We start from the raw sequence: 72,089 nt of genomic DNA on the forward strand, positions 1-72,089 counted from the left end.
TATTAAAAGGACAGCTCAGCATAAATCGGGGAAAATAACGCTCTCTGGCCTACAACAATTATTTCAGTGGTGCTGTTTTTTTATTTTGAATTCAATTCTAGTGCTATTCTTAGGATCCATTTTGTGTGCCTACCTTTCTTTGAGTACCTTTATTTGCTTGTCTAATATTTCTTTGGAACTCTTTCTAGTTGTCACATTTTAACTCCATTTGTGTGGTACTGTTTTTCCAATTAATTTGTTTCTTGCTTTAATTCTTTGACCTCTAATTTTGGTGGTGGATTGATTCTCAATTGGTGCTTATTTGAGTGGAAATTTGACTTGAGTGAGGTCTAGTTTGCTTGATAGGTGCTGGATTGGAGAATTAATTCCCTAATTCTAAGAGGAACAAAGGCAAGGGCAGAAAACAAATTCCTACAAAAAACACCACAAACTTTGGAAGGCCCAACAAAGAAAAGACAGCCAAGGAAGTGCCAATAGCAAAAAAAAAGATCAACAAAGAGAGTTTTCTTTATTTTCTTTGCAACTTAACTTTTGTTAATTACTTCTTTAATTACGTGATTAGACAGTGAGTGTGTCTTCAAGGGCTCCAAGTGTCCAAGAAGCCTCACCTAGGGCCGACTAGTGTAGAACTATCTAGTTTAGCAATTGTTAATTGTTTTAATTGCATCTCTTTGCTTTAGCTAGTTACGTTTTTAATTGTCTTCTATTGCTTAAAGCTTTGTTAATTCTTTGTTTGGTTAATTAGCTAGTTTGCATTGTTTTCTTGCATTAAAATCTGATTTCTCCAACCTAATTGTGTTTTGAGTGGTTTACTAAGAGAAAACTTTGTGTGAAGACATTGAGGGATAGTCTTTGGCTAAGGCAAGGCTTGGTATTTAAGTAGTCCTTTGTGACTCACCTCCCTTACCTGGAAGACTACCTTCTTTGACTTCCCTAAATTTTCTCAAAGTAAAATACTTCTACACACAAAGCTCTAGTCATGTCTTCTTCTTCTCATTCTGCAAAGTCTATTGAAAGTGAAGTAAAATCTTTGAAAACTCTTTTGAAAGAAGTTTCACAAGCTGTGCAAATGATTTCTTTTAGACAATTGGAGAATGAGACTAAAATCAATGAGTTGACTAAAGCCAAGGAAGAGAAGTCTCAAAAATAAAATAAAAACTCATACTCATACATCCTATTCTAAAAGTAATGAGTCTCTAGGGGAGGGAAGCCTTAGAATCAATGACTATTACCAACCACCCCCTAGAAGAAATAGGCAAAGGGAGCAAGAGGGGCCAAGGGAGGTTAGAGTAGACCTACCTCACTTCCATGGTAAGGAGAATGTAGAAATCTACCTAGATTGGGAGATGAAAGTAGAGCAACTCTTTGCTTGCCATAGGGTGAGTGAAGAACGCAAGGTACCCTTAGCCACCCTTAGCTTCCAAGGGAACGCCATGTATTGGTGGACCTCTCTCGAAAGAGAAAGACGTCTTCATAGGGAACCTCCCATTACATATTGGAATGACCTTAGGGGAGCCCTAAGACGTCGACACATACCCTCATACTACCATAGGGAGTTAATGGACAAGCTCCAAAGACTCCAACAAAAAAATATGAGTGTAGAGGAGTATAGGCAGAAAATGGAGCTCTACATGATGAGAGCATCCATTAGGGAAGAGGAGGACACCACCATAGCTAGGTTCCTTAGTGGCCTTTCTCTTGAGATAAGAGATAGGGTAGAACTCCTTCCCTACCAAGACTTGAATGACTTGGTTCAACTTTGCATTAAAGTTGAACAACAAATTTTGCGCAAAACTTCAAGTCAAAGGGTGAGTTCCTGCTCAAGCTTTTACCCCCAAGAAAGAATGTAGAAGGGAGGGTAGCACATCAAGAGAAAAACCAAAAGAATCTACCAAACCCTTAGCAAAAGAAACCTCCACCCCACCCATCCGAGCTAGAGATGTTAAGTGTTTTAAGTGTTATGGAAGAGGGCATGTGCAAGCACAATGCCCAAACCAAAGGACTTTGTTTTTAAAGGGTGTAGATGAATACACTAATGGCGAGGATGAGCCTAGTGAGAGAGAGGAAGGGGGAGAGGATGAGAGGGTAGCTCCATTAGAGGGAGAATTGCTTATGATTAGGAGAACCCTCAACAATCACCCTAGCACATCCATGGAAACACAAAGGGAGAACATATTTCATACAAGATGCAATGTTTTAGAAAATATATGTTCCCTCATTGTGGATAGTGGATCTAGTTGTAATTGTTGTAGTGCTAGAATGGTTGATAAGCTTAATCTACAAGTAGTTCCTCACCCAAAACCTTACAAACTACAATGGCTTAATGAAAATGGGGAACTAAGTGTAGATAAGCAAGTGGAAATCAAGTTTTCCATAGGGAACTACAAAGACAAAGTTTTATGTGATGTAGTGCCTATGGAAGTTTGCCACATCTTATTAGGGAGACCATGGCAATTTGACAAGAAAACCTTGCATGATGGTCTCACTAACGAGATTTCCTTCACCCATAAGCATAGGAAATTTGTACTTAGTCCTTTACCACATTCTCAAGTGGTGAAAGACCAAATACAAATGAAACATAAGAGGGATGAGGAAAACAAAAAAAAAGAGTGCTAAAAAAAAGAAAATCCTTAGGGATAGAAAGGCGTGGGAGAAGAGAGTTCCTTCCCATAAGGTTGCTCAACAAGAAAAAAAATTTGAAAATGTTTTGGAAAATTTGCTTCTTGTTGAACAACCAAGCCTAGTCTTTTGTAAAGGAACACTTACATGCACTGCCACAAGTGATGAACTCATGAGTCTACCTCCTCAAGTAGAAAAACTTTTAAGTGAATTTGAAGATATATTCTCTAATGAGGGACCTATTGGACTTCCTCCCATTAGAGGTATAGAATATCAAATTGACTTCATTCCGGGGGCAAGCCTACCAAATAGGCCCGCTTATAGAACAAACCCCGAGGAAACCAAGGAGATAGAGTCACAAGTTCAAGACTTGTTGGAGAAGGGTTGGGTTCAAAAGAGCCTAAGCCCTTGTGCTATACCTGTCTTGTTGGTGCCCAAAAAAGATGGAAAATGGCGCATGTGTTGTGATTGTCGAGCAATCAACAACATCACCATCAAGTATAGGCATCCAATCCCAAGGCTTGATGACATGCTTGATGAACTACATGGGTCAACCATATTCTCTAAAATTGACCTTAAAAGTGGATACCACCAAATTAGAATCAAAGAGGGTGATGAATGGAAAACCGCTTTTAAGACCAAATTTGGATTATATGAGTGGTTGGTGATGCCCTTTGGGCTCACTAATGCCCCTAGTACTTTCACGAGGCTCATGAATCATACCTTGAGAGATTGCATAGGTAAATATGTAGTAGTTTATTTTGATGATATCCTAGTGTATAGCAAAACCCTAGAAGACCATCTAAGTCACCTTAGGGAAGTTCTTCTAGTGCTTAGGAAAAATAGTCTTTTTGCCAATAGGGATAAGTGCACCTTTTGTGTAGATAGTGTAGTTTTCTTAGGTTTCATAGTTAACCAAAGGGGGGTGCATGTCGACCCCGAGAAAATCAAAGCCATCCGAGAGTGGCCCACTCCACAAAATGTAAGTGATGTAAGGAGTTTTCATGGGTTAGCTAGCTTCTATAGAAGGTTTGTGCCTAATTTTTCAAGCCTAGCTTCTCCTTTGAATGAACTTGTAAAAAAAGATGTTGCATTTTGTTGGAATGATAAGCCTGAGCAAGCCTTCCAAAGGCTAAAGGCTCAACTCACCAATGCACCAATTCTAGCTCTTCCAAATTTTTCCAAAACTTTTGAGATAGAATGTGATGCATCGGGAGTAGGCATAGGTGCGGTATTGTTGCAAGGTGGACACCCCATTGCATATTTTAGTGAAAAACTCCATGGTGCCACCCTCAACTATCCCACCTATGACAAAGAGCTTTATGCTCTTGTGCGAACCCTAAAGACTTGGGAACACTACCTTGTGTCCGAAGAATTTGTCATCCATAGTGATCACGAGTCTTTAAAATTTTTAAAGGGCCAACACAAGCTCAACAAGAGACATGCTAAATGGATGGAGTTTCTTGAACAATTTCCTTATGTAATCAAATACAAGAAAGGAAGCACCAATATAGTGGTTGATGCTCTTTCAAGACGGCATACACTCTTTTCAAAATTGGGTGCCCAAATTCTTGGATTTGATCACATAAGAGAGCTTTACCAAGAGGATCAAGAACTCTCATCCATATATGCCCAATGTCAACATAGAGCGCAAGGAGGTTACTATGTGGCCGAGGGATATCTTTTTAAAGAAGGAAAACTTTGCATTCCCCAAGGCACACATAGGAAACTCCTTGTCAAGGAATCACATGAGGGGGGACTCATGGGCCATTTTGGAGTTGATAAGACTCTAGACCTTTTGAAAGAAAAATTTTGTTGGCCACACATGAGAAAAGATGTCCAAAGACATTGTTCTAGATGTATATCATGTTTAAAAGCAAAGTCTAGAACAATGTCTCATGGACTCTACACTCCCTTGCCGATTGTAAATGCTCCTTGGGAAGACATTAATATGGATTTCATTTTAGGACTCCCTAGGACTGCAAAAGGCCATGATTCTATCTTTGTGGTAGTGGACCGTTTTAGCAAAATGTCCCATTTTATTCCTTGCCACAAAGTAGATGATGCTCAAAATATTTCTAGACTCTTCTTTAGAGAAGTGGTGAGACTTCATGGTCTCCCTAGAAGTATAGTATCCGATAGAGATCCCAAGTTCATCAGCCACTTTTGGAAAACTCTTTGGGGCAAACTTGGAACAAGACTACAATTTTCAACTTCTTGTCATCCTCAAACGGATGGCCAAACTGAAGTAGTCAACCGATCTCTTGGGACTATGCTTAGGGCTATCATGAAGGGAAACCATAAATCTTGGGATGAGTATCTTCCCCACATTGAGTTTGCTTACAATCGAGTAGTCCACAAGACTACTAATGCTTCTCCTTTTGAAGTAGTATATGGATTTAATCCTCTCACACCTATGGATTTGTTACCTCTTCCTAATCCACAAGAATTTGTGCATAAGGAAGGAGTAATCAAAGCTGATTTTGTGAAGAAAATGCATGAGAAGATTAAAATCCAAATACAACAACAAAATGAGAAGTACACAAAATACAACAATAAAGGAAAGAAAGAAATAATTTTTGAGGAAGGAGACTTAGTTTGGCTTCACCTTCGCAAAGATCGATTTCCCACTCAAAGGAAGTCCAAACTAAGTCCCCGAGGTGATGGACCCTTTCAAATCCTCAAGAGAGTCAATAACAATGCATACAAATTGGACCTACCTCTTGAATATGGAGTGCATGATACTTTTAATGTAATTGATCTTTCTCCATTTGTAGGTACCAATGACGACGAGGACGAGCTGGATTTGAGGAAAAATCCTTTCCAAGGGGGAGGAGATGATGGAGGAGGGCCAAGCTCACCACACTATGGACGACAAGATCCAAGTCTAGACCGCCTAGAGCCATGTGGGGAGTGTCTAGACTCAAGAAGGGAGCGTCTAGCACAAGATGAGGGGCGACTACAAAAGGAGCGTCTAGGAGGAAGCCTAGACCGTCTAGGACCTATCACTAGGTCCATGGCCAAGCATCTTCACGCACAAATGGGTCAAGCAACAGATGGGAGGGAGAAGAACTTGTACATGCTACATAGAGGCCCATTAGGGGTGGCTTAGTAGTTAGTGTAGTGTTAGAAAGCATAAACTTGTCTCCTTTTGTTTTTAACCTAGCTAGCTCACGTTTTCTAGAAGATTCTCCACTAGGAACGGCCATGTGCTCCATGTGCCATGTGCCTCCACATTTCCATTTCATTTTGCTTGCATTTCATCTTCACTTAGCTTAGCATTTACGGCCTCCTTAGCCTATAAAAGGAGAAGCCCATCACTTGTATTTTGAAGATTAATTGAGTAAAGTTATGCTGTCCATTTTGTGCCATACTTGCTCCTTACCTAGTTTTTAGGTTTAATCTTCCTTCACCATCTATCAAAGGGCTGGCCAAACCTCCCTTCTTCCATACTCTTCATGCACCTTCAAGGTTACCACAACTCCTAGGAGGACCTTGCCCATTTCAAACCGTAGCTTCCGCACCATATTCACAAACATCCAAGAAGAGCTCCTTGAGAATGCCATCATATTGTGTGAGGTATTGTTAATTTGTATTTTTTGTATTGAAAACAGAATTATTATTATTATTAGCATTAGCCAACTAATATAAATTAAGTTAATATTAAATTTATATTTATATTTGATTTATTGTTAATTTAATTGATATAAAAAATTAATTAAAAAAACAATTAAAAATCAATTTAATAATTAACGATGAATTAATATGAAAGTCAATATTTAAACATCAACTTTAATAATCAGCATCCTTCTAACTCTAATAAATTTTTAAAAATCAACTCTAATAAATTATCATCAGCAATCAATTTGTAATCTATTGTATATAATGTTAATTATTTATTAAATAATATCAGTTTTCAACTCTTAGCAATGCTGATGTTAAATGTTAAATTTCATGATAATAAATTTTTTTTATTAATATTTTATATACTTATATATCTTATTTACTTTAAAATATATAGAATCCATATATAATTATTTTTATATATTATTGAGATGAGAAAAATAGTATTCGGATAATGATCCCGGAAAAGCTAGTTAGAATTTTTGACAAAATTTAGTGAAAGAAAAGAAACATTATTTTTTATATATCAATGTAGTTATATAAAAAAAACTGATATAGTAGCATCAACAACATATACAAGAACTTTTGGTGATGGAATGACTCATAATGTTAAAACCTAGGTATATGAAGGATAATATGTTGCTAATTTATGAGTAAAAGAAAAAATGTGATTTTACAAAAATTATAGAAAAAAAAGTGTGGCTAGAGATATTTTAACATATAAGATATTTTAAAATGTTAATATCACTAAATTATACATTTAATATCAGTATTCTCTAATAATTAAACGTTGATATTATTCAATAAATAAATAACGTTATATACCCTAGATTACAAATTATTATTGATGATAAATTATTAGAATTGATTTTTAAAAGTTCTATACATAGTATTGGTTATACTTATACTAATTTATTAAAGTTGATTTTTAAATATTGATTCTCATATTGACATCCTATTTGAGAGTAAAACTTTAATACCTCATTTTTTAACATACTCATACTCGGTTCTTCAATCTATTTATCCTGACATAATACCCCATTAATTACAGCTCCCATCAAGATCAAAACATATTATACGTTAATAAATAAAATTAATATTTGATTTAATTAATTTAATTGATGCAAACTTTTTTTAATTAAAATTTAATTTAATAATTAATAATGAATTAATATTCAAAAATCAACTTTAAAAAACTCGCATAAGTCTAACCAATACTATGTAGGGTAAGTTCTGAAAACCAATTCCAATAAATTATCATCAGTAATTTGTAATATATGTTATATAACCTAATTTATTTATTAAATAATATCAAATTTTCTTTTTTTATGATTGTTTCTTATGAAATTTTACTACTTATATATCTTATTTGTTTTAAAATATAAAAAATCCATATATAACTATTTTTAAATATTATTGAGATGAGAAAAATGGTATTGGACAGACATCCCGAAAAGCTAGACAATTTTTTTGATAAAACTATGATGAGGGATAAGAAACATTATTTTTTATATATTGCTTTAGTCATATAAATAGTTGATATATATAAAAAAAAGTCCTATAAATAGCTGATAATATATATAAAAAAAATTATTCATATAAATAGCTCATAATATATAAAAAAACAAATAGTCATATGTGTTCGGAATTATTCCATGTGTAATTCCCATGCGCACAAAAACAAAACCTGATTTGCTTCTTATTTTTGTTTTTAATTTTAGTTTTTATTTTTATTTTTAAGATAAGCTAAATTTGTTTTACTCCTTTAAGATTTCATCCATGTTTGGTTTCGAAAGTGAGAAAATGAGAAATCTATCCTAACAACTTTTTATTTTTAAAAATTCCTTTTGAATTTATCCAGCTAAGAACAACATAATTTGAAAAGATAATATTAAATACAAAATCAAACACTAGAATATGATACCGGTATCGTAGAAGAAATTACTATTAATAAAATGATGAAAGCATAAAATAATATTTCTCATTGGTATAACAATGAAACATTACAAGGAAAGGAAGACAAGTACACACTATAAAGAAAAAGTAATCAGAAATTCACACATAGTTCTTAATTTTGTAATATCTAAATAGACATAATCACGGAATGCAGACCGGATGATCCAACAATAATTGAAAAAAGGGTTCAATATTATTATTTCTTCACTCAAAAACACATTATATATATATATATAATATGAAATTTATGTATGATGAAGTCTAAGAACACTTGTCTTTGCCATCATGAGTAGTTAACCTAACATAGCAGGGACACATTTATTGGTTTCCAGAAGTACCAGGTGGGACGCAGTTGCAGCTTTTACAAACTCTTTTGCAGAGATTTGGATGAGATAATAAAAGACACCTCTCACCACATGCTTGGTTACAGTCTGAACATCAAAACATGTATTAATTATACTTAACCAAATTATTAGTTCATAAAAAACTGTGTTTGTATATATGTATTACCTATTTGCTGAAGAAGAGATCCCGGTATTTATTCTTGCACCTTCGATTCACCAAAACCAGGCATAAATTGGTTAGTTAACTCTAGTTGAACCAACTCAACTTAACTTTGGTTCATATTGTTATATGATATGATCCATAAAAAAAAAAGCAAATTATTTGAATCTTTTATACTGATTGATGAGCATAGCAGGAGAAGCTAGGCAAGAAGGAAAGCAAGTATGAGCTTAGAAAGAGCAATAGCTAAAAGTAACTATGGAGTTTAATTGGAGATGTGTATGTGTATTATTATTGGAATGAGAAGCAAGAAGATGAGGTATTTATAATTGTGTGAGGTATGAATGTTGGATGTTTGAAAAAATTTCTACTAAATTTTTTTCTATTTATGTTTTAAAATTTTATTTTCCTATAAAATATATAAATAAAAAATATAATTATATTTTTAATTGAAAAATAAATATACTAAAATTTATTATTATTTTTAATAATAATTATAACAATAAATATAAATTAAAAATTAATAAATGTGATTATGCAACTATTTAAATATTTATTGTTTCTTGAATTTTCTTATTTGTAATTAATAATTTTTAATATATATTATTAAATATACTTTATGATTTTTTTAATCAATATTATTTTTATTAAATAAATATTGTTATTTTTTTAAAATGATGTATTAATTGATTTTAAATACATAATTTTCACAATTTTGAGTTTGTTATCTTGTTATTTTAAAAATTAAATGACATGTTTATTTATTTTATTTGTAGATTAATTATTTTAATTACAGTTTTTAATTTATATTATTATACTTTTTGTATTATGTATTATATTATTAGTTTTATTTTATATCTTACAATATTTTCAGTTAAGTTTAAAATTAAGTACAGAGATAGTTAAATACTTGTGAGACTTTCGTTATATTAATTATGGTGTTGGTTAAACATAAGTAATTATTTATAAAAAAAATTCAAAATTAATAATAGAAAAAAATATATATTATAATTAGTTTTTTGAATTATAATATTTAATTAATAAAATAAATATTAAAATTAAGATTATCATTAAAATGAAAGTACAATACAAAACATTAAATAAATATGAATATAATTTTTATTTTCGAACATTTGAGAACAACTTTGTTAGTGCTAGACATATATCAACAATTTTCATATGCAATGGTTTTATAATTGCTGTATAAAAAATTAAACTAAAAAAATAATTGTCTATTCAATCTAATTTAGATCAGGGTCTTAAAATGTTAACTAAAAGTGGAAAAAAAGAATTATCTATATAATACTCTAACAATAAAAAAAAAATCTATTGTTATCCAATGTAACAATTATTTTTGTACACAAATGAACTATAGATATAAAAGGTTATAGTGGATACATAAATATGGTATGTTGTATCTTATTGTGTGTGCAAACTTCATTGGATAGAGGGTTGCTGTGAAAATTTCATGTGATTCATATAATATTTTGAGTGAATGGATAAGTATTTTTTCCATCTTACTAAAAGTTATTGCCAGTGTTGACAAGGATTTAGCAAAATCTCAGCTATCTTGAATTGTGTTTCTTGTAGTGTTTATGCTCAATGAGACCCTTCAATCATCTAACAACAGTGCATACATGAAAGAGATGAGATTCAAACCATCATCTACTTGATGAACAAGATGCAACACACTTTCCTTACTTGAAGTTGTGTTCTTGAAGTTTTGACAATCTATAAAAATTGTAAGTCACACACAATCTTTCTTTCAACTCTATCCAAACATCTGCTGGTTTGTCAATCTATATCACTATGCAGCAGGCACTGAAGTACATAAGCATTACAACAGCTAGAAGGCTCTCAAGCACTGTTTGTGAGCAATTCTTGAAGAAGGAGGAGAATGAATGAAACAGGAAGAGTTAGAGCTATCCTAAGAGATATATGAGATGGCATATTATGAATTATGAAGATAATTTATATAGATGTTTGAAATAAATATAAGGAATACATGACAGAGTAGTCTCAGTTGTTGAAGAGAGAGGAACACAAAACATGCTCACTGGCTACTCTTTTATTCTACTAAAAAATCCTCCCATGTTCATGAGTGGAAAACAAAGAAAGAAGCACTTTTATAGTAGCCACACAGAGAAAGACAGATTGAAAGTGGTCTTGGCAGCAGGTTAGTTTGTTTGTGGTTGTGTGATGCTTTAATAGAAGTCATCAAGGGACAAATTCTCAACAGAACCAAAGGTTTCAACTGGTCCAATCCTTGAAAGATTAGTCATTGATCCACCCAAAAAGTCAAGTGGGGAGTCATTTGAGAAAGTAGTGTCATATATGAAGGACATGCCAGTATCATTCACTGCAGGATAGTTTATATTGAAACAACCTGGTTTGTTCACCTCCAAGTCACTCAGGAACATGTCGTCCACTGTCTCACTACTTTGTTCCATAAATTCATCCTCCTCCGAGCCTTTTCTAGCTTGAATAACCTGCATATACATAGTTTCACAACACAACCTCAACTAAACAATCCAACTACCAATGCCTAACAAATATCCCAAACATATTTTTTTTTTTAAAATCAAATCCAAAAATTAAATCAACTTAATTAAAAATAATTTCATAACTCAAATAGTATTGTAATCTTTTTAATAAATACTTTTCTATTAAAGACAAAAAAAATAACTATGAATTTTTGTTGTGATTCCTAAAATCGAGACTTTGTGCGGAAAAATAAATATGCAATTTTTTTGTGCGGCACGTACATAGTTATTGTTTTCAATATGTTGGTAAACCACGATGGTATCGCCAAATCGAAGACCATGTGTGCTGACAAATTCTCCTGAAAATATTGGACACAACAATATTTCATTACTAAAATTATTTAAATTTTATCTGTTCTGGCCCTTGTCAGACAATAAGTACTATATATGGAAAGTTTACCTGTGTTTTCAAGTACGTACATCCTACTGTTGTTGTTTGGCCAAAACCTGCATTTCAAATCAAATTTTCGATACTATGAATTCGAAAACAACTAATATTCGTAAAATAATAATGTGACCATGCAATTTAGTTTATTTTCTGACATTTGGATAAACCAAGTATATATGTACATAGCAGACCTGTACTTGAAATTCCACACATGAGTACCATCTTTATCGTCCATGTTCATCAAAATTCCTTCTTTTGAATCCAGTGCTGGAAGGAAAGTCTCTGCTGCTTTCTGCAAGTAACAATTATTTTATTCATTATTATTATAATTATTATTATAAGCTCATATTAGAATAGAAAACAAGATGAGACAAGTATTGGGAGATAGACCAAACCTTTGGCAAAATCATTCTCCTTAGGGAGCTAACATCACTGTTCTTCAACTCCTTTTTGAAAAGGAACCTCAAGTTTCTATGATTGATTTCCTAGAAGAACATAAAACAATTTCTGCAGTCAATCTCATATAAAACCAATTTGGAACGGGACACTCACCTAAGAAAAGTCAGTAAAAGATGGAGAAAACTATAATTAATTATGAGAAAACATGCAATTCTGGTGTAAGACATGAACGACATCATGTCCTGTATAAGGACATCAGGTCCATATGCTAATAGTCGTAAAGAGGCAGAGTACCCAAAGCATTGTCCAGCATGCCTTATATGGATGTCTTGAACTACACAATTTCCCAAATATGAAGCCGTCAATATCCACTAATCATCAATTTTTTTTAAAAAAATAAAATTCTACACAATATAAAGTAAGAATTTCGCCTTCCAAGGAAGAATATTAATTAACATAGAGGTAAGTACCTATATATGGCAATCTTGCAATTAATAGGGGACCAAAGGTTCAAGATAGATTTAGTAGCATCACAAACATCTATTCCAAAAGTTTCTCAAAACAGAAACATAGGAAAGTCCAATAATCTCTTTTTTGATAATATAAGAAAGATTTACCAAATAAACATACAAGATGAATGAAATTTATATTGGCTACTTCCCAATTATGAAGCTAATTCCGTACTTATATACTCATCATGATCCCTGTGATAAAAGTGTGCCCCATTTTTTTGTGTTTGTATATCTTTTTTGGTAACCCAATCTGACACTAAATTTACAATGTTCGCAAGCTATAGCCAGAAGATCAAACTATGTTTGACTTGTGATGAACGACTCCATATTTCACTACTCAATTAAGTTCCCAAAAAAAAATATGGTAGCCTATGTCTTCACTCTCATTTCATTTTGAATTTGTTTTCACAAGAGATTCTTTTCTAAACTTCTGTCTTCATATATTCTGTTTCCTTTTAGTCTCTTTTTCGGTGGTGGGGAATTTTTAATATAAAAAACACAGTTCATTTCTTGACTGGAGTGCCACTTTTGCCGTCCATTCTCACCATTCCCCCGTAATGGTTCCCAAATTGAAGATCAAACAATTAAATTGTGCTCTGTTCAATCAAGGAAATATAGTAGTAATCTCAACTATAAAGGTGTGTATATTTATGTATGTATATAAAGAACTTTCCATTTAGCATTGGAAAAGATTATCACAAAACCAAAACTCTCATTAAATAAGCATAGAGATTCACGAGACAAACAAACACAAGCATTAAAAAAATCGTCAAAAAGTTGAATAAAACTCAGATGCAATTCTTTTTTAATTAATGTTTTGGAGTTAAAGGAAAAAAACTTTAAAATGAAATTCCAATTTTAATAAAAAAAAACCTGCAAAAAAACACTTAATTTATGAGATCCGAAAATGGGGTTAGAAAAATCCTAGCAAGACAATTAGCAAAGACAAAGCAACAACCCAATTGAGAATGGAGGTACATTTATAAGACAAGATGAGATCTTGAGAGTAAAGAATTGGAGGAAGCAAGAAAAAAAAGAGCAAAAGGGGTAACTCACACGTGCAGGCGGGGGAGGAGTGGAGGGTTTAACAGAGTGGAGAGAGGAGGATGGCACGTGCGAGGAGGCGGAGGGAGTTGAAGATGGTAAATTAGGCTGGTGGTGCTTAGAGGAGAAAGGGTTGTCGAAGTGGTGCATCTGCATAAACAAGGTGGGGTTGGTGGTGGAGGTGGTGGTGGATCTTCGCTGCCGGGGCATCCTCTTCTTCCTGTGAACAGTTCCGAGGTTGGTAACCGCAGCGACGAGACCAAGGTGGTTGGTGTCGTGGATCCGACCCGACCCGTGAGATTGAGATACGTTGCTGCTGGTGCTGTTGATGATCCTGTTAACGTTGTTGGTGTTGGTGATGTCCCCTGGGGCGGCGACAAGTCGAAGCTCGGCATCAACACCTGCCACGAAAGCACAGGCCTCGGTTTTGTGAAGCAGTTTCTCTCGCTGTCGCTGATCCATCATCATTAGCTTAGGGTTTTTTTTTTCTTTTTTTTTGGTTGTTTTAGAGAGACACACACAGTGCTTTTGGTTTTCTGTGACTGTAGTAGTTGGTTCTCTTTCTCTCAGTCTGAGTGTGTGCAGGCAGATATAGATAGATAGGGGCGGGTATGGACGACGCTCGGCAATCACGAAATGGGTGTGGGGTTTGGTGTTAAAGAGATCAATGGTGGACTCTCTTTCACTCTTCTCTTCCCCCAACCCACCCTCTCTCAATATCTTTTTTCTTTTTTTGGAGTTTTTCTATTTTTGGCAAGGATTTTTGTGATTACAGGGGTCTGGTTTTTATGACATTTGTTTATCCTGCATTCACGTCTCACCCCATCCTCTCCCCTTGCTTCCTTTTACTTTTACCATAATATAATGAACGCACTCTCTCTCTAGTAGATGGGTTGGGTTGTGTTAGGTTAGTGGGTTAATCAGAGTGGTGACCAGATGTGAGGAGCGGATTCATGGATGGTTTTGGTTTTGGCGCTTTCTGCTGCTTACAATAATGTGGAGGGAGAGAGAAGAGTTAATGAGGCCAATGTGGCTGCGTGTGAATAGGGGGTGAGTGCAAACCAGGGTTAAGGGAAGATGGGTTTGGTTTGCGCATTGGGGTTGGCGCTCTTGTGGTGGTGGTGGTGGTGGTTAGATAGTGGCCAAGCAGGGAGTGACGGATGGATGGTGAAGACACAGGAAACATGGGGCTCGATAACACCCTCCACCTGTTGTAAAAGTTCTGAAAACTTACAACAGAAATCAATGGCGTTTTTCATTTTGTATTTCTATCCCTCTCTCTCTCTCTCTCTCCTTCTCTCTCTCCTTCTTTCATCTTATAATAAAACCACACCCACCACCACCACCACCACATTACCACATACACACTCACACGCATTCTCTCTTCAGTGAGAAGAAGAGGAGGAAGAAGAAGAGTGTGTTGGAGGGTTCTCTCTTTGCACTTCAAACTTAAAAAAAACTGGGGTGCATTGCATGGGCTGTATCTGAAAACAGCTACTTCTCGAATTCTAGTGTGTGGTGATGTGTGTTTATGCATGCTGCACTCCTTCACTGAGAATGAGCCAAGTGGCAAATTGAGTGATAAGGTGAGCACATGGTGATTTGATTTGAATGGAAGTTGGCCTGATGGAGGGGATATGAACCACGTGATTGATTTTTTATTTTTTGCGCCTGAGGGGCGCGCAGCAGAGTATAATTGCGAATTTTGCTGTTTCTTTACTTGTACAGTTGCTTCACTTCTGAGGTCATATGTGGATTCCCAAACTCGCTCAGCACTCCACTTGGACACCATGCACAGGTGTTTTTGAGAAACCAATTAATGATATTATTAACTCCAACTAAGCTTTATTATTAATACCCTCTTCCTTTTTATCTCTTCCCACTTCCCCCCAAATCCTCTCCCAAACTTCTTTTAAGCCCATTCTCACTCATCAATTCTTCAACACTCATTCCTTTCACTTTTCTTTTCTTCACCAAACATCTACTCCTCTTCAACTATCAACAAACTTATTTTCGGTATCACTCAATACAATATCCACAACATGCTAAATCAAAACTTAACTTTACACTAGTTAAGATAAATTAATCTTAAACTTTAATAATTCCAATTTTTTACACATACATCATATATACCCCCTATGTTCATTTATATCTAAACTTGTTTTTTCCAAATCAAGAAAATCCTTTCTTTTTTTAAGCTATTCATTATACCTTTTTCACTTTTTTATTCAATGTAGCTATTATACTTTTTTTTTATCTCTATTGTCATAATTATTTTTTTTTCTTTTCATAGTAATTAAATCAGGGTATAGTTAAACAATTATGTTGTTTTAAAATTTAAAAATAACAGCTAAAAATAAATATTTTTTATTGGGAAACTGATGATTGAAAAGTAGCTAAATGATTATTATGATATTTTTATCCTCTAACATGTGTGCATATTAACTATGCAAATGAAGGATGGATGACGCGTAAGAATGAAGGTGTAACTGTCTTTTTTTTACTGTCTTTAATTTGAAAATTGTTGTAATTACTAATTATTTAAAGAGTATTGATTTTATTCTAATCTTGTAACGCGTACATTAACTTATTGACTCCTTTTGCTTTGTTCATTTCCTATAACGCTGGCTTACTATGAATGTGAAGAAATCTCCAAACTATTTAATGTAGTTATTACTTTCTAATTAATGTCAACAATTCTATTAATAAAGTTGCACCTAGTCATCATTAAATAGTTTGTTTGACATAAAAGGAAAAGAAAGAATGTAAATGTAATTAGTCAACTGGTTTTCATATTTATAGGATGAATTGCATTAATTCAAACACTTGTTTAATTCGAACACTTGTTTTATAACTATAATATTATTTTCATAATTGATTTTTCTAGCTCGAGATGCATTAACGGTCTTATCGGTTTTTAATACAAAAGAAATAATATATGGTTTGCAGATTAGGTGAGTACAATTAAGTAATTATGAATTTAATTTAATATTATTATTATTATTAAACTTATGTTTATATTATATAATTCTATTGATGAAAATTATTTTTTTTTAGCGCGGAAGACCAAAAGAACTCTTAAACATTTCTCAACTATTTTTTTGAGAAATTTAAATTGTTCTTGTTCTCGTTGGTTAACTTTCTCGTCGGTTGACTCTGGTGACAAACTCTAACTCTGGTATGTCTTATCTGGAATTTGTTCTACGTCTTGTTGCACTGGAACGTGGCTCTGTTTGAAACAGAGGGGACCCTACCTGTTGATTACACTGATCAAGTCAGTAAGAGCTTACTAAAATTAAAGAATTATTCAGTTTCAATCTCAGAAACAACATACCTTAACATGGGGTCTCAAGCCCCTTTTATAGTTTATCTCTTGTAATAGCTTTCTCTCATGAGAATCTAACCTCAACCGAAAACATACGTAACAGAAAACATTTTGTTTATGGGCACCTCCACTCAGAGTGCTATAATAGAAAAGAATTTTATCTCTAATGAGAGCATAAAATAACAACAAAAAAACCAACTACTAACGAGGCACTTATCTTCAAGTACTAACTATAGGAAAATATTTTGTTTATGTGGGCACCATTACCCATGGTGCAACGTTATCTTTCACGATGCATGCAACTTAACCACTACGTGCCCTAAACGCACACTTGGGTTACAATATATTTACGTGACTTAACCACTACATGCACTAACACACACCCTTAGGATAAGAAATATCTTTTACTAATAACCTTATACTAGCGTATAAAAATATTATTTCAATTATTCTCCAACGGGCTTACTAACATAACTGGGTCAAACTCATGATCCACTTTATAAGCCCAACAACCGAGCTGACCTACCCACACTGTGCACCAAGTTCTGAGCACTGAGCACTCTGTCCAATACACAAGCCCCTCAGGCTCAAGCTGAGCTTGGCTAAGCAAAGAGGCTTTTCGAGCGCTCTAGCGACTTACCTAGCAATTTCTCAGTGAGTAGGTGTGCTGCGGCGCACAAAGCGTTTATGAGGTGACATCTCACCACACTCAATCTCAAACGTACATGTGGCACTCTCATCAATGGCAGGAAAGCATTGTCGTTTGACATTCCCATACACGTATAAGCCAACATTCGAAAACTCACTACCACTCATTGTTTCATTTCTTTAACTCTTGCAAAACCCTCGCGCTCTTCAAACTTCCTCTGCACACTCCTTTGAACACCCATAAACCTTCGTAGTCTTCGATTTATTATTGCAAAAAGGTACTTCCTTTCAACAACTCATCACTTTACACTTGCATCACTACTTGATTAAAGCCTTCGTGATTATAATGACCATATTGCCTGAGTTGGGGTTTGTTTGGATTTACTTTTTTCCGTCCATGATGATTGTTATATTTATTGATTGCTTTGCTTGAATATGGAGTGTATCTTTATCCCTGCATGTGACTTACTTGCTTTGCTTGGCTTGAATGTGTGTTTATATTTTTCTTTTGTTTTCATTTTAGATATACCTCTACAATGGATTACAAAGCTTTGTACCCTTGGGCACCTCCAAACCTCTTAGAGGAGACCTCTGTTAGAATGTATGGCTTTAAACTAGAAGGGGGCTGAATGGTTTAAAGAGGGTTTTCGCAAACTTTTAAGTCTAGAATGAAATTACTTCGAGAAAACTTGAATCATAATTCAGTTTGCCAAAAACACAAAGCAAACAAGCACAGCACCAGAAAAACAATCGGTTGTTTTGCAGAAACAATCGATTGTTTATACCAGTTCACAAATATAAAACTGAAATTAAAGAGTTCAAAGGATAGAGAGATTGAACACACAGGTTTATACTGATTCACTCTTAACCAAGAGCTACATCCAGTCTTCCCAGAAACCACTGGGGAATCCACTAAGCAATCAACCCTAGATTACTTACAACACCACCAAAGAAGTGACCTTAATCCCCTCAAGACACACACTTCCTTTGGCTCAGCACAACACCACTAAGAATGTTGATCTTGACAACCTCAAGAACACACAGCACTTCTCAGCTTCACACACGGAGTTTCTTCAAAGGTACAAAGGATTACACTTGTTACATAAAAGATCTGAAATCAATACAAGATGAAAATCCTATGTCACACTCTTTTTGATCCAAGCAATCTCAAAAGCAATCTCCAACTCTTCAAAAGCAAAATCAGTGAAAAACTCAAATCTATTTTTCTTTGATTAAAACAAAGTTGTTGTTTGTTACATAATCTGAACAAACTATTTATTGCATTCAAAGACTGGTCAAAGCATTTAGAACTGGAGCGTATTCAGTTATAAAATTATTTAATGCTTAGTCAAAGCACAAAACAATTTTCTGTTATGGTCCCAAAACAAACAATCGGTTGAATGCTCGAATCAATTGGTTGTTTTGGTTTGACAGCAAGTCAACCATCAAAAATAGTTTTCAACCTTTCTAAAAACACCTAAGTATAAAACAATCAGTTGTTTCAACAAAACAACACGTTGTTTTTCACTTAGTTTGAAAAACACTTTTCTTTTAAAAGGTTTGAGAATGCTTAAGCTTTGTATTCAATCAAGAGTGGATTTACACACATAATCTACCACAGATCCTATCTAAAGACAGCTCAGCAACAGCAAGCACATCCAACCTTCCATCATCCTTCAAAGGGTTTGGATTCTTCAAAGCTTGAACACACTTAATTCAACAATCTCCCCTTATTTGATGAAGACAAATCCCTGGTTGCTTGAGTTGGATTTGATTGAATCTGAAGCAGTTCTTGCAAGACAAAGTTTAAGCAAAGCACAATATCTCTGATATAGGGTTAGAGTAAAATCAGAAACAGTATATCAGCAGTGCTAAAACCAGCAGAAATAAGGCTTACTTAAACATCCTTAAACCACATAGAGTTTTGCAGAAATTAAAAGATAACGAAAGACAACACAACATAAATCTCCCCCTATTTGTCTTCACAAATAGACAAAAATAAGAGATAAAAAGATAATTGTTCCAGATCGTACAAAAATTTAAAACAGAAGCAATTAAACTGATACAAGACCAAAAACAATCGGTTGTCTCGTGAATTCAACCGATTGTTTTTCCTTTAATCTTCCTTACCATACTGGAGTTCAAAGATCTGATTCTGAACATCTTTTATCTGTTCATCCAAGGTCATGAACCGTGTATCCACGCTATTGAACCTGTTGTCTATACTCTGGAAGTTGCTTACACACAAATCATGAAGATTTCTTTGATTCTCGACAAATCCATCAAGCCTATTGATCATGTATCTTTCAAAAGAAGACATGGATGGCATTTCATCTCCTTGATTCCCTGCACTAGTTCCAGCACCTAGATTGGTTTCAAGTTGCCTTTCTTGATGAAAATTCATGTCAGCAGCTTGATCTTCTTCATCAAAATCAGCAGTTGCAGCACTTGATGAGGCACCATGATCACCATCTTTGCTCACCCATTTGTCACTTATTTTTGGTGAATCCCATCTTGCTAAGAGAGCCATTGTTCATCTCTTGTGTTGACTTGACAAGCTCAGATGTCTCATCTTCCAGATTCACTTCAAAATAAAGCAGAAATTTAGAGATCAAAACAGCATAGGGATAGTGATAATCACTTAACCTCATGGCTTTTTGCATGTGCTCTTTGATGATGTGGATCCAGTTGATTTTGATCTTCTTCATGATGCAGTAGATGTACACTAGGTCTTCTTCTGTTAGGACAGAATGATTGCTTCCCCTTGGAGTAAGAATCCAAGTTACAATAAGAGCAAGCAACCTTTCATCTAGCTTTAAGCCTCCAATCGAACAAGTTCTTACTTGGGCATTTTGATTCTTCAAGCAACTCTTGTAGTATTGGACTTTGTTGAAATCCTCCACTACTCTAAGATTTCCCTTGTTGATTCTTAGGCCAGCATATTTCAAACCTGCAACAGTAGTCCACACATCATAAGTGATTTCCATGTCAACTCCCTTCACATGAGAAACAAAGTTATTTCCCTCAAACTTGAGATTGGTGTAGAACACCCGAATCAAGTCAGGGTAGATGTTTCCCTTCATCTCCAGGAATCTTCTTAGAGATTGATCTTTGAGCAACTTCCTCACATTGTCTAGCTTCTGGCTTTTCAGCCAATCAAAGGAAACAACTTTCGGGTTGTTTATCACCTTTGTGCTAGTTTCAAACCTATACCTTTCAATGAGCTCATTGTCTCTAGAAAACCAGCCCTCTAATCTCCCTCCAGATCTCACTACTCTGGTTTTGACCCTCTTTGATGTAGGAGGAGTTGATTCCATGACAACAGAAAAAAGGGGCAAAGAAGACTCACACAAGGAGAGCAAGAGTTGTTGCAAGAGATGGCTCAATTGGTTGTTCTTGTGAGAGTGAACAGCTGCAACAGAATTTAAAGAAAACACAAAACTAAACTGCATTCAATGATGTGAGTGGATTTCAGTTTTTCAGAGAGAAAAAACTTGACCAAGACCTGCAAAGAAAACGTCAGAAAAAGCAGAAAATCACATGGTCATCACATGTGATCTTTGACTAGTCATAAAAGCTCTTAAATTTTCAAGATTTTGGAATATATTCCTTTATGACATGTTGTAACTTCCTTCAGAACATAAACAGGTTTTCAACACAGCTTTATTGACCCAAATCCTTTCGTAATTGATATCTGCAACAGACAGAAATTAAAAAGAAATTAAATCCATTCTTTCACAGTGCTGTCAGATACAAAACAATCGGTTGTTTCAAAGAAACAATCGGTTGTTTTTCTGCAACAACAAAACAGATTTTGAATTTTTAATCATGAGCAGAAAGGATTCAAACCAGATATATTTGAACATTTTAAAAGAGATATTTAAGCAGGAATATGAATTTAAGAAGGAATTAAAGATAGAGATAAGGAAGGTCTTATCCTTTATGATGTTCCTTCAATGAGTCATATGCCTTTTGATCAACAAGCCTCTTTTGACTATTGAGAGCCTTGGACTGATACATAACATTGATTCAGCTTCAATGTTAGTCTTTTTCTTCCAAGAACCTGATCAGATGACTCAGTTCTACATATTCCTCTAGATTCCCTACATAAGCATAAATTCAAGCAACAAGGTTTGGTCCCCTTACAAATTTGGGTCCACATGGTTTACTTTTATCGTTTGAAACCTCACAACCTTTAGGAATCCATTTCATAAAGCCTCTGGGAACATAAAATTTTCTTATTTTTCTGAATCTAACAGAATGGTCTTTCTTCATGCAATAAAAGCATGTAACAACCGGTTGTTTCGACTTAACAATCGGTTGTTTTACTGGTTGTTTTGGAAAATTCTTTGAAAACTTATCTTGCTTGTTTTGTGGATTAAAACCTAATCTAGCTCTTCCAAAAACACAAATTTGAGATGCCAAGATATTCTCAAAGTTGGATTTTCCTTTTGAAAGCTTCAAGCAATTCACTATAATTTTCTTCATTTAAAGAAGCACATGAACTTACTTCACTTGAGCTACAAGACTCATCATCTCCTTCAACAATCAAGCATATGTTTGCCTTTTCTTCTTCACTTGATGAAGAGACTTCATTCTCATCCCATGCTATGTAGGCCCTTTTTTACTTTTCCTCCTTTTCTTTGTAGCTTGACTTCTTCTCCTTGCTTTCTTTGTTTGGGCAATCTGCCTTTATGTGCCATTGCTCACCACAACCAAAACAGGTATAGTTATTGGAATTAAAATCATTGGAATTTTTGTTTCCATACCTTTCTTTGTTGGTGTCTTTGTTGCGGTTCTTTTTCAAGAATTTGCTAAACTTTCTAGATAGCAAACTAAGGTTCTCTTCATCACTTTCATCACTGGATTCTTGCTTGCTTTTGTGCTTGACATCTTTTAAGGCAATACTCCTTACATGCTTGTCTTCACTTTCTTGAACATTGAGTTGATTCATTTCTAACTCATGTTCCCTAAGCTTGCCAAACAAAGAAGCCATACTCAATGATGTTAGATCTTTAGATTCAGATATAGCAGTTACCTTAGGTTGCCAAGACCTTTTCTGAACTTCAGCAATTGTCTCACCCTTGAGCATTCTGAACATTTCATACTCTTAGATTAGAGTATGTTTTCTATCTCTTTTCACCTCATTGGTACCTTCATGAGTTACCTCCAAGGTGTCCCACATTTCCTTTGCTGATTTGCATTGAGAGACCCTGAAAAATTCATCTGAATTCAAGGGAGAAGTTATTATGTTTTTAGCAATGCAATCAAATTTGGCCTTCTTGATTTCAGAATCAGTCCATTGAGACCAAGGTTTTTCAATGGAAGATCCATCTTTTTCAAATTTTGGAACAAAGGGGTCATTTTCAATTGCATCCCAAATACCTTTGTCAAGTGATTCTACAAAGATTTCCATTCTGACTTTCCAAAATTGGTAGTTCAAACCACAAAACAGAGGTGGTCTGTTGATTGAAGCACCTTCCCCAAAAGGTAGTCTATCAGCCATTTAAAAACAGTTTTAGGATCACACTTGAATAAAATTCAAGAACCAAGCTCTGATACCAATTGTTAAAATGTATGGCTTTAAACTAAAGGGGGTGAATGGTTTAAAGAGGGTTTTCGCAAAATTTTAAGTCTAGAATGAAATTACTTCGAGAAAACTTGAATTAGAATTCAGTTTGCCATAAACACAAATCAAATAAGCACAACACCAGAAAAACAATCGGTTGTTTATACCGGTTCACAAATATAAACCTGTGTGTTCAATCATCCACCCCCCTCTAGTTTAAAAACAACCTTAATATACATTTACCGTGAGCGTATAATGGCCCTTGGAGAGAATGAATGCAATTTTGGGAAAGAGAATGATAGATCTCTTAGTATAATCTCATGTAGAGAGGACGAAGCCGTTTGTTATGATAAGTCCTCGGATCCTGAGGGTCCATTTTGTTATTTCTATGTCACCTTTTTAAAAGGATTATTCTTCATCTTCCCTTATTCAATTTCGAAAAAGAACTCCTTACCGAAATCAATGTATCCCCTGCCCAGCTACACCCAAACAACTGGCCATTTGTTTGGGGCTTCATTATCCTTTGCACGCAGTTTGGCCTTTTGCCATCTATTGAAGTCATTTTGTATTTCTTTGAGGCCAAACACCTAGGTCGCTAGCTTCGGGTATCCTTCAATGAGGTGTTTGGAAGGGCATTGTTGTCGCTCTTCCAACAGTCCTATAAGGGCTTTAAAGGTAAATTTTTGAAGATACGCTGCAACAAAAGGGATCAAACCCTTCTGGATGGGTTTCCTTTGTACTAGACCAAAAAACCACGCTTCCAAGGTGCTCGGCACCAAGAAAATCTACCTCAGCGCGACCAGGAGGTCTGCCAATTATTGTCAAGCTTAAAGTTGGTCTTCGACATTGTCTTTCTCATAAGCAGAGAGTTCATCCTCGAGGCTCTATAGGCTTATATTGGTACTCTTCATTCCCTACTCTTGATAGGACTAATTTTGTTATTGTTGCTAACTACCTCTTGTCCTCTTTTGCAGATAGTATGTTGGCTAAGATTTACAAGAAAGAGCTGGCGAAGAGGGCTAAGAGGATGAGGGCGGCTGCTCAAGCGCCTCAGGATCTTAAGCTCAAAGCTCCAACCACTGTCGTTCCAACCTCTACCAAAGATGATGAGGAGACCAATTCTGGGTTGGTCTTCAAAAGGAAGAGGAAAGCCATAGTCGCCCCTCTCGAGCATTCCCACTCAAATGGGCGTGCCCCTTCCCACCGCACTACCTTAGCGAGTCCAACCCAGACTCGCGACATGATGGTGGTACAAGAGGATGAGGGCACGAGCTCCAAGGAAAAAGGGTTATGGGACCTTGACTTGGACACCCCCTCCTTCCTTGAGAAGACCCTTCTGCCTAAATATTTGACATATATTATACTGGTTGTAAGGACCAATCGGTGTCATATGTTATTTAAAAAAATGTTTTAAAAAACTTAATTTGGTGCTAGACATATTACACTGGTTCCAACCGATGTAATATGTCCTAAGAGTTAATATGTGGACTGAGTATGGAACTCTGAAGCACATATTACACCTGTTAGGACGTACAACCAGTGTAATATGTCTCTTATACTATTATATTTTTCAATTATTTTATTCAAATTTTGGTACATATTACACTGGTTTTTACGACCAATGTAATATGTAATTAATATTTTACATCGTTGAGATTTAAATCAGTAATAAAACTAGTGTAATATAGTAAAACTAGTGTAATATGTCTCCTATAACCAGTGTACTACGCATTATTTGCACTAGTGAATATATAACTTTTAACAAAACTATGATCCATGAAATATTCTATTATATCGTTATATAATTAATTAACATACCAGACTTGTTATCATAACCTTTTAATGATCATAAAGATAAATTTACTATTTTTAATGCAGATTTCATACACATTCAGGTAACTTAAAATAATAAGAAATTAAATTTTATTATAAGAAAATTATTAAATAAAAAATAATAATAAAAAATAATAATTAATTAAATTATATAGTATTTTAAAGATTAAAGTAGTTGATAACTAAAATTTTTATAACTAATTAGATATCAATTTAAAAATTTATAAATTTATTAATAATAAAAATTACTTTAGATGTCAATATTATTTTTAATTTAAAAAATAATATTTAATCTTGTCAATAGACTAATTTTTTTTATTTTTAAAATTGACTTCCATTTAATAATTTTCTTGTATTGCATCCATTATTTTTTTTTAATACATCAAAACAATTTAACAAATTTTCAATCCATAAATTTAGAGACATATACAAACATTAAATAATTAATATTAATTTTTTATATTTTAATAATTATTTTAGGTTGAAGAAATAATTAAAAATATTAATTTTTCCTTACTATATACCATAGGTAAATTTTTAGAAAGGTGGATAAAGAATACGAAAAGTACATTTTTATGTCTAAAATTGTTTTAAATAAAATACAACTTAAATTTTTATAAGAAATATTTAAAATTTCTGTGCATGCCTAAAATGTTGTCAGTTGACAATAAAAATGCTATTTTAATCTATAAATGAAAGAGAGAGAGAAAGAGAAAAAGTCCTTATGAACTGTTAGATGAAAAAGGTATTTATAATTTTTTATAAATAGTTATAATTAATTTGGTGTATTTAAAAAATCATAAAAGTGTGGTACAAGTATATAAAAATATATAAATAACTACTAGTACAACAAATCATTAAATAATAACTTATTTGAAAGATTAAAAATGATTAATTCACAATTTATTAAATAATTTAAAAAACATATATTTATTATTTTATTTAGTGTAATTTTTCTATTTTTTTACACAATTATTTTTATTATTTTTCAATTGTACAAAGTTCACTTCATTCTCAAAGTGTTTTTTTTTTACTCATAATCTTAATTTTCTGTATAGTCTTCTTTGTGGTATATGGCATTTCAAAAAAACACAAATATCAATTTTATTGAATTAAATAGTTTTTAAAGAACACATTTGATTATTTTTATTTTTTTTAATATATTTTTTTACATAAAAATATTTGATTTGATTCTTAATTTCAAGTGTTCAATTATATAAAATATTAATTTTTACTATATATCTTTTATGCTAAAGTAACATTTCATTATCTCTCATCATTTTGATGACTAGTTAGATATTTACAAAAACTTACTCAGATTTTCATCCAAATATTTTCTCTCTAATCACTATCTTAATTACACATCTTTCTTTCTATGATTTCATTCAAATACTAAATGCAGTTCTCAATTTAATTGAATCAACACATTTTATCATATTTACTCTTTTTTATAATTATTTAACATTTATTCAATTTTGTTCTGTATTTTTAATTTAATATTTATATAATTATAATTTTTTTATTGATATTTGACATATTAAAAAAATTAAAATATTTATTTTCTTAATGTTGAGACAACATAGCCATTATATATAAGAAAGGGGAATAGTGAAAATGTAACCATTCTGCCACCATCTTTATCTTCAAAATTCAGTATGTTATTTCAGCTCAATCTTACCAAAATCTTCTCAACCCTAACACAAATCAATGTACCAAAACAACGCAAGAACACAATACCCACAAATTCTCCTTCATTGCCATTTAATATAACGGTCAAAATTTGGCATTTTAACATTTATGGGTGCATATGGAAAGCATGGGGTACAGAAAAAAATTCCCTGCAAGGCATGTTTACTGGACCCCTTCTAATTCCCCATTTCAATTCAGCCTTTTTCTTCTTCCACTTTACACTTTATTTATGTACCTCCATATTTTAAAAAAAATCAAGTTATTTTTTTTTTAAACATTTTAAAATAGTATATATATATATATATATATATATATTCAAATATATTAGTATTTCAACATGTCTTTTATCATTTTTATAGAATTATCATTTCAAATATCTTAGTATTTCAAAGTGTGTTTAATATTATTTTAAATTATGTGTTCTGAACTTGTCTTATAGCATAAATATAATTATGGAATATATTTTTTCTATAATTTATTATTCAAAATTATGTAAATAATACTATTTTTACATATTCTTAAAATGGCTATTGTAAAATATATATTTTACCTATCTCAAAATGTTCATACAGTTGATTGTATTTTAAAATAAATAATCTCAAAATGTATTTGATACTATTTAGAATATTTGTTACCAATAGTCATTTCACTGTACTGCATTATTTTTAAGATTTTGTTGTAATTTTTATTTTAATAAAATGGCATTTTCTATTTATAAACATAAAAGTAATTATGGTCTAATTTATCTATAAAATATTTTTAATTTTTGTAAATTTTATTATATCACATTACTTTTAAGGTTTATTTTTGTAATTTTTTATTTGAAATGAAAGTTAAGCTCGAGAGCAACATGCAAACCATTGTAAATGTAAGGTAAGTCATATTTTTTTTTAGTCTCACACTTTCATGTGGACCTTCATGGAGATGGAGTGGTTAAAAGATCAAATTGTCTCTTACCATATTTTTGTTATTGTCTTTGATTCTTTATCATGACATCATTCTTATTTATTTGTTTTGTCGTGAATGAATTCAAGAAAAACAATGTTTTGAATTGTACAATTTAGAAGACACTTCTATATTATACAATTTATGAGTCATTTTTTCTATAAAAAACTTTCATATTACATAATCCAAAAATTCAAAAAATGACTTCTTAATGGTGGATTCTAAAAAACTCTCGCCTAACAAAATATATAAAGTTTTCTTTTATGAAAGAATTACTTACCTATTGTGAAATTTGAAAAAATAAATAATTCATGCAAAAAATGACATACATATATATTGCACAATTTGAAAAGAAAAAAAAATCAGATAATTGATCCAAAGATACAATAAACAACTTTTAGATTGTCAGATTTTAATTTTTTTTCATGCAAAATATTACTTTCGAATTGAACAATCTAAAAAATAAAAAATTTATGGATTGTAAAATTCAAAAATAATTTTTTTAAGATTATATAATTTAAAATTATTTTTACCTTAAAATTACACAATTTAAAATTTATTTTTTGTATAAATCAGAAGAGTAAAGTGAGAAAATTATAAGGGTGTAAAAAAATCCACTACAGACTCTTGTAATTTTCCTCTTATATAGACTTTTTCTTCCTACACGCTTTATTTATGTCCTTCTACATTTTAAAAAAAAAATAACATGTTTAAAATAGTAAAAATATATTTATTATACATTCAAATGTCTTATTCAAAATTATGTAAATAATATTGATCTTATATAATTCAATAATGTGTACTCTAAAATGTCTTTTACCACTGGTATATAATTTACTCATTTTACCACAGGATGAACTAATCTGCACAAAGTTTTAGGTTTTGGTTTTTAAGTTTATTTAATGAATTTGTGCAGACTCACAAACTTAAATGATTAACTCATCCCACACAATATTATATTAGATTGCAGTCTGATTCACCTGATCCATCCAAATTGTCATCACTCATGTTGATTTGATATGAAATTGTAAAATCTTAAATAAGATCTTAAGTTATAAAAAAAAATAAAGAAAAATATAAATATAAATATTATAAGACCTTTTGTACTAGTAACTAAATAAGAAAATGATTTTATAAAGTATAATAAAACATATACAAAATAAATAAAAATTATATATTAAAGTGGATCATGAAATAAAATATAGATTTATACTTGTAATTAATGATATTGATAAAACAATGAACTAAAATATTTAATTATATTCAACACATAAATAATATTATAAAACAATAAAAGATTGAACAAAAAAAAATATGGATTGGATAATAAGATGAACTAAACTGCACAAAGTTTTAGGTTTTGATTTCAAAGTTTGAAGAATGAATTTGTGGAGACTGACAAACTTAAATGATTAACTCATCCCACACAATATTATATTGGATTGTAGTCTGACTCACCTGACCCATCCAAATTGTCATCACTCATGTTGATTTGACATGAAATTATAAAATTTTAAATAAAAAATATTAAAAAAAATAAAAAATATATAAATATTATAAGACCTTTCGTACTAGAAAGTAAATAAGAAAAGGATTTTTTAAAGTATAATAAAACATATACAAAATAAATAAATAAATAAAATATAATATGAAAAAATATATATTATAGTGTATTATGAAATAAAATATAGATTTATACTTGTAAATATATGATATTGATAAAACAAGGAACAGAAATATTTAATTATATTCAACACACAAATAATATTATAAAACAATAAAAGATAAAAAATTAATATGGATTGATGATAGGATGAACTAACCTACACAAAGTTTTAGGTTTGGATTCCAAAATTTGCAGAATGAATTTGTAGAGACTGACAAACTTAAATGATTAACTCATCCCATACAATATTATATTGGATTGCAGTCTGACTCACCTGACCCATCTAAATTATCATCACTTGATTTGACATGAAATTGTAAAATCTTGAATAAGATCTTAAATTATAAAAAAATAAAGAAAAATTAAAATATAAATATTATAAGACCTTTTGTACTAGAAATTAAAATAATAAAAGTATCTTACAAAGTATAATAGAACATATACAAAGTAAATAAAAAATATAGTATAAAAAATATATATTAAAGTGGATAATGAAATAAGATATACATTTTTTAGTTAAAATCTTTCTTCTTCTTTTTAATAATAATTTTTTTCATGTAATGACAAATGATTGTTATTACTTGAGATGTTAGCATAGTTGAGATGTCAAGTTGCATAATGATGCCTAACACAAATATTTTATTTAAATAAACGAAGTATAGATTTATACTTGTAAATATATGGATTGATAAAATAAAAAAAAATATTTAATCATATTCAACACATAAACAATATTATAAAACAACAACAGATTGGAAAAAAAAATGTGGATTGCAAGACTGGATAAACTAACCTAGACAAAGTTTCAGATTTTGGTTTCTACTTTTGCATAATGAATCTATGCAATTTAACGAGCTTAAATGATTAGTTCTTTCCAAATAAAATTTATTGGATTGTATACTGACACATGTGACCCTTTACAAGTAAATAAATAAATATTATGAAAACTATATATTAAAGTGGATTGTAAAATAAAATATAAATTTACACTTGTAAATATATGTTATTGATGAAATAGTGAACAAAATTATTTAATCATATTCAATACACAAATAATATTATAAAACAAAAAAATATTAAAAAAAAATTAATGTGGATTGCAATATAGAATGAACTAACCTACACAATGTTTTGAATTTTGATTTCAAGTTTGGTAGAAAGAATATATGCAAATTGACAAGCTAAAATGATTAGTTCATTTCACACTATTTTATATTAAAATGTAGACGAGTTCACTTGACTTTTTATAAGTAAATAAAGAAATATGCTATGAATATATATTAAAATGAATCATGAAATAAAATATAGATTTATACTTGTAAATATATGATATTGATAAAATAATGAACAAAAATATTTAATTATATTCAACACACAAATAATATTATTAAACAATAAAAGATTGAAAAACAAAATTAATGTGGATTGCAAGACAGGATGAACTAACCTGCACAAAGTTTTAGGTTTTGGTTTCAAAGTTTGTAGAATGAATCTATGCAGACTGACAAGCTTAAATGATTAACCCATCTCACACAGTTTTATATTGGATTGCAGTCTGACTCACCTAACCCATCCAAATTGTCATCACTCATGTTGATGTGACATGAAATTGTAAAAATCTTAAATAAGATCTTAAATTACAAAAAACAAATTAAAGAAAAATATAAATATAAATATGATAAGGCATTTTGTACTATAAAGTAAATAAGAAAATGATATTGTAAAGTATAATAAAACATATACAAATATATGTATATATATAATGAAAAAATATATATTAAAGTGGATCATGAAATAAAATATAGATTTATACTTATAAATATATGATATTGATAAAATAATGAACAAAAATATTTTAATTATATTCAACACACAGATAATATTATAAAGCAATAAAAGATTGAATAAAAATTAATATGGATTGGATGACAGGATGAATTAACCTGCACAAAGTTTTAGGTTTGGTTTCAAAGTTTGTAAAATGAATCTATGCATACTAACAAGCTTAAATGATTAACCCATCCTACACAATTTATATTGGATTATAGTCTGACTCACCTCACTCATCCAAATTGTCATCACTCATGTTGATGTGATATAAAATTGTAAAACATTAAACTATTAAAAACAAATTAAAGAAAAATTAAAATTTGTACTAGAAAGTAAATAAGAAAAGGATCTTGTAAAGTATAATAAAACATATACAAAATAAATAAATAAAATATAATATGAAAATATATATATTAAAGTGGATCATGACATAAAATATAGATTTATAATTGTAAATATATGGATTGATGAATAATGAATAAAAATATTTAATAATATTTAACACAAACAATATTATAAAACAACAAAAAGTTTGAAAAAAAAAATTAATGTGGATTGGAAGACAAGATGAACTAACTTGCAAAAAGTTTTAGGTTTTGGTTTTTAAGTTTGCATAATGAATTTGTGCAGACTGACAAACTTAAATGATTAACTCATCCTTCACAATATTATATTAGATTGCAATCTGACTCATCTGATCATCCAAATTGTCTTCACTCATGTTGATTTGACATGAAATTGTAAAATTTTAAATTATAAATATATATAGAGAGATATTATTAGAGCTTTTGTTCTAGTAAGTAAAATAATAAAAGTATCTTACAAAGTATAATAAAACATACACAAAGTAAATAAAAAATATATATATTAAAGTGGATAATGAAATAAAATATAAATTTATAGTTATAAATATATGGATTGATGAAATAATGAATAAAAATATTTAATCATATTCAACACATAAACAATATTATAAAACAACAAAAGATTGAAAAAAAAATAACGTGAATTGCAAGACAGAATGAAATAATCTTGACAAAGTTTCAAATTTTGGTTTTCAGTTTTGCAGAATGAATTTATGCAAACTAAGGAACTTAAATGATTAGTTCATCCTAAATATATTTATATTGGATTGTAGGCTGAAACACCTGACCCTTTACAAGTAAATAAAGAAATATACTATGAAAATTATATATTAATGTGGATTGTGAAATAAAATATAAAATTATACTTGTAAATATATGATATTGATGAAATAATGAATAAAATTATTTAATCATATTCAATACACAAATAATATTATAAAAAAATATTATGCAAATTGACAAGCTTAAGGGTGTGTTTGTTTATATAGGGGAGGAGGAAGAGGTGTTTTTTGTGTTTGTTTCAAGGGTTTTGAGGGTGGGGGAGTGGATGGGGGAGAGGGTGAGTGATTTTTTTTTCATTCTTCACAAAATGAAGAGATTTGTGAGGATTTATGTAGGATGGTTGTATTTTACCAAAATATCCTTGGACATGCATTTTATAACAATATCAAAATTAAATATTACATAAATTTATTTATAATTTCAAAATTATTTAATCATACTATTAATAAAACATACATTTATAAATAATGAAAATAAAAAAATAAAAAAATTATAATATTAACAAAATATATATAGTTATATAAAATAATAAATGAATATAATAATAAATATTATTTTCATAAATTTTAATATATTTAATAATTTTATTTCAATTTAATACAAAAATATTTTCTATTATATTTTTTAATTTTTTATTATAAAATATAAGTAATTATGAATATTATATATTAAAAAAATTAATTCAAACCTACACACAAAAAGAATCATAATTCATTATTCAAATATTTTTTTAATAACAAGGACAAATTTGTAAACTTACAATAAACCATCATCACAAATCCACTCTATCATCCCTCAATCCAAACAACCTCACATATCATCACACATCCTCTCTAATCATCACAAATTCACCCCTCCCCTCCTCACAAATCCCCTCCTCAATCCAAACTGAGCCTCAGTGATGGTCAGCGGATGCCTTCAACCCAAACTGGCGGAACCTAGCTACAAACTGCTATTCATTTTTCTTACACCCTTTCCTATGTAAACGTAATTTCCTTGCAGTTAATAACACTAAAAAAAATAAACTAAAATTAAGTTTCAAAATAAGTATTTTAAAATTTAAATAATTAAATTAAAATTAAATAGCGTTTTCATTTATATAAATATAAAAATTGATTATTTTCTTATAATAATCCTTAATCCACATTTTGATAGTAGTAAAATATATATTTATTGTTGCTATCTTCTCTATAGTTCTTCTTATTCAAATTAATTATCTTAATAATATAACTGAAGACATATGAGAGACCTTCTGTGAGTTATGGTAACTTATTCTCCTAAAATTGATAATATTATGAGATTCTATTTAGTTTGTATATAATAAGATTCTTTTATTATTTACTTTCTAGTACAAAATGTCTTATAATATTTATATTTTAGTTTTTTTTATAATTTAAAATTTTATCTAAGATTTTACAATTTCACATTGAGTGATGAGAATTTGGATGTGTCACATGATTCACTCCGCAATTCAATATAAAATGGTCTAGGATGAATCATTTAAGCATATTTGTATAGATTCATTTTGCAAACTTTGAAACCAAAACCTAAAATTTTGTTGAGATTAATTCATCCTGTCTAGTAATCCATATTAATTTTTTCTCAATCTTTTATTGTTTGATAATATTGTCTAGGAATATCATATATTTACAAGTATAAATCTATATTTTATTTCATGATTTCGCTCTTCTTCTCCACAAAACCCTAATTCTTTTCATTCACCATTTTTTCTTTCTCATTCACATTCATGGCGGAACATAATGACCCCAATGAACCCACATTACCCTCCAAGCGTAAGTCCGATCCTGATCTTCAAGAACTTCCATCAAAAAAGCTCGCAACTCCCGACCTCAAAGAAACCCAGGAACCCGAACCTAATGCTGACCACACCACTTCCCAACCTCCCAATCCTTCCTCCGACCCTAAGGAACTCCAAAACGATGACATGGACCAAAAGGACCTCCTAAACGACGACAAGGAGCTCCAAAACGATGTTGAAGATGAAGACGACGAGGAGGAGGAGGAGAAAGAGAAGGAGGAAGAGGACCGAAAGGGGAAACGGATTTCGCGTGACGACAAGGGAAAAGCGAAAATGGTAGAAGAAGACGACGATGACGAAGACGATTCCGACGACGATAGTGATGACGACGATTCCGACGACGACGGAAGTGACTTCTCCGACGACCCGCTCACGGAGGTCGATTTGAATAATATCCTGCCGTCCAGGACTCGGGGGCGGACGGGGGCGGCGGCGAATGTAGGAGTGCGCATTCCTGGTAACACGGGGAAAGCGGCCACCGCGACTGTAGGCGGCCTCAGCGATGGCGACGATAGCGACGACAGTGATGCTTGAATTCTGCACAGGTTAGTGAGGGTTTTTTTTGGAGGAAACCGTGAGAAAGAAGTGTTCTTTGTTTTCTTCGTGCGGTTCTTGTTGTTCCAAAATTCTGTTCAGATAAAATTGTGTAGCCTTTGTTTCCCTTTTTACTTTCTCTCGCTTGGTAGGTAGTGTATGGATAGTGATGCTTTGAGGTGATTGGAATTAACACTATTCTTAGAGAGAATGTTAAGTTTTAGAGAATTTGCTGAAGCCTATATTCTAAAGACTCACTGAAGAACTGACTCCACCTGATTCTGTGAATGGCAAAATACTTGAGATGAAGATACCTTGCCCTATTTTAAATTTTAAATGTTGACTTTAATAGGCAATGGAATCTAAAGTCAGTAATTCTTAATGTTTCATAAGTTGTTGTAGACCCATTGTGCTAGAAATATGCATATCTTGTTCAACTCTGTATCTGTGTGTACTTAGTTATATCTTGTTGTAGATTGTAACTGGGCTTCTCTAGTGTGGTAGTGATCGCATTCTTTTAAGTTATAAGATATGAGGGGCAGCTCATAGTGTGCAGATTTTAATATATTCATTGTCAGCTAGGGGTTGAATTTTGGGTCTTGACCACCTAAGATGTGGGGCAAGGTCTGGTTGAGCAAAATCAAAAAATCCAAAATCCTCCCTACTAACGCCATTGTTGAGTCTATCCTAGTTGCCATTTAAATGTGCTGAGCTTAGTTCATACGATCTAATGAATTTTCTGAACTAGATATGTTTCTAAAGACTAAACTACTAAAAGAAAGTTTTTGCCTCAGTTTCTTCTCCAAAGCTCTGTTTTTGTATAGTCATCATTATTCTTCCATTTTCTGCGACATTATTGTTTGCAAGGTGAACTCATCATTTGTCTTTCACAAATTTTCCCCAAAATAATTCCTAGTCTTCATTGAAGACAATTTTCATAGGTGTAAATAGCTATTTAACAATGAAAATGAACATATTTCTGATCGCACTATGTGCTTGGAAAAAGGTGACTGTTGTGTAATCTGCTGCAATAAGGGGCCTAAGTTCTAAATAAGCAATAATCAATTATACCCTTCAAATTTTTAGTTTATGTAAACAAGTAGACGTTTCTGTTATCATAATGATATTCTTCTGCTGTGTATATATTGAAGACAAATTAGCGTAAACTTTTATATAACTTGTTTATCAAATTTTACATTTGAACACGTAATTGAAGTATGCCTGATTGCCTATGTTATGCAAACAATGAACAAAAGTTACTTTTTCAGTTAAGGAAAAATAACTTATTTTATTTCTCAAAGGAGCCAAAAATATGAAAGCACTTTTAAGAGGCATGTCATCAGAAGCATATTAAAGTTAAGCATGAAATTGGTACTTTTCTAAGGTGGTAAAAATTGAAATAGGAGGGAAAAAAACTTTAACCTTGTGAGGCCACACAAGGCCTGCCATTATGCCAGGTCTCTGAAAGGGTTAGACTTATACAACCTTACTACCGTGAGCAGAAAGTTATTGGCAACTGGAACCAATGGCATTGAATGTAAAATGCATTAACCTTATTACACCAAGCTTCACCTTCTAACAGTACAAACATAGATTTTTTAAACATAATAGTTCTTTTTCTGTAGGCTTTTTATGAAATAAATAATCGCAGAATAAAGTGTTCTTCGTGAGCAATAACTTTCACAATAAGGCCAAACAGATACTTGTTTACATTGATAGCTTCAATTTAAGGATTTCAATTATTTGAGCTTTTCTTTGTGTCTATCAGCAGATTCATCATTTTGTGGAGGGCATTTGAGGGGGAGTATTGGGTCTAGACGTTTTGACTATTGGTTGGATTTATTTTATCTATAGGACAGAATATGTTTGTCTTGCTGGGTGAGGATAGTGAGACGTAAATAATGGCTAAGCATTTGTCTGCGTGTTTGGTTGTTCTACGGTTTGTGATCAGAAATCTTCATGGATTGGTGTAGAATATGCTCCTTTTTTTTAAAATCGGCAATGTACGTGATGGTGCTTAAATTACACCAATATTTTTCTCTGTCCTGAAAATTTACAGATTCCTCTCTCAAGGGATGAAATGTGCTGTATTAAACTCCATTTTCCTGTCAATAAACTTCAGCAGCTTTCAGCTACCATGAGCCCTCTGGAGCATTTTCTTCTCTTTTGAACTCCCTATTATAAACTTTTGGACTATAGAAGATGAAATGTAGTTCTCAAACTTCGATTCATCTTTTAAAGTCTCAATGATGCTAAGAGTCCCTCAGATATCTGTAATTGAAATGAAAGTTCCACAATCTTCTAGAGAAACTATATTGGTCTTTAATACTAGTTGTCAATTAATAATTTTCTATATTGGTCTTTAATACTAGTTGTCAATTAATAATTTTCTGTAAAATATGAAAACAATGAATCTAACTAATGAATCGGAGGAGAAAGTTATTAGTGGTGCAAGTACACAAGATTAATCCCTTATGTCAAATGAGTCTATATCATAAACTTTTAACTTTAGAGTTGTTGCCAAGTCACAGAGGTTTACGCAATCCTCTTGCATAATGGGTTCAAGCCCAAACCTATGCTAGACCCTGCCGTGGAGGGAGTTCTATTAGTACCAGGTTGATCTTGTTTTGTTATCATTGGCTCCGGACCATGTGGAGTGGACCATATAACCCAATGTTGGAAGGAAAATTTATCTGAAGCAGCCCAACATCCCAGTACTTGTTATTTTACAAAGTTATTTTATTTATTCCATTCACGAAGCCTTTTTGGAGGGTTTATGGAACTTTATCGACTTGCGTTGGGGTGGTTGTTTATTTTTTACTAGGGTGTGGCGAAAACCCTCAAATCTTAAAAGAGTTGGTGTTCAAGACAAACTGCGTTGAAGTCATTTTGCTGAAGACATACATGGCACAAGCATGGCCATTTCTATGTTCCTAAAAGGAGATTATAATTCTTGTAAATATCTTACAACAACTTGTTTGCAAAATTTTAATGCATGACACGATTACATCGGCTTTGTGAAAAATGAAGATACCTTTCAGAATAATTTTATCTATCTTGACTACGCCAGATAGGCTTTAAGTGGCAACAAGTTAGTTAAATATGAGAAACACTCATTCTATTTAAGATTTGTGTGATATATGACACTATCAGAAAGGAAGAGTTTGAATGGTAACCATTCTTTAATTCCTTTCCGTCACCTAACATTTTACCAAATTTAGAATGTTTTGGTTCGTTAAGTTTGGGGTCACAACCACTCAAAATTGCGTCCGAATAAAGAGTGGGAGCGATTTTCATTTATCTTTTGAGGCACCATATATCACAACATTAGTACATTGGAATAAATTTTGGTACACAAAAAAAACTGCTTTTATTATTCCATAAGATGCCAATAATTGACTTAATACATTTCAGTTTCAGGTGTGCCTATCACAACTCCCTATTATGGTAATGTTTTATTCTTTTACTTTTTTCTTTAAAAGGAGAATTTGAAAAATAAAGCTCTTGACGTATGCAGTAGCTTAATTCTGAAAGAGGAATATATTTCAAAAGGGTAGAAGAAATTTTTGGAAAGAACCATTTCTACAATTCCTGCTCTTTCTCTCTCATTCTTTTCTCTTTTTGTTTCCTCCTACTCTACTTCTCTCTCTGTCTGCCCTCCACACTTTCCTTTTCTCTTTCTGCCCATCTCTTTTCAGTTACGAGAAATCAACACTCTCCAATAATTATTTTTCATCTTTAAATTAGTTATAATTTCAAAGTAAATTTAAGCAACAAAATGCTATGTAAAAATTGAGGGTCAAGAACTTTTTAAATTATGTTCGTTACACTAGAAGAGGGGAGGGTAACTTCCTTTTTTTTTCTCTCTCATTTGATTTCGATCAATAACAAACGAGGGAGGATTCTTGTTTAAGATCCACGTCAAAAACTATTTCATCCATATTTGGAACAAAGAGACAAGGAGAAAGGTGTGAATAGCAAGAGCAATAACTTATCTAACTTCTATTTTTGGAAAATTCTCCCTACACCTCCATACTTTATCCTTCTTCTTCCATACTTTTTATAAATTCCAACAATAATTTTCTTAGTATGGTAGATAGTGTCTTCTTCTTCATTTTCAAGTGGTGATGGTTGCTTTTGTGCTAGTTGTTTGTGATGGCTGATGGTGAACATTGATGATTGAGGTAAGACCTAAGAAGCCCAGATACGAATACGGGCACAGATACAACACGGACACGGAGATACGGCTAAACTGAAAATTATAGGACACGAGACACGGCTATATATAAATTAAAATGTAGTAATATATTTTGTTATATGAAAAAAAATCAAGAAAAACATAATTTAACTTTTACTTTTTGGAGATTTTAATATTTTGTTTGAGATTTTATCATATTTGACCTGAGATTTAGTGTGGAAGAGAAGAGGTCTTTAAAACACTGAACCACATCTTTTTTTCTAGCTTTTCTGGCGTGTCCAAGGAGGGAAACGTGTCTCCTCCGGCGTATCCTGAAAGAGGGTCGTTTCCGGCCCAATAAAAAGCACGCTTCCGTCGCGTGTTCGTGTCCGTGATGTATCGGAAACACCGACGACGCCTTTTTGACCGTATCCGAGCTTCATAGGGTAAGACACAAGACTCCAAGAAAAAATATCAACGAGGTGTAAAAATAAAGTACAAAAGTAAATATATATATATATATTTTATCTTTCTTTTATTTTTCTTCTCTTTTACTTTCTTTTTCTTTATTTCTTTTTGAAACTAAACATGCATGCTTATAGAAGAAAATATTAAATTTCTCTATAATTCCCACTTTCTTTTTGTTCTATTGTTTTTTATTTCATTGTTTCTGTTCCTACTAGGGAGATGAGACCTAGAAAATTGTTGAAGTCTTCTTCTCCTTCCTTCGGTCGGTCAGCTTATTGGGTGATGAGCTAGGATTCTTCTCGTCCTCCTGCTTCTCCTTCGGCACTCGGTCTCGGGTGAACACCGGATGGTGGGGGTACCTGCGAAGGCACTCTGACACTCAAGTCAGTAAAGCGGGTGATCAGCTCTCAGGTAGGTGAACAGTAGTAAATGACATACCTTACTCTTTGGGATGCGTGCTATTTATATTATTCTAATGGGCCTTCCTTGTTGGGCCTGTTTATCGAGGTGGATACCGCTTAGGGTTGTATTACCTAATTCTTAATGATGGGTTAACTTCACTGATCTTGGTTTGAGCGTTAACGGTAATAGGGGTCGGCCGTCGGCCAAGTTTCCCCCGGTATGGGTCGGCCATCGGCCAATTTCCCATGGTCTTGGTCGTTTCGGCCAAGTCTTTTAAGGTCTCGGCCAAGTGGGTCGTCGGCCTCATCATCTCGGCCAAATCTCTCAAGTCTTCGCTAGGTTCCCTTGGTCTCGGTCAGGTGAACTCGGCCTCGGGCAGACAGGTGGATCTCGGCCTCGCCCATACCGGTACACTTGCCCCCCAGGCTCGAGGGCAGATATGCTAGATGTGCCTGATGAGTTTTTAATGATGGGTGTCGGTCGGTCTCCCTTGACCGTGCGGTTGTTTCATTTCTCGAGGTATGACGTGACCTAGGCGGCGTGACGTGACCCTAGGCGACGTGACATGATTGGCATTAATGAGGGGTTTTTTTTGGGTGGGGACCGTTGTGGGCCGTTGGATTCGAGAGACCTTAACGGTTGGGATTGATTTGGCGCTTCGAATTCCGAGGCCCACCCTATAAATAGGGGTCTCCATAGTGCCGTGACGCTATGTTTTCATTTGTGAGCCTGTCTGATAGCCGAGTGTTCTTCCGCCCTAGCTCTGAGATCCGAGTGACTTCTCGCCCTTTTTTGCTAGGTTCGGCCTCGTCCAATATTTACAAGGTTAGTGATGTCGACCGTGTCTCGGCCAACGTCTTCTTCGTCTGACCATTCTTCCCCCTCTCTCGGTCGCCCCTCTCCTACCCTTGGGCTTTCTTCCTCTTCTTTGTCAACCTCTTCTTCTTCATTTGCCACCGATTCCTTGTCGGTTGGGGTGGTCGAGGTGCCACCCATGGTAGAGGTGGTTAGGGGGGACGACCCGGTTAACGCTGTTGACCGGTCGGACTCTCCCTCAGCTAACGTCGTCGACCGGCTGGATTCTTCCCCGGCCAACGTTGTCGGTCGGCCGGACTCTCCTCCGCCCAACGTTATCGACCGACCGGACTCTCCCCCGACGGCCATTCCGCTCGTGGATCTTAGTTGGGTGGATCCCAAGGTTGTTGAGTTCTCGTCCACTTATGATACCGAGAAGTCTGTGGCCACATTTTTGGCCAAGTACCCGGTGTTGAAGGCGGGCGAGAATTCCGACGATTCTAGGGATCCAGACTACTTTAGGATCTTGCCTTGCGGGTTAACCGAGAGGGTGTGTATAGACCGGGCTGGTGTCGGTCCTCCCTTTTTTTACATGTACACTTGCTTCTTTTCAGATCTTCATGTGTCCCTTCCCTTTGATAAGTTCACAATGGACGTCCTTCGGGCGCTCAACGTGGCACCCACCCAAGTGCATCCAAATACGTGGGCGTCCCTTCAAGCGTTTCGTTTGTTGTGTGACACCATGCGGCTTCGTCCCACCTCTTCTTCCTTTCTTTCATATTATGGTTCTCACCTCGGTCGTCTTGCCTCTTGGCTTTCCTTGGCCGACCGACCAGGGTACTTCTTGTTCGACCCTTTTGTGGTCTCGTACAAGAGGTTTAAGGAAAGGTTCGTCAAGGTCGTCATTCGGCCCGAGGCGACGACCTTTTTCTTTGACCGATTCGGTCGGTCTCGGTTCCCCCTGTATTGGACCTCCAAGCCCAAAGATTTTAAGTTTTGGCCGAGGCCGACGGAGAGTGAGGAGGAGGTGGAGATTCTCTCCTTCTTCGACACACACCCGAGGAAGCTTCCTTGTCGATCGCTGATCGGTGCATATACCGAGACGGCGCGTTGGGCGACCATTAGGGATATGGGCTCGTCTTTTGTTGTGTCGGTCGGTATTTTCCTTTTTCATTTTCTAACTTGTGTTTTTTGATTTGCAGCAAGGATGGTTCAAGAGAAACCGGTCGGTGCTAGCGTCCTCGACGAATATCGAAAGAGGGCGGCTGACCGAATGGGACGTCGAAGCATCAACGTTCTACCTGCGAACGCCCCGGCCACCCCTGCTGCTGAGAGGGACTCAACCGACCCTTCCCGCAAGTCTAAGAAGAGTACGAGGGATGGTGGTAACATTGCCACCACCACTCGTTCCCCCGGCTCTATGCCGACGCCGCCTCCCTGCCGTGAGATGGTCGAGGCGCGCTCTCTCTCCCCTCGGCAACATGGAGCAAACATCCGATGCTCCAGTTGGTGGACGTCGGCCATCGACCTCGGCCCTAGATCTTCTAGGGGGGAGTCTCAAATTCACGCGCAGAGTTCGCGTGGCTATTTCGAGGAGACTCGGGAGTCGATCCGGTCAATCAACCCCCTGGATCGAAGGTCGTGACCGGCACGCCGAGGTCATCTCTCGGTTGGAGAAGGAGCTGATTGAGGCTCGCAAGAATCTGAAGCGATCCTTAGCCGCCAACGACGGCCTCTCAACCAGCGCTGCCCGGGAGGTTGCTAAGAGGGAGCTCGCTGAGAAAAGTGTTGCCGAGGCGAGGCGGATTTTGGCTTTGGCCAAGGAGGAGGCCTTGAGGGCGGCAGCTGAAGCTGTCGAGGTGAAGAAGACGGCCAAGGAGAAGCTCTCGTCTCGGTCGTTGAGTTGGCCGCCCTCCAAGTTGCCAAGGAGTAGGTCGAGGCTAAGCTCGACCAAAACTATGAAGAGTCGGAGGAGTTGCTTAAGCAGTGCTTCGACCGAGCAGTGCGCCAAGCCCATGTTCTCTATGGGGGGCTGCCGGGCACTAGTGAATTCAACATGGATTATGAGGTTCACCAGGATCGGTTGGTTCCGAGTGCTGAGGTGGGGACTCTAGCGGCACAGGAGGCTCCGGCGGCCGGGACCCATGAGGGGGAGGTCGAGGCCGAGGAGGGAGAGTGCATGGAGATCCAAGACTGGGTTTCGCCCTTGGCCGGGTTGTGGCCTTGTCTTTTTATTTTGTTTCCTCCGAGGTCGGGGTGTGGCTTCCTTCTTTTGCAAATTTAATATATCTCGTTGCTTTTTTCTTTCTATAAATTCGCACAAGTCAATCGTGTCGATTGTTTGTCTGGATTGTCCGATTGGTCGCTTGTGATGTTTAATTGAACGAGTAAAAATGGGCGGTCAGCCACTTAATTGTAAAAAATGGACGGTCGGCCACTTAATTGTGATTTTTAATCGAACAATTAAAAAATGGGTGGTTGGCCATTTAATTGTGATGTTTAATTGAACGAGTAAAAGTGGGCGCCCGACCATTTAATTGCGATTGTTAAATCGAGCAAGTTGATTTGGGCGGTCGGCCATTAATTACGATGTTAATCGAGCAAGTATAACTGGGCGTTCGACCATTAATTGCGATGTTAATCAAGCAAGTTAAATAATCAGTTAAGGCTTCGTCCCGTCCGAACCTGGGGGTCGATCTCGGCAGGGTATGCCGGTTAAGGCTTCATCCAAACCGAGCCGAGAGAGGTGTTGGCAGGGTGTGCCGGTTAAGGCTTCGTCCAGACCAAACCTGGGGTCGGTCTCGGTAGGGTATGTCGGTTAAGGCTTCATCCAGACCGAGCCGATGGAGGTGTTGGCAGGGTATGCCGGTTAAGGCTTCGTCCAGACCAAACCTGGGGGTCGGTCTCGGCAGGGTATGCCGGTTAAGGCTTCATCCAGACCGAGTTGAGAGAGGTGTTGGCAGGGTATGCTGGTTAAGTCTTCGTCCAGACCAAACCTAGGGGTCGGTCTTGGCAGGGTATGCCGGTCAAGGCTTCATCCAGACCGAGCTGAGGGAGGTGTTGACAGGGTGTGCCGGTTAAGGCTTCGTCCAGACCAAACCTGAGGGTCGGTCTCGGCAGGGTATGCCGGTTAAGGCTTCATCGAGACTGAGCCGGGAGAGGTGTTGGCAGGGTATGCCGGTCCACAAGGGTCTTCCGTATGGTGAATCGGTCTATATCGACCGCTATCACCATCGGGTCGTCCTGCTGACGGTAGTCTACGCCCTTAAAGTTCTCGTTCATGAACGTGATGGGTGGCATCCTCGGTCAGAATGCCACCGCGTTTACTTGGTGTACCGCCCGGAGGTGCTTCTTCCGGGCGTTGTTCGTGCTTCCTCCCCCGGCGAAGCCAGCGGGTATAGTGTTGATAACCTCTCGGTTACCTCTCCTATCGGCCTCCCTGGGGGGTCGTCTCTTTGGGGGGGATCGTCCCTTGCGGGTTGTCGGTCGCCCCTGTTGTCTTGGTCATTTTGGTCGCGTTGGGGTGACCTCGTCCGCCTGGGTGGGTCCGCCCGGCGGGGTGGGTCTCGGCCGTTCCTGACGAAACGGCGAAGATGCCCAGCTTGGATAAGTTCATCGATCTTATCCTTAAGGGCCTGACACTCCTCGGTCGAGTGTCCGGTGTTTTGGTGATATCGACACTGCTTCCTCCGGTCGGCATTATTTGGGCTGGCCACCTTTCTTGGAGGAGGGATCAACTCGGTGTTGAGGGCCTCGTCCAGAATCCTCCCCCTCTCGATCGTCAGGGGTGTGTATCTTGAGAACCGGATCGGCCGGTCTCGGTTGTCCCAACGTCGGTCATTTCTTTGACCCGACCGTCCCTAGCGATCCTTTTCTTCCTTGTTTTTCTCCCCGCCGGCCTCGGCACGGGCCTGGTTGCGGAATTCTCGGAGTTCTTCCAGCTACATGTACTTAGCAGCTCTTTTTCTCAGCTCGTCCAAGCTATCGGCCGACTGCATGCACAGGTTGTCGGCAAAGAGCCCCAGACGAAGGGCCGTCAGCATGTGGTGCATGGCAACATCCGGACTTAGATTCCGGATGCTCATTGCCACCTTACTGAACCTATCCACAAAGGTTCTCAATGATTCTCCCTTCTCCTGGCGGATGCCTACCAAGGCGATGGAGGTCAGATGGTGTGGCCGGCTAGTCGCGAACTGGGTTTCAAACTTTGCGACGAGCGTGGCAAAGCTACCGAAGGAGTTGGGTGAGAGCTTGGTGAACCAACTAAGGGTTGCACCCTTCAAGGATGTGGGAAACACTCGGCACAGCACGACGTCGTCCGAGGTGTAGAGACTCATATGGGTGGTGTAGGCGTCCATATGCTCGTCTGGGTCGGTCGACCCGTCATATCGGTCTCGGTTGAAACCCTTCCACTTCTCAGGCAGTGGGACTTCGATGATGGTGTTGGTAAAGGGGTGTCGGCACTTCGGGTCGGCCGTCAGGGTCGTCCGGGTGGACCTGATTAGGCACGACTCGTCGCCCATCTCGATTTCTCGGGGAGGGGGTCGGCCTCTCGTCCCCTCGGCCACATCTAGGTCGGGGGGAGAGGTGTAGGACTTGCCAACAACATTCGTCGGTATGACGGAGGGTCCTCCCTCCCCCAGCTTCTTCTTCATCTCTTCGTTCTCCCTACACCTCCCTTCAGCTCTTGCTCGTTTTTCTGAGCAACCTCCTCGGCCTTCCTTCTCATCTCGGCCATCTCTCTCTGGAGAGACAACAGTAGCATTGTTTGGTCGGCTTCAGTCATTCTCTCCATGCTTCTGGTTTAGACCATATACTTTTTTCCTTCAGCTAGTTTCCCTCGGTCCCACGGTGGGTGCCAATTGTTCCTACTAGGGAGATGGGACCTAGAGAACTGTTGAAGTCTTCTTCTCCTTCCTTATCAGCTTGTTGGGTGATGAGCTGGGATTCTTCTCGTCCTCCTGTTTTTCCTTTGGCACTCGAGTGAACACCGGATGGTGGGGGTACCTGCGAATGCACTCCGACGCTCAAGTCAGTAAAGCGGGTGGTCAGCTCCCAGGTAGGTGAACAGTAATAAATGATATACCTTACTCCTTGGGATGCGTGCTATTTATATTATTCTAATGGGCCTTCCTTGTTGGCCCCGTTTATCGAGGTGGATACCACTTAGGATTGTATTACCTAATTCTTAATGATGGGTTAACTTCACTGATCTTGGTTTGAGCGTTAACGGTAATAGGGGTCAGTCGTCGGCCAAGTTCCCCCTGGTATGGGTCGGCCATCGGCCAATTTCCCATGGTCTTGGTCGTTTCGGCCAAGTCTTCTAAGGTCTCGGCCAAGTGGGTCGTTGGCCTCGTCATCTCGGCCAAATCTCTCAAGTCTTCGCCAGGTTCCCTTGGTCTCGATCAGGTGGACTCGGCCTTAGACAGACATGTGGGTCTCGGCCTCGCCCATACCGGTACAGTTTGTTTATTATGTATTCAACTCTTATTTTCTTTCTTCGTCTGTTCTCATTCTTCTTCATGAATAAATTACTTCTTGATTAAATTAAGAAAAAAAAAGAGTTGCCAAATATTTTATTTATTTATAACCTACTTATTTTGAGTTTTAATTTCATAATAACTTTTAAATCTAAAAAAAAAAAGAGTTTTTGTAAAAATAGAATAATGAAATTTTAAAGAAAACTTAATCTCCCTTCTCTTTTTTCTTCTCTCTCTCCTATTTTTTCTTATGTCATCTCTTTTAATTTAAAAATATGTGAAAACTATTGAAAAAAAAAAATTAAAACTTTTATGTTTAAAGTAGTCTTCAAGCCTAAAGTGATCACCCCAAACACAACCTGCGTCCATTCTTTTGTTTTATTCCATATTGGATTCTTTCATAATACAAGAGAAAATAAATCAGACTACTCATTGGAGGTATGCAACCTAACTCACATCAAACATAAGTTATACCAACCCATTTAGTTAACAATAATAATAATAGTTGTAAAGATTAAAAAAAACAAGGCCTTAGATATAAATTATGCTAATTAATTCATCAAACCTAAGCCACTTCAACTTTTTTTTTATTGTTTTTGGCAACCATTGATATCTTCTCACCTACATATACTCAACACAAAGCGATATAAAGTTACTACACTGGCTACTGAGACAATGTTTGGTCATTGTCACAAATCTTGTTTTTTCCCAGAAAATATTAATTCTCACATAACCATATAAATGTCTTTTAACAATAATGTAGAGAAATTATGATTATTTTTTGAATAGAATTGGGTTTACATAATGTTTGATTTCATGTAACTAGTTTGATTATTAGAAAAATGAATTTAGTGGTCCATAATATTGTGGGTAGTAGCTTTTTATTTCTGATGTAGCAGCTTTTGACTAATGTGTTGTTTTAACCTGTGGCTCTTGAAGTGGGCCTACCCATGTTACTCCTAAAGAGTGAAATTCGGTAAAAGTGGTGTTGAAAGCCCATTTGATGTGTTTTTGTTACAGATTTTTAGGGCTTTGTGTGGACCATGTACCTTTCTGTTTCCTGTTCACAGTTTGACCATGGAGAATAAACATCGTACAGTCCAAAGCAATTCGGAACTTCTTAACCTCCACTAACTTACAAACCACTCAAAAACAAATTCCCACCATGTGCTTTCCTTCTAAATCCTATTTCTCATGTACATATCAACTTCTTCATTTCAAACATTCAATTGCACTACCACATACAATTTCAGATCTCAAAAAATATCATTTTTTCGTCTCACACTATAATAAAAGATTATTTTTCATTATTAATTTATATTTTATTATTCTTAAATTATTTACCGTTATTATTGTATTAATAATTAGTTTACCTCTAGTCGATATGGAATCTCCAACACACCCCCTCTCCCTCACACCGAGAGTGACAGAACTCGTGTGTGGGATAACATATTATACGTGGTCCAATAACGGTCCGATAGCGGGTGGCCTGATAAGCCCACTAAACACTCGTTAGGATAGACTTTAAATGACTCTGATATCATATTAAGAAGTGAACTTTTAAGCCTAACTCAATCTCATAAAACCGGCTCATGGGGTGAGGATTGCACCCACTTATATACAATGAAATGTCATAATCTCTGGTTGATGTAAAATCTCCAACACACCCCAATATTTATAATTTTATTATATATATTATTCAAGTAAATCAAAATGAATGTAATTAGATTCAATCAATTTCTATAACTTTTGACTCCTGTCATTTTTTTTTTTCAATCAGTTTCATTCTTTATCTCAAAACACATTTTCAAGCATATCAATTTGACAGAAAATGTCCAAGACAATATATGTATAGATTGTATAATTATTGCTTATAGTAATTTTGTTAACGTTTACAGTATTTTATAATATATAAATAAATGCAAAATTTGATGTTAAAATTAAGTTAGAGTAAAGTGTATGAGGAGAATGTATAGAAGATTCGATGGTGGGTTACTTATTTATTTTGTCTTGTTTGTGAGTGAAAGTCCTAAGTGGATGATGACATGAGCAGAGCATTTGTGTGGTCCTGTGTTGTTCCTCATTCTATCCATTCATTTCCACTTTTTTTGTTTAGTTTTGAATGTTTGAAAGTAGCACAGCATGATCCATTGGCATTAATTTGTTGGGTTTGGAGTTAGTTGCAAAATTGGTGTAGTTTGGAGCAACAGAAGTGGAGAGTTGTTGTGTTTCATTTTTGGGTTTGGAACAGTGTTTGTGATATCTATCAATTTCAACTGTTTAATCATCTACTCTCATAAATGCATTAGGACCACCATGCATTCGTCATGCGTTATCATAACCGCATGCTACCCCTATTTCTTCCTCTCCTCTATTCAACACTTAATTCTATTTTTCATTTTTTTTCATTTATTCAACCCTTTAAATCTCTTTTTCTTTTTGCATCATTTCATCTATCATGTTTCTTGTTTAATCACTTTTTTTCCTCTCATCCATCTTTCATCAAATTATGGTAATCTAAGTAATCTTAATTTCTTTTTTCTTCTTTCATGAAAATCACTTAAATTTTAAAAATCTTTTAATTTTTTTTATCGTTTATTTAAATTCTTGGAAACTCCAAAACTAATTACATTTCTAATTATTTTGATCAACTTCTGAAAAAAAATGTAACTATGATTACTTCAAAAGGAAAAGTTATCTTTGTAATTGCAACTAAAATAATAGCTAGTCGTTTATTTAACAAAAATAAATCACATTTTTTAAAACCTTTAAACAAATGGGCCCTAAAATAATGTATGTCAAATCTTTATAATGAGGTGGTTTTACGAATAAATATGGCATAAATCTTAAGTGTTTTGATATGCATTGAATAATTTAACATCCAACTTATTTTATTAGACCAAATTAATTAATATGTTTAGTAAGAAAGTTTATAACTTATGATAATATACTTATAGGTGTATGTATGTCGATAAGAAAATAAAATTTATAAAAATATATTCTTTTATATAACTTTATGTTTATTAATCACATCAATAAACAATTTCATCAAATATTTCCAACTCTATAAATTACCTTATAAACTATTAACTTTCGTCTAATAACTTAAAACAAATTGAAATGGCTTATCAATTACTTTCATAAAGAGACAGTTGAAAAGTATACCGATAAAAAAAATAATAGATTTTTGTATTTAGTGTTTTTATTTCAGGGAGTTGTAGCTCAATATTTTAGATTAAAATAGTCCTTTAATAAAAAAAAATTTATAAACATAACTAATTAACATTTTTCAATTAAACTCTTTGAGGTGTCCAGTGAAATGTGTGTTTAGTTTCATATTTTGAAATTTGTATTCACATTTTAGTGTTATATATATATATAAACTTATCATAAAGAATTATATTATATTTTCATACATTTCTTGAAATTATAACAAAATAAATGTATGATTCTCTCAATATAGGTTGTAAAAAACAAATATAAATAAATATACAATATATTAAAAAAAGTTGAAATCTCTTTTATGTTAGCCCAACTGAAATTTTGACGTGTAATAATATGTCTTCATACGATTATAACAGTAATCATACTCTTATAAATAAAAAAATAAAGAGTAAATTAACTTGGATCAATATAAATATTTATATATAAATAATTTTAGCATATATATGTATATTTAGGGTTTGAATAAAGGATTAAAAAGTTATATCAAAATATAATAATTTCTTTATCTCAAAAAAGGATAAAATAAACTTGTTTTCAGTTCAAATAGTTTTCTAAAGCTCGTAACATACGGGGATAAAACAAATCAAGACTAGGAATACATCTCAAAATCAACCATTCATAAATCAAATAAAATCAACAATACATTCAAAGAAAAATTTAAATATTTTCTCAAAAAAAAAGCTATTTAAACCAACATCACAATATTTTCTCATATCATTTTTTGAATTCAAAATCTTAACACTTGAACCTTCAAATTCTTCAACTTAGTTCAAAGACAATTTTATATCACAAAATATTTCAATTATTTTAGACTAGGTTTCATTTTACATTTTTTCACAACATTTCCTTTAAAAATCCAATTATCAAACTAAGTAGTTTAAGATAACATCCCTTACCTCTAAATATTGTGCTGAGGATGATAAATGTTTAAAGAACAAAGAAGAGTTAGAGAAATCTTAACTTATTCACAGAAAACCCAATTTAAAAACCCAGTTTTACAAAATAGGTAGATTTGATTTATTTTCTATTGCCTTTTAAATGACAACTTTTGAAAATAAAAAGCATAAACAATTGTCTGAGAATTTTTAAAGACAAATTTTTTTAGAGAAATGAAAAATAAATTAATTTTACAATATATGTAACCTCTTAACTTAAAATAATAAGGTATTTATTAGTAGTCTATTTAAAACCTTTTATAAAAATGGTTATTATTGCAACAAAACATGCAACACTCAAACTAAAAAGTAGTAGATTCTAAAGTAAACTTTATAGTAGGCCTTCTATTTTGTGTTTGGGACAATGCTGAGTTATAAGGAATCAAATCAAATACAATACAATACAAATGGGGTACACTAGCAAAAGTCTTGGCCCTTTTTCATCTTTTCTATCTTCTTTATAAATTAAATTACAAACAAGTGAGAAGATAAACCATAAACTAATAGATGTGATGTAGTTTCATGTTTTTGGATCAACAACACAAAACACTAACTGGTTTCTTAATTTAAGGTGGTTATAGTTTTGTTGAAGTTAATTAAAAATATTTTGAAATTTGACTTAAAAAGTGTGGAAATAATGTTCTTAGAAGTGGGTTATCAAAGTTATGAAGACTAATTATTAGGTTTTGGAGAATAGGAGGGGATTTTTGGAGCAACTAAAACTTGTAATTGATGAAAGTGAAATAGAAATAAATGAAAAGAGGGAAATGGGTGAGTTTTACGGCGGTGGAATTAGTACTAATTAATCAAGCGTGTTCAAATCACATGCCACACATCAAATAATGAAATAAGATATAAGAAGAAAAGGTGTTTTAAATGAAAAAGGTAAGTGAGAAAATAAGAAAAGAAGGAATTTTTTATTTAATTTTTCTCCACTATCTCACAAAAATCAAACACCCTTATACGTTGATCATTGGATATCATTATTTTCCAAGCTTTGAATAAAATAGAGTTTTGCATAGAGACATAGTGGTTGGATAATCTTGCAATGCTTGTAGTCCTCATGTACTTCACATGGCTGCAATTCTGGTCAATCATTGAAGGCGCAATATCAAAATGGAAACGATCATTACCTTTCTTTTCTCTTTTTATTTTTTTATTATCTTTCTTCTTCTAATTTCTCCTTCTCCTATTATGTAAGTAGAATCACAATTATTCTTTTTTATTAAAAAATCTTTTCATTTATATTATTAGAAGATTGAACAACTGTGTATCTGATTCTTAAATAATTGAGTGTCAAAGTGTCATTAGAAGGATCTCTATTTGTATTATTAGAAAATTGAATAATTGTGTATCTGATTCTTAAATAATTGAGTGTCAAAGTGTTATTAGAAGGATCTCTGTCAGAAGATTGAAAAGACGTTAGATCGAGACAGTCAACAATTGAAAAAATCGAAGACCAAGGGTAAGAAAAGTTTTGTCGCAATAACATGACCTAACCATTATTATTCTTCTTCTTTAATTTCTCATTTTCCTAATCATAATTAAGTGTAACTACAACTATCATTTTATTAAAAAACCTTTTCGTCTAACCATTCTTTTTAGTTGGATAATTAGTGTGGTAGTATATAAACGTCAAATCGCTAGGTATTTGTTTTGAATTGTACAAGTTGAAAGACAAAATTTGCCAGCTTATGAACACTTTCTACACCCATTACCATTAAAAAAATACAAAAGTCATGTTAATAATTTGCTACACATGAACTCTCATTATCAAGTGGAAAAGAAACTTTCTGACTTAGATGTAGACACTTTGTAAGCTATAACATTATTAAGAAATATAGTCAACAAGATGAACTTAATTAATAATGGTTAATGGTAGGGTTGCTAAAATAGGACTTTTGTTGAATTATTGACATTTGGGCACAGTAAAAGTAAATAATATATAACAAAAGTCCAAACATTGGTTGGGAAGAAAAAAAGGAAAGTGAGAGAGCCAACCATGTGTTTTTATTTTTATTTTTTAACCTCGTATTATTAGTGAAAAGTATTTAGGGACATGTGTTTGAGAAAATTAATTCATAATATTAATTTTTTTAATTTTATCTATATGAATCAAATTGTAATTGTTCTTTTTAATTATCATACTATATGTGTAAAATATCCATTGATTTTACCGATAATTGATCTTGACAAAAAAATTATTGTAGGTTTTACCAAATTTATTAGGTCATAAACTGGCTTTATTCATAATATTCTAATTATAGTTATGATTTAATGAATTTTCATGTGTAGTAAACCCAAATTTTCTATGACATAACTAAATTTTCTATTTCATACATTGTTGCGAACATAAGTGTAAAATGTAAGTAATTACCATATTAACTCATGTGGTTTCATAGAATGCAACATAGTACCTAAATAGAATAAAGATTGTGATGGAGGTATACCTTGTATGCAAAAATGTAGCATTGAATGACATATTCTTTGTGAGTAAAAACAAGTTCTCATGGGTAGTGTGGGTGACCCACCTTCACATGGCAAGGATGAGATCCTCAATGGAATGGTCCACAACAAATTAGTGCATGTTGAGAATTTAACAAATGAGAGCAAAACGAGGGAGCAAAATGTACACATCAGCAAAATAAAACCTTTGAGTAAATGATGTTACAAATATCTTTAGCACACCAAGAAGGGGAAACAAACATAAATAACTCCTATAACCCCATATGTTACATGTTTTTTTGAAAATTGTTACATGTCCTATTTTCAAATTTTGTTTGTGAAGCTAGTAACAACTCAAATTTACTCATTTACTTAAATTTTACAACTAATGTGTCTGCAGATGTAAAGTAAATTGTTGCTTAAATTTCTATTTAGAGGATTGAAAATTGAATTCAAACTAATTGGATACATAAGTATTTATTATTTGATTATTGGTTCACACAATTCAAACATACACAAACACATCCTATGTAGTATATGATCTCTTTATTTGTTTTATTTTTTCATTATCCCACTTACCTTTTCCATTCTTCCTCTTAATTGAGACACAATTCGTAGATATAGGAATTTATAACTTATTTTCACTTCATCATGATGACAAATGCCACTTTGAGGATGTCAATGACTATTGATTCATGGCTAAGAACTTAGTAGTAAAGTAAGTCCAAGATCCATGAGATTACAATATTTTAGCCTAGATAAGACTGGGTTATGTATTTTAATTAGTTAATTTATTGTTGTTTATCTCATCTAGCCAACATTCATTTTTTTAAAATAAAAATATATTAAAAATTAAAGTTTAAAATTTATTATGTATTTTTTAAATTTTTTATTGATCTTAAAAATAAAAATACATATTTATTATTATTGTTTGTTTATATTTTCTAAAGAAAAATTTAATTTATTAATATATTTTCTATTATTTAAATATATTTATCTATTCAAATCAATTTTATAAAATAAATCATTTTGACATATTAATCTATTAACATGTTAACCACCCTTTGATAAGATGAGCTAGAATTTTTAGTCTATTATTTTATGAGAGGCCAACTTGATTCAACTTGTTTTTTCAACAAGTATGATTGAAACAAATAAAGTTGACCTATTTTGTTGATCAGGCTAAATAAGGATTTTAATGTTTGGAAATTTTATTTTACAATGGTGCATTTTGATGATGAATTAAATGTATTGAGTGTTTATTATTTATGTGTGTGAATGAATGTGCATTTAGATTAGATTCACTTAATTAAGGTTACAATGCACATTGATTTGAACTTAAACGTATTTAAAAAATGTTTTAAGAATAAAATAATTAATTATAACTTAAAAATTTATTATGATAAGTTACATAATCATATCATCCACATAAACAAACAATAATATAAGTTTACCTGTAACAAAATAGTGTTTTATGAATAAGATATGGTCTCTTTGACTTTTCTTATATAGTAAGAAAATCATTGCTTTCGTATATCTCCGATCTTAGAGATGTTTTAAGACCATATAAGGTTTTCTTTAAGAGTCATACCTTATTCCTTCCACCATTAGTTTTAAATCCAAGAGGAATCTTCATGTACACTTCTTCCTCTAAATCTCCATGAAGAAAGGTATTTTCACATCCAACTTATGTAATTCTCGTCCAAAATGAATTGCTAGAGCAAGAATAATTTAAACTATATTCATCTTTGCTACAAGAGAAAAAGTCTCCTAATAGTAAATCTCATAAGTTTGAGTATAACCTTTTGCAATCAATCAAGATTTATACTTGTTTATTAACCCATCTTCCTTATGTTTCAATATAATTATCCATTTGCACCCGACTGTCTTTTTGTCTCTTGGTTTTCAAAAACCTCCCATGTTGAGTTTCTTTCTAATGCATCCATCTCATCTCATAACTTGAGTCCTATGTTCACTTATCATACTTCCTGGAACTGAGGTAACACTTTTTATGGCATCAATGGCAAAAATAAAGTTTCAATGTATATTAGAAAGACAATACATACATATTGAGTAATAGGATATTTAAATTATAATATTTTCTCTTTCTCAATATAACGGGTAAATCCTTGGTAACACTTACCTCCTCATTGCTACCTTTAGGAATCTTCACCTCCAAGTCAGATAACTCTTCCTGTTTGGAGTCAAAGTGGGTTGTCTTCTTTGATATATTTTTCCAAAAATTGTGTTCTCTTCTTCATCACTATAGGTTGTTCGATCTCATTTATGGTGACATCACCACTTTGATCTTGAGCATCTCGCAATGATAAATATGGCAATGACAAAAGGGAGAGCTCATATGCTTCAAGTGTTTTCTTCCCTTGCAGTTTAGAGTTGACAAAAAAAGATTATGTTTCATGAAAGAGGACATCCATGGTGATATAGACACAATGAATCTTTTAAAGATGACATTTCTACCTTTTTTTATTAGAATGATTACCAATAAATTCAAATTTAAAAGCTCTAGGATCTAATTTACTATGATTATGATTATGAAAGTGAACACAAATACAACATCTAAATACTCAACAAGGTAAACTTGACACTAAAGGAGTACAGGAAACAAAAGACAAAAAAAAAAAAAACTCAATAGGACTAACATAATTTTAAATACAAGTGGGTAACCTATTGATGAGATATGTAGTACTTAATGCAACTTATCTCCAATAGGTTTTAGGAATAGACATCAGAACAAGAGAGGGCTCTAGCTACCTCTAGAATATGGCAATTCTTCCTTTCTACATTGTGGAGTGTTAACACATGTTAGTCCATGAACAATACCATTATGAGAGAAAAAATTGGAGAATTCTTGATTCAAATATTCATTACCATTATCATAACTATTTCTTTTGATATTTTGTTCCAAATTGATTTTGTACAAGATGGAAAAAGTTAACAAAAATTTGAAAGACCTCATATTTACTATTCATAATGTATATGTCCACGTGACACGAGTACAATCATCAATAATAGTAACAACTATTTTGCTATAGAAATAGATTTTGAAACAAGTCCCCAAACATAAAAGTGAATCAAGTTAAATGGGAAATTGCTCATTGTACCAGATATGAGATAAGATACATAATAATGCTTTAACAAATCACATTTCAAAGACTCAACATAATTGACAATGAACAATTGAGGAACAAAGATTTTATAAGGTTGAAATAGGGATGTTTAAGTCTTTTATGATGAAGTCATATTTGAGAATTTACCCATGTTTCTGATATTACTTGTTGAATTTGACCTTTATTTTGTTTTGGCTCTTGGATTCCAATATATACAACCCACTCCACTCCTTAGCAATTAAACTTGTCTTCCTTATGGCAAGGTTCTTAAATAATCAATAAGAAGAGAAAAAAGTTATTGAAAAATTCATATCTTTTGTAAGCTTTTGTAGAATATTAGGAAGAGTTTAAGTCTACATCATCCTAACATGTTATGTCATACACACATGCTTTGTTTACTTATTCCTTGGCTTTGTATTGTCTTGGCCGAAAATATCACGGACTTAAGATGGACTTGATGTCTTCAAAATACTTCTTGTTTCCTCGTCTTTTAATGTTCACACCCCTATTTAGCTATGTTTTTAAAAAAAATGAAAGAAAATACAATAAAAGTAAATTCTATTTGTAAAAACTAAAATGTAAATTATATTCTAAAAAAAGTAATTTTTATTTATTCAAAACTAATAAATATATTTTCATTCATGTACTCATCATCATTCGCTTTTTAAAGAGAATTTGATAATTACTAAAATATTGGTATATTGGTATATTTTGACATATTTTAACTTATATTTGGTCACTTATCCTTTTTTTTTATTATTGAAATTTTATAGTTTAAATTTACTTTTTATGATTTTTATTTTATTTTATTTTTTTAGGAAAATGAGAAGATTATGGGATAAAAACAAAATTAAGATTCTTGCTTAAGCGAAAAGCACATCTTTTACACTTTTAAAGATTGTCAAAAGGTTAGGACAACTTAATTATACCTTGTGTCATCCCTATTGTTGTTTATTGACCTATAAAGACACTCTAGAATGGGTCACAAATACTCAAAATGTTATAAATAAAGGAGTTGAAAAATACTGGAAATCATCCTATGCAAAATACACGTATAAGAATATTTTTTATATTTTGAACTCTTTCCTCTTTTTTCTTGATTTAGTGTAAATCTATGAGTAACTAAACATATTGCTGTTATTATAGGTTGATGTAACTATCTGAATCATGTAATTTATCTTCTCCTTTCCAACATTATTTGGTTATTTGTTAATTATTTTTACTTTATTTTCAATGATTGTTTTGTGTAGTTAACCACGATTTTATAATTTTAATTGAAGTTCGAATTTTTTTTTATAAATTAGGATCTAGGTAAAAATAATGGTAAAACTTACAATTGAAAATTTGGATAGAAAATAAAAGTCTTGTTTTTAATGTTAACTGTTTAATATTGTTCATTGAGGATCGAGAAATCAGATGTGTCCTTAAATTTTATTATATATATATATAAATTAACATCTATATATTTTTTAAAAGCTTAAATATAATTGTAATCTTCTAAAATAATCGAGTTTTAAATTTTATCTATGTAAATATTTTTATCTTAGTTTCTCTAAAGTTGAAAATTACCACCTTTTTATCCTATAACTAATTAACTACTCATGTGTTGAATAAAAAGTTAAAAGAGCATTCCAAATGATAAATACTAGTCTTGTAATATAATGTTGGTACGTGTCATCTCAAGAATTTAAGATTCATAAAATAAATATCATTAGTTTATCTTAAAATAAATATTAGGGACTAAAAAATAGTAATTTGAAAATTTGAAGAGACGAAAAAGAATTTAAGAATTCTAAAACCTAAATTTACACATTTTATAAACACAAAAGGAGAGTAATTTTCAATTTGAAGTAATAAAAATAATTTTGTATGGAATTCAGTTTTTATTATATTAAATTAACATTTTTTATTGGGCAGACTTGAAATCCCTATTCAGTCTCTGCATTTGCTAAAATCAATTGGATCCAATATATGTAAATATAAACCCAATAAAAACCGATAAAATAGTTTTATTTTGTTTTTTTTATCCTTATCTTGTAGATAATTTTCTCCACATACCAATGAAGAAGTTAATGTGAGAATGGCTTTTTTTCACCTAAGAAAAGTAGACATATGAACAATTAATATTGCTTTTTCTTGAATAATTGGTGGAGGTTAATTGATTTTGTGAAGTATATTCTAAAGAATAAAGTAGTGAAACAGGGTAAATCAGGATCACAAACATCATAGGTCTTCTCCCAACCAAGCTATAAAAACTTTATATGCAAAACATCAAGAATATTCATTCACTATGTTTCATTTTGACAGAAGCTAGTTTTTTTAATTTTGTTAGAATTTTAAAAAATAAAGTATTTTTAGTAAAAGAGTAAAAAATACGAGGTCAATAAAGAACAATTTTATTTTATTTAAAAATATAAATTTAACTGAAAATATTTTTTATTTTCTCTATATCTAAATTTGGTATTAATAATAAATTTTTACATATATTATTGAAATTTTAATTAAAGTACGACAATATATCTGTTAAAACTTGTATAGCATTTTAAAATTGAGAAGTATTGTATTTTTGTTTACACTGTTATAAAATTACGATATAATATTATTTTATTTTTTTAATTATTAAAATAATTTCATTAATATCAACTCAAATTTGATGTGATTTAATATTATATATTAAATCACTGTTTTTATGAACTAATATTACATGAGCAAGATAGTTTGTAGAAAAATGTTACTCTTTTTCAACATTAAAAGTGTAAAAGTCATCGAATAAGGGGATATGTAATGTCTTGATAGTTTAACCACTAACATCATTATTACTTATTTTAATATTTATTTGAGTTTGTTAAAAAGAAAATTTGAGGTTTTATTGTCATTATTATCATCTGACAAAGTTAGGGAAACAATTTTCTACTGTTTTACATTAATCAAGAAGCATCTCATAATTAAAAGTCATAAGACTACTAAAAATGTACATATTAATTGAGAATCAACTCCTCTGTTCACCAATCTCATTATTTAGTTATTAAATTGTCTTTTTAATTGTTGAAAAAATGTCTCTTTTATTACATTCCCCTTATTTCAGATTTATTTCTTAATCTTCTAGTGCCATATACTTTTAAAGCTTTTTACAAATGGGCATGCATTAAAACGTATATGAAACTTACAACAACAAGATGATAATTCAATATAAAAAAAAAAATATCAAGTTGAGTATAGAATGACAAGTGTGTGGACTAACAAGATTGTTGAAGACATGATTTGAAACTAATTTTGATGCATTTAAAAAATAGATATAGGGATCTATTTGAATTAGAATATTTTAGGACAAAAAATGTGTGGAATTAGAAAAAAAGAAAGTTGTGATGAAAAAGTTATTTTCTTTTAACTGAAAACACCCCTTTACACAACAAGTATTAGAAAAGAAGTAGAAGAATTGTTTGAGTAGTCAGAGTGTCTTGAAAATTGATGATTTAACACAAGTAAAGGAGTGAGGAAGAATTGTGTTTTGATTTGCACATGTGGTCTCTAACATGACAAAGAAGAAATCTAGGTTGAATAATAACAATAATTTCTCCCTCATGCCTATATCACTATACCTTGCTAGGGCTAGTGTCCCCAACCAACAACTAATCATCATTCATTCAAAATCATGGACTAAACATCACACCTTTTCTTTTTTCTCCAAAAACTACCACCCTCTTATTACCATCTATTCAATAATTATATATTCAAATATTTATTCACTCTTTGGAGACTCAAATTCCTATTATTATTATTATTATTATTATTATTATTATTATTATTATATGAGTGTTAAAAATTGAAAGAAAGAGAGCAGTGTGATCCTTCTACTCCACCGCTATGATTGGTGTATTATTCCAAACCGGTTCGGTTCTGATGCCTTATCCAATCAAAACATAAATCCTCTCTCTTTCTATCTACTGCGGTGGTCTGTACGGTCCCTATCATGGACTTGGACTGATGTGATGAACGCAGTGATGTAACCAATTACGTGGACCTGTTGCGAGGGGTACGGTGCACCGTAACGCACCGAATCATCAAAGGACTCAAAAGAACAACAAATCATGTCTTAACATCTTTATGCTTCCCTAACTCCCAATTAATATCTTCCCATTCATGCAGAAACCAACTCTCTTCCATTTTATCCCTCTCATTGTCAATATCATTTCCCTTTTTTTTTTATTCTTTTTCCATAACTTTATTTCCTAATCATTTCATTCAATATTTTCCTATTTATTATTTCCTTTCAACTTTACTCAATCAATCTCTTCCCAATTACTTTTTTTTTCTTATTTAAAAACACTATATTCATTAATGTTTCACTTTTTAATAAACTACTAATATATTTGTACAATACTACCAATAACTCTTTAAACCCATCATAAATTCAAACTACATACTACTAATAAGAATTTGTGTTCATAAACTCCTTCCTTTAACTCTAACTTTTTAAATAAATAAACTATTTAGTTACCAATATCAAAGAAGTTTTGAATTAACTTAATCAAGTTGAGATACTTTATTAGTAAAACAAAATAAAAAGCTCTATTTGATAAGAAAATACAATATTACTATTTCTTCAGTGCATATAAAATAAATAAATCTATATATATATAAAAGTTATATATTATTTCAAAATATCTCTATTTTCATAAAGATTTTAATATATAGATAACTTAAAACAAAATATCAAACAAACATAAGTTGCTTCATCAACTCAGAGTAGAGTTCTATTATCTGAAATATCATTTGCTCCCGTATAAATATACGATCATTATAAATAAAGAAAATAAACATCACACAAACAAAAGGTAAGCTAGTTATTTTTAAAAATTATAATATAAATGTCACTTTAAATACAAACACCAATTTATCAATCCTCATGCATTTTTCAAAGCAATCAAGTGTCTATAATGATTCATAATTCATATTTCTCATCTCAGACTTTTACTCACCAACACACAGAGATATTTGACTACTCATGAAAGACTTGTGCATTGACTTAGACTCAGAGATTTACATCTGTCATACTACCTCACTATGAAATTTACACAGTTATGCGCACAATAATTTGAATATCATATCAACTAGTAAGACAAAGTTAACTCATATAACATGTCAAGTTAGTTATCTTTCAAGTAATTGAATCATTCATATGAACCTCATTCGACTTTCACCACTTTAATAACTTCATTTATATGATTTTACTATATCAATAAAGTCATAATATCTCTTTTTAGATGAATTTCTAGCCAATGTACATCCTAACAATCTCTAAACAATATTTATTTTTATAGATATTATGTCTCAATCACATTTTTCATATCTTATATCTCCATATTACACCTAATCAAACCATTAAATCACACCAAAACTCAAAAAATTAAATCCAAACAAATTATCTAAAAATCACATAAAATACATAAACTAAAAGATTTTCAATACAAATATTTAAATTTAAGTTTTTTTAGTTTGAGCGAAAAATTATCTCACTCAAGCGAAAATCCTCTAAGTTGAGTGAAAACGGACTCTAAAGCACCTATAAATTTCACCCATTTTCGCTTGAGCGATAATTTTCTCGCTTGAGCAAGATATGCAAATTTAAAACTGTATAAAATTGTTTTTTTCAATGTTTTTCCACAAAATTTCATGCAAAAACTTGAATTTCATCAACAATTCAGATCACAAAACATATATAACTCAAAGTTGTAGAGGTATTCTCATCAAGCTACTCTATTAACCTATATATATTAATTATATCTAAACCAATTTCAATCCTTCAATTCAAACAATCAATACTTGCATCACAAAGTTCTGATAAAATATCTAACTATATCACTACGACTTTGAGCTAACAGAGACCAATCCTGAAGCTAAAAGCACCATATGCAAAACCTATACCAAAGATAATCTAACAATTTCAAAATAGATTCAAAGAAAGAAATACCAAAAATGAAGTTATTTTCTTTTTAAAATATATCCTAAATAACTTGAATAACGATTTTTTTATTTATATAATCTCTTTACTTAAATAATAAAATATTTAAATATTATTAAAAATATAACAATTTTACTCTAAAACTAGTTTTTTAGTCCTTACATTACTAGAATAAAACCAATAATAGATGAATTTTCATCCTTCAATTATCTTCAAATAATGGAAATTCTTACAATTTATTTAGTTGCTAAATATGATGTTTATTGTTTAGAAAATATAATTTGAATTTGATATTTACCAAATACCATCGATTAAGTTTATCAAATTGACTAATTTAGTTATTTTTAGTTGCATGGCAGTAATTTAACTGTCAGATAGCGAGTTACATTACGTGTATCAAAGTTAAGTAGTAAATTGATTAATAATTTTTAAAAATAAAAGTATTTTTATAATGGAAAAAGTTTTAACCACGTTATTGAAAATAAATGCTAGAGTTTATTGTTTTTGGTACTTCCTATTTCCAAATTTTCAATATTCTCAGACTAATTCGGCTGTTCGTTGCTTTACGAAAAAACATATTTTATTTTAATTGTTATTAAAGAAAGTTATCTTCTTACTATTATATATCACTGATAATTTGTTGTAAAAGGAGAAAAAATAAAAATATTTTAATATAAAGAAAGAAATATGATATAAAATTGAATATGGAGGAGAGATATTAGATATAATTAATGAATTGTGAAAATAAAATTAATGAGAGAGTTAATTGGAATAATTTTTGAGTGTAGCAGTCGGAAACATGTTGAAAAGGCGCGATTGTGTGAGACGCGCGGAGTAGGTTGGTGTGAAGTGTAGATTTGATCTTATCTACATAGTTATCTAAGACCTAGGCATGGCATTTTCGTAGTTTTTCCCGAAAGCAGGTGTCTTTAATCCGACAGTCGTTTTCGATTTGTCCATGCCGTTTTCTCTCTCTCTCTTTCTCTTTCTCAGAAACTCTTTTTTTTAGCAGAGAGGGTGTGAGACTTTTAGCAGAGGGTGAGGCTCACTTGGAAAGCAGTGACAGGGACTGATGCATGTTCACGCACTCAACGGTCAAGATTCTCTCAATATCCCATCATCAAAATCGACGCCTCTGCTTTCTCTGATTTCATTCGAAAGCCCCCAACCAACCATCCTTCCTGGTTGAGTTAAGCTACAATAAGCTAACCATGGTTAAATATATCTACACTCAACTCAACCAGTTGGGTTACTTCCTTTCTTTCACTTCACTACCACCAACACCACCACCTTCTTCTCCTCTTTCTCCTTCTTCTCCTACTATTCTTCTTACCCCTCTCACTCTTGAGTTTTTGTTTTAACACAACATGTGACTCACTCACACCAAGGGTTTTCAATCTTTCTCTCATTCTAAGCTCTAAGCGCATTCGCCTCTTGGGTGGTTTGATCTATAGTGTAAATTAGGATTTCTGCCAAACTTGGATTTTCTCAGATCTATCCTACTTTTCTTTTTATCCTGTTTCGAAATCCATCATCACCTTTTCATTTGCAAGGTCATATTTTTTCTGTTTTGGGTTTCCTCTCTTCCACCTCATTGTTCATTTTTTTTTTCTCTAGTTGTTTTTTCCTTGAGAAAAATTGAGTTTTTTTGGCTACCCTCCAAGCAGATCCAAGTTGGGAAGTATAATATTTTCGGTTTTTATCAGTACCCTCTTTATAGACTCCCCTGATGTTCTAGATTTGAAGATTTATTTTCTCACTCTCTCGTTTCAGCCTAGATCTGTTCCCACTTTTTCTGGCTTTAGATCTTGGTTTTCTCCATGGTGTGGTAATACTTAAAATTTGAGAGCCTTACCTTTCTGGGGTTGTTTCTTTTTTCCTATTCTCCTATGGAGTATGAAAGTTTTCCTGGAACGTTGGGGAGTTTGGATCACTGAGTAAGACAAAGATAAGCGTCAAGAAAATAAAATGATGAATTATTTCCCCGACGAGGTAATAGAGCACATATTTGATTATGTGGTGTCACACCGTGACCGGAATGCTTTGTCTTTGGTGTGTAAAAGTTGGTACAGGATAGAGAGGTGTACGAGACAGAGGGTGTTCATAGGGAACTGTTACTCTATCACTCCGGAGAGGTTGATCCAAAGGTTTCCTGGTCTCAAGTCTTTGACTTTGAAGGGAAAACCTCATTTTGCTGACTTCAGTTTGGTTCCTTACGGTTGGGGTGGCTTTGTGTATCCATGGATTGAGGCTCTGGCCAAGAGAAGAGTTGGGTTGGAGGAGCTTAGGCTCAAGAGGATGGTGGTCTCGGATGAGAGCCTGGAGCTACTTTCTCGTTCTTTCACAAACTTCAAGTCTTTGGTTCTGGTTAGCTGTGAAGGGTTCACCACCGATGGCCTTGCTGCTGTAGCTGCAAATTGCAGGTTTGTGTGTTGGAGTCTTCCTCTGGTTTAGATTTAAGCTTTTGTTGCACAAATTTTGTTGTTGTCTTTGTATTTTAAATGGTTCATAGGGGGGTGGGGGGTCGGAACACTTTTTGATGACTTCCTACTGCTTTTTGTGTTTTGGAGGATAGGTGGCTCAAGGTATGTTCTGATTAGTTTGGTCTTTGTCTTCTTGTGCTGTCCAAGTTTCAAGTGTTTTTCGACATTTTTAAGGTGCCTACTGGCTTGTAATTCTTTGTTAGTATAATTAGTTTGGGAAAAAAGAGTTTAATTAGTTGAGTAAAGTGGTTGAGTGAATGGCTTTGAACTTGCTTTTGGTGCATGTCAAGCGTTGCAGAAAAGCTAGTGCCCAAGAGGATCTTGGGAGCTTGACTGATCTGTTCTTAATAAAAGTTTATTGCCTGTTTGTGAATTGCACATGATTAGGAGTTATTTTCTCCGAACATGGTCCTGTAAAATAAAAACCGTTTTGCATGTGGTATGCGGGGGGTTGAGGATGAATAATGTGGATGGATCTGTTTGCTGATTGAGAATAGAGTGAGGAATTGTGGAATGCGTTTATGACTCCCAAGGTTGCTCGTGTTTTATTTGATTTGAAATGTAGGTATCTTAGGGAGCTGGATCTGCAAGAAAATGAAGTTGAAGATCACAAAGGGCAGTGGCTAAGTTGCTTTCCTGATAGCTGTACATCGCTTGTCTCTCTTAATTTTGCTTGCCTTAAAGGAGAGGTTAGTTTGGGAGCTCTAGAGAGACTTGTGGCCAGGTCTCCTAACCTGAAGAGTTTGAAGCTGAATCGTTCAGTTCCCCTTGATGCCCTGCAAAGGATACTGACACGAGCACCTCAACTAGCGGATTTGGGAATTGGATCACTTGTTCATGATCCTGAATCAGAGGCATACATAAAGCTTAAGAACACCATTCTCAAGTGCAAGTCCATAACCAGTTTGTCAGGGCTTTTGGAAGTTGCTCCTCACTGTCTTGCAGCTATATATCCTATTTGCCCAAATTTGACATCCTTAAACTTGAGCTATGCAGCAGGCATTCAGGGCAGTGATCTGATAAAACTGATTCGCCACTGTGTGAAACTTCAGCGCTTATGGGTAAATAAATGAAATTCAGAACATTCTCATTTTATTTGTTAATTCTTCAATTGGTGAACATGACAAATTCCTAGATTTGTGCAGATAATGGATTGCATTGGAGACAAAGGACTTGGTGTTGTAGCCCAGACATGTACAGATTTGCAGGAATTGAGGGTGTTTCCATCTGTTCCCTTTGGAAATCCAGCAGCCAATGTAACAGAAGTAGGACTTGTTGCAATATCAATGGGTTGCCCAAAGCTTCACTCATTACTCTACTTCTGCCACCAGATGACAAATGCTGCACTCATTACAGTGGCAAAGAACTGCCCCAATTTTATCCGGTTCAGGTTGTGCATCCTTGATGCAACAAAACCTGACCCTGATACAATGCAGCCACTGGACGAAGGTTTCGGTGCAATTGTGCAGTCATGCAGGCGACTGAGGCGCCTATCACTCTCAGGGCAGTTGACTGACCAGGTTTTCCTATACATTGGAATGTATGCTGAGAAGCTTGAAATGCTGTCTATTGCATTTGCTGGGGACAGTGACAAGGGAATGCTGTATGTGTTGAATGGATGCAAGAAACTGAGGAAGCTTGAGATAAGAGATTGCCCTTTCGGTGACATGGCACTTCTGACGGACGTAGGGAAGTATGAAACAATGCGATCCCTTTGGATGTCGTCCTGCGAAGTGACTGTGGGAGCCTGCAAGTTGCTGGCCAAGAAGATGCCAAGGTTGAATGTGGAGATCTTCAATGAAAATGAGCAAGAAGATTGTAGCCTGGAAGATGGGCAGAGGGTAGAGAAGATGTATTTGTATCGTACATTGGCTGGGAAAAGGAAAGATGCACCAGAATATGTATGGACTCTCTAGCTGCATTTTACCTCATTTCATTTCTTGTTATTCTCATCTTTGTACTTCTTTCTAGGCTGACTCATTAATGCAATTTTACCCACTTCCATTCCTACTGCTTATTATTTTACTTCTAATCTACTTCTTCAATGCTACACTTTGCAAATAATCACGCCACTTATTAATCTATCTTGTCTTAAAACTCAATTTCTACTATACTGTGAAATTTAAACACTTTTAAAAATCAAACTGGATTCACTGCTTTAACTGTGAATCACCCTTTTCCTTTATCTGCTTATATGCAAAATACTTCAGAATCTTTAAACAGGCTTCTCTGTTCACAATCCGGTTCAAGGTTCTAATGTTGAAAAATGCTTGATTTTGCCTGTTTCAAATTCAGCTTCCTCTGTTGAAAATGATCTCAATCTACAATCTCTACATATTCCTTTTTAAGATATGCTTCAATTCAAATAAGTTACTTAAAATTTTGTGTAGAAAGCTGTATAGATAACACACTATACAAAAATTCACTTCAATGCTAAGGTTTTCAAACTGAAATTTAACATAATTCCAATCGTCCCACAGTTGACTCAATATTCAAATTAGAGATAAATTTATAAATAACAATTGGAATTGTTATATAATATATAGTCTTTTAAGATATTTCCTTCGAAAATTCATCAGCTAGTGAATTAATTTCACTTACATTGTTTGAGTTTCAGAAAGTTATAAATAAAGAATGTGTTTTGACAGAGTTATATTGAACCAATGTTGAAGATTTTATTGTATCATTCAATCGCAAATTATTAATACTTATCATGATTGTGATAATCAGTTTATTTTACAATACAGTACTACATAGAAATTAATGAAACTCAAATTTTTATAAAGATTAAAACTACAGAACATTGTAGAGGGATAAATATATATTTAAAACATATTTAATCATACATACTCTGCCTCAACCACGACAATTGAACCAATGAACGGTAAAATAATTTTGACTACCGATTTTAAATCCATTTGTACCAAAAACGAAAGAAGGAGTGGAGTTTGACACTGGTGGCAAGGAACAACCATAATATATTCGTTTGTAATTCCACGTAAAAATATTGTTCTTTACAGTTTCCAATATACATTAAGCACTCACACATACAAAGAAATTCACAATGATCACATCAGAAAATCTATGAACAACCCAGAAATGAGTGAGGGAGAAGGTAAAGATCCAAGAGTTACAAGAATGACTAATACTTGCCAGATCCCGCACAGATCAAGTAAGACATTAGAGCAGCATTTGTCCAGAGAGCTATAACCGGCCAAGTACACCAAACTGCTGATACAACTTTTAATATGATCACCAGAAAAAGCAATCCTCTAGCAAACAACAGCAGCAAAACGCTGTCAAGCTGCACATGTAGAAGAAGATAGGAATCTTAGTCTTTAGAACCAAAAAGGCTTTTAATAAAGGACATAACAAGGAAAGTAGAAAAGATAACAATTGAAAAAGTTGATTTCCCAAGCTCAAAGATAACAATTGTATAGAATTTCCTTTTGTTTGACGATATGTTAGAAAAGCAAATGATATTTCTGCATATTATGGAAAGCTTGCAGTCATATCAAATATTTCTCTCTAGTCCCTAGTCCCTAGACCTTGGATGAAAGTTTGTTAAACAAAAGCTGGACTTTGGATTATAAAATAAATAAAAAACTTGGCTGTTGCAAAAAAAGAAGTACGAGACTTGCATTCAAAAGAAAAAAGAGGTTAAACTCTTCAACAAAGTGTAACTTGTAAGAAAATTTTGAGCTTAGATCATATTTTAATCTAATTGTTCAGGGTCACCCGGTTTTATAGTGTAATATGAAATTAATGAAGTGATACAACAGCTGGGAATTGACTTCAATGATTAAAGAGAAATTGACTCTAGTCATTCTATTTGTTGTCATTTTTCCTAATATTTACTTGATATAATTCTAGAGCTACAGATTTGACTCCAGGTTAACCATTCCGACCAACAAAAGAGAGAACATGGTTGTCCAAAGGATTTTGTTTTGCATTTCCAGAAGAATACTTTTGGTCTTCAAGTAATAACCAGTTTTAAAGAACTGTCATTAAATTTAGACAACAAAGATTTGTCACATGTAGACCTCTAAAAAGTTATTCGATGGTGATGGGAAGTAAATGATACATGAACATCTATGAATTCCATGGGCAAGTACGGTACATGTATCATTGTTTCCAACTAATGAGTTTTACGATGATTTATGTCAGATCACAAAACCAATTGGAACAAATATAAAAGCCTCATCTCAAGAATGGTATGAGTCTTCCCAACAATTTATACATACAGTTGTCTTATTTCCCATATTTAGACAAAGAAATCAATAAATCAGAACATACTAGAAACTGTTTCAAGGGGGTTGCTTTTCTTACTGATGATATATGCTGGGAACTTACTAGAAACTCAGAGAGAGAGGGTAACTAGGATGCAGGAAATGAGAAAACAACGAAAAAGAACATCTGTTATTGAATATCACAGAACACAAAGGAAGGGGAAAAGCTTCGTACAAAGGTTTACTTTTACGCACTTACAAGTTAGAACTGAGCAATTCGCTCGGTTATCTGTTCAAACCACACAAAAGAATATGGCCCCTACATTTTCTGTGATTAACTTTACACCTCTAACAGTCTAACGGTATCTCCTAGTGTACATACATACACTCTCTCTATATTACTCCCATTAGCCTTAGCCTGCTGAGTATTGTTGCTTCACATTCTACTAAGTCTTTAGCTACTCATATCTATGATTAGCATGCCAATGTTAGACATAGCTTGCATCAAATAGAAATAATTATGAAGTGACTGTTAGTGTGCATCGCAAGACTACAAGTTTAAAGGTCACTGCTTCATTTGCCTTCAACCTAAACAATAGCCTAAAGTGGTGTTTGAAACAAGGAATCATTCATCTTTCATTCCTAACTAAATTACTTTCCTGAGCATCAGATTTCTAGGAACAGTATTCCGGGAAAATAAAAATAAAAAATGTGTTTGGTTATTGTTCAACTTAGAGAATGGTTTTACATTTTTAGTCTAGGATTTGATTTTGAAGTTACGGTTTTTTTTTACTTATGGTTATTTTTATTTAGATAGTTTATCCTATGTTGAATTAGATTAAACTACTAGGGTTATCTTATTATGATATTTTTCTATGTTGATTCTATAAACAGACCATCAGTGTGTAAACATTTGGCAGCTTGTCTGCTAGTTATAATATTGAGATTCTCTTTTCTTCAGAAGTATAAGAAACCGAAACCTTCTAGGAAAACTCTTCCTAAAAGGTTATCATTGATGCAATAACAGTGCCTGATTTCTACTTCTGCATCATTAACTCATTGAACAGAAGAAAAAATGGAAGGAACAAAGATGATCTTGTAACAATAGTAAGTTTTTAAAAAGTTTACAAGGGTCTCTATTCATTGCGGTAAAACATAGGAGAACCTGTGTCATCTATCTATTTGCATTGGGTAGGAAATTCTATGTTTGTATTAGAGGGTGTGGGGGAGTGGAAGTTGAGGGTGAGTGGGAGTGGAAGTGTGAAGAAAGTTGAGATTGTTTGGATTGGAGTATGTTAGAGTGGATGTGTGAGGAAAGTTTATTGAAAATTGTGAGTGATGTGAAAGTTGTAAGAATATTATAAATTATGTTGAATAGTAAAGTTTGTGAGATTACAATTTTACCCTCGTATATAAAAAAAGAATAAATAATAATTAATCCTATTTCATATTTTAGTTAATTATAATTTAAAATTAAAGTATAATTATATTATTTAATATTTTATTAATTAAGAATTATTTTTTATTTAAGTTAATTTATTTACATATTTTTAATATTATAAATGATTTTATAAATTATGTTATGTTATATATATATACAATATATATAAAATTAATTTTAATAATAATTTTCATTATTATGAATAGTAAAATGAATATATTTTAAAAAGAAAATAGAAATTTAGAATATAACATGAATATTAAGTAGGTGTCAAAATATATAATATAAAGTCATTACATGAAGAACATAATAATGTTAATTAGAAAAAGAAAAGACATTCACAGTAATAACATTTGAATCCTTCGTGTGGAGACCTTCAAACGGTTTTCTAGAAGACATATCTTATTCCGTTGTATGATAATAATTTCATCTTTTTCATCGTCAACTTCTTCAATGCACTATTTAAAAAAATTACAGCATAGAACCATGCCACTTCTAATATGTTTTGAAGAAAACAATAAAATTGAACAATGAATAAGTTTAAAATAACATTCTTAAGTTTGTTTCAAACCTAATTGAATAAATTTTACCTTGTAGTTGGGACAACCCCAAAATTTTTTTCCAGCATTTTTTTGTGTGTTGTTGCTATTCTCAAAACAACAAATTGTCCACAATCACAAATAGGATCAATGAAGGCACTTGTGCTCCAGTAGCATGGATAAAAGTACCATGTTTTTGCAACAATATGATTATGTAAATGAGTAGCATGAAAAATACCATAAAACCTTAACAATAACAATAACAATGTGAACGTCAAAAATAACAATAACAATTCATTAATGTTCAACATGAAAATTAGAAAAAAAAAACAATGACAATAACATAATGATAAAACACTTAATGGCCTTGATGACGTCGAATGTCACTCAGAGTATCCTCAATTATGTCCATCCTTTGATCAACCCTGTCAATTCGGGTATTCATGTTTTGTATGCCGGACAAAATTTGAGTTAACAATTCCCTTTGAGTGGGGTTTGCCGGACATATTTAATTAACTATCTACTAACTCCTTAATATAATTAACTAAACTAAACTCTAAACAAATTATATTACAACCAACATTAATTTACTAACGCCTTACCATAATAAACTAAAATAAATTCTAAACAAATTATATTACAAAACCATAATCATTCAAACATAAATATAAAACAGAAATTAAAAAAAATAACTTTACATAAAAAATTTAAAAACCTGAAGATAAGCACTCAAGAACAGCAATAGGGATGACTTATAGGATGAAGAACACACCTGAAAACAACATAAAACAAATTAAGAAACATTTCTATTTCACAAATTTTACAACATAATCGATTATCGCATCACTTATATACACAGGATAATCGATTATCAATGCATAATCGATTATGTTAGTAGGCAAAAAACAACCATAATCGATTATCACAATAAATAATCGATTAAGACCCCTTTTACACACTTCAGATAATCGATTATGGGTCGAAAATTTTACAGATAATCGGTTACTCGCTTAACTTAATCGATTATCTACACCATAATCGATTATTTTACCTGTGCTATTTAAGCCATAATCGATTAAGCAACAATCAAACACATAAACTCACCTCAGATCAACCCAGAGATGAACCCAGATGAAGCCAGAGATGAACCCAGAGATGAACACAACACTTTGAGATGAACAACCTATAAGTAACTCAAGCCCCTACCACACACTATGACTTACGAATCTCTCCAACTACACACTCTATGCTTCGCTTATCTGTGAATGGAGGAAGCAGCTTCATCGTTTTATAAAGAAACCAGGTTCCACACCTACCTCTCACCCACTTCATTGATGACCTTTCAAACTTTCACATGGTCAAACGATTCCTGAGCCAAGTCAGGAATCTCATGCTTTCATGTGGCATGCATGCAGGGCCACTGTTCTTCTTGATTCCAGCACAAAAGCAAGGGCAACATTGTAAGTTCGTGTGGATGACTTGGCACTCGCACTCCACAGTGCAACTTTCTCTTCATCTTTCAGGAGAAGCACAATTCACTCACCTTTCTCTTTCCTTCCACCCTCACCCACAACAATGCATGGATCCAAACGGGGTGGTGTTGTGACTTCCGTCGTCGACAACAGTACCACCCCTGGATCCAAACGGGGCCTTAGGGAGAATAGGAAGAGAGGGATATTTTCCTTTGGTTCAGCAATGTTCCATTTATGGTTAGTTCAGATTCCAGTATCCAATTTCTACACTAATTTCCCAAAACAAAATTATGCCATCCTAAACCATTAGTTT

The 72,089-nt window shown here is 33.1% G+C and overlaps 4 protein-coding genes and 1 long non-coding RNA gene across 8 annotated transcripts in view; 2 read left to right on the forward strand and 3 right to left on the reverse strand.

The window, feature by feature from the left end:
• Nucleotides 1–10,656: 10,656 nt before the first annotated feature.
• LOC137815451 (B3 domain-containing transcription factor FUS3-like) lies at nt 10,657–14,321 on the reverse strand. The gene is made up of 6 exons (XM_068618579.1): nt 13,602–14,321; nt 12,030–12,119; nt 11,826–11,926; nt 11,647–11,693; nt 11,469–11,545; nt 10,657–11,192 (listed from the first exon to the last, which is right to left on the reverse strand). The coding sequence occupies exons 1-6, from the start codon at nt 14,055–14,057 to the stop codon at nt 10,908–10,910; spliced, it is 1,056 nt and encodes a 351-aa protein (XP_068474680.1). The 5' UTR covers nt 14,058–14,321; the 3' UTR covers nt 10,657–10,907.
• Nucleotides 14,322–33,892: 19,571 nt separating this feature from the next.
• Nucleotides 33,893–36,948, forward strand: LOC137813629 (histone H2A.Z-specific chaperone CHZ1). Of its 4 annotated transcripts, none has more exons than XM_068615978.1 (2): nt 33,893–34,606; nt 36,364–36,948. In XM_068615978.1, the coding sequence occupies exon 1, from the start codon at nt 33,990–33,992 to the stop codon at nt 34,593–34,595; it is 606 nt and encodes a 201-aa protein (XP_068472079.1). In that variant the 5' UTR covers nt 33,893–33,989; the 3' UTR covers nt 34,596–34,606; nt 36,364–36,948. The 4 variants fall into 4 exon arrangements, with proteins under 4 accessions (XP_068472079.1, XP_068472081.1, XP_068472080.1 ...); XM_068615980.1 differs by having other exon boundaries at nt 36,450–36,468; XM_068615979.1 differs by having other exon boundaries at nt 36,367–36,383.
• A 7,430-nt stretch (nt 36,949–44,378) lies between these two features.
• Nucleotides 44,379–44,960, reverse strand: LOC137815544 (uncharacterized). The gene has a single exon (XM_068618660.1). It carries the CDS (start codon nt 44,958–44,960, stop codon nt 44,379–44,381), a length of 582 nt encoding a protein of 193 aa, XP_068474761.1.
• A 17,555-nt stretch (nt 44,961–62,515) lies between these two features.
• Nucleotides 62,516–66,105, forward strand: LOC137813630 (protein AUXIN SIGNALING F-BOX 2-like). The gene is made up of 3 exons (XM_068615982.1): nt 62,516–64,035; nt 64,661–65,156; nt 65,241–66,105. Exons 1-3 carry the CDS (start codon nt 63,581–63,583, stop codon nt 66,009–66,011), a joined length of 1,722 nt encoding a protein of 573 aa, XP_068472083.1. The 5' UTR covers nt 62,516–63,580; the 3' UTR covers nt 66,012–66,105.
• Nucleotides 66,106–70,482: 4,377 nt separating this feature from the next.
• LOC137813631 (uncharacterized) overlaps nt 70,483–72,089 on the reverse strand; it is a 2,326-nt gene continuing 719 nt past the window's right edge. Inside the window, exons 3-4 of the long non-coding RNA XR_011081466.1 lie at nt 71,409–71,986; nt 70,483–71,076 (exon numbers count right to left, since the gene is read on the reverse strand). This is a non-coding gene — a long non-coding RNA (uncharacterized lncRNA). The remainder of the gene's footprint in view (nt 71,077–71,408; nt 71,987–72,089) is intronic.

Source organism: Phaseolus vulgaris, chromosome 1, assembly GCF_000499845.2.
Source record: "Phaseolus vulgaris cultivar G19833 chromosome 1, P. vulgaris v2.0, whole genome shotgun sequence".
Taxonomy (NCBI): Eukaryota; Viridiplantae; Streptophyta; class Magnoliopsida; order Fabales; family Fabaceae; genus Phaseolus; species Phaseolus vulgaris.

What these genes read in the sequence shown, in the direction of transcription:
- LOC137815451 (XM_068618579.1), bottom strand. Translation starts at nt 14,057, where the DNA reads ATGATGATGGATCAGCGACAGCGAGAGAAACTGCTTCACAAAACCGAG. An exon ending in GTGTGGAATTTCAAGTACAG is followed by an intron (nt 11,694 to 11,825) that starts GTCTGCTATGTA and finishes TTTGAAATGCAG; the next exon opens with GTTTTGGCCAAACAACAACA. An exon ending in GTACGTACTTGAAAACACAG is followed by an intron (nt 11,546 to 11,646) that starts GTAAACTTTCCA and finishes CAATATTTTCAG; the next exon opens with GAGAATTTGTCAGCACACAT.
- LOC137815544 (XM_068618660.1), bottom strand. Translation starts at nt 44,960, where the DNA reads ATGGGCGACGAGTCGTGCCTAATCAGGTCCACCCGGACGACCCTGACG.
- LOC137813630 (XM_068615982.1), top strand. Translation starts at nt 63,581, where the DNA reads ATGATGAATTATTTCCCCGACGAGGTAATAGAGCACATATTTGATTAT. An exon ending in GCTGTAGCTGCAAATTGCAG is followed by an intron (nt 64,036 to 64,660) that starts GTTTGTGTGTTG and finishes TTTGAAATGTAG; the next exon opens with GTATCTTAGGGAGCTGGATC. An exon ending in TGAAACTTCAGCGCTTATGG is followed by an intron (nt 65,157 to 65,240) that starts GTAAATAAATGA and finishes AGATTTGTGCAG; the next exon opens with ATAATGGATTGCATTGGAGA.
- LOC137813629 (XM_068615978.1), top strand. Translation starts at nt 33,990, where the DNA reads ATGGCGGAACATAATGACCCCAATGAACCCACATTACCCTCCAAGCGT.